The sequence below is a fragment of the Coptis chinensis genome, chromosome 3 (genome assembly GCF_015680905.1).
Source record: "Coptis chinensis isolate HL-2020 chromosome 3, ASM1568090v1, whole genome shotgun sequence".
NCBI classification, from domain to species: domain Eukaryota; kingdom Viridiplantae; phylum Streptophyta; class Magnoliopsida; order Ranunculales; family Ranunculaceae; genus Coptis; species Coptis chinensis.
In genome coordinates this window covers 87414544-87484715 of record NC_141458.1, presented here as the reverse complement: position 1 = coordinate 87484715, position 70172 = coordinate 87414544, and the positions used below count along the sequence as shown (strand labels likewise).

Below are 70172 nucleotides of genomic sequence, written 5' to 3'. Positions count from 1 at the left end.
TTAAATGAACATAGTTGATAAGTCTTGACAGGTTTAGTGTTGAAGAAGATTGGTTGCTGCTTGTGGTTTGTGTTAGCGTCGCATTTCAAGATAGGCTTTGTTTTCCTTTGAGGTGATATAGTTTTTCAGTTGAGACAAAGTTATTTGTATTTTCATTTGTTAATTTTTGTAATGAAGAGGACTTTTGTTTAAGTTAAAATTTTTATTGGTTTTTAATTATCCGCATATTTAAACTGTTTATGGGTTTTTGGAAGTGGAGAGTGCGTCACACCTCGGAGATCAAGGAGTCGGGAACAAATAATGTTTTTCTGAATTCTATCGAAATTCGGGGTGTGACAGTAGGTGGAGTTGAGGTTTTATCACTTCAGATTGTTAGGATGTACCTACCACATTGTTTCCCAACCAGTGGAACACAGCTCGTTGATCCTGTTTCAAAGAGCGTTAAAGAACAACGTGATGTCTATTTCCGACTTCGCCACGAGATACGGTGGCCCGTAGTAAATTTTTGACGAAATCAAATGTTAACTCTGGAAGATGGAACTCCAGGTTAATTATTGGAATTTGAAGTATGTCGGAGATAATTTCCTTAGTCAATTCAAATCTTTGTCCATAGGCATGGAAATAGAATTTTCCATTTTCAGGTCTACTAAATTGGTAGAACATCAAAATTAATTCTCTAGAATAAACAACTTCTGAATGATATAGAAGAGGTATCCATCTTCGACGTACAATTTTTATGTCAAAATAAGGAGAAAACCGGCCATCATAAAAAAAAATCAGGTAGTTTTTCTCGGGCACTATCTTTCTTGATTGATCCATTTGAAAGTGTAAGTGAGGGAAGGATAGTGAAGAATCCATGAAATGAAAATGATTGAAAAGAAGAGATTTATAGCCAATATATGAGTCTGTACGAATCAGAATGCCAAGTGTAGTTAGATGCAGAATTAATATGTGAAAACCCAAGTGAACCATGCGGTGTTGGTACACATAATTTTGTAACAGCAACTATGGGTATCCATATTATGTCTTTTCATGTCAGATTTCCAAAAACAATTAATGAGGTATTAAAATGATAGAAAATGCGGAGGAAAATTTCACAGAGCAGTTAGACCTACACGTAATTTCTGAATTGATGATCATACCTCAATAATGGAAGATGGATAGAATAATCGAGCTGCGTGCGTGACAATTGTTTAGGTGTACTGTATAGCGTGTGCGATCTTCTATGAACACAATGAGTTGAGATTGAATTATTTTTGTGAGTTATTGATTTTGCTTCTTTGTTATGGAATTGATAATTTTTTTTATGTTTATGATAAAGTAAAAATACGATTAATACACACAAATATTAAATAGGGGACTTCTCCATTTAATACGTAACCCGTACAAATATTTTGAGAATTATTTAACACACCATAGTAATATACAAAGCGACAAAGGGAAAAAGAGATGTACGTTACATAAATCTAGATATTCTGAAGGATGTTATGCATGATTAACAGTATCACCACTATAAATACTGTTATCAAGACGACTATGAATGCCCCATCACGTTGCTCCTTTTCCAATTTCTCGATCGGATCCATTACATTGAAGAAGATGAAAATATATGAAGATTAAGTTGTTGAGAGTGAGAGAATGGGATGAGTGAAGTTGGATGAGTGTTAGATTTTATAGGCGAAAATCTGACCGTTTGTGGATATCTGACCGTTGTGATTTCTGACTGTTGTGCCTATTGAATCAATGTGCTGGGGTTACTATTTGAATTAGTCCGTTGGGCCTAAAGAGTAGGTCCAATGCATAAAGGAACAAACTAATATATTAGGAGGAAGATAATATCATAACATAAATAATTTCTCATTTAATCCGTCTAGAGATACAAAATTATGAGAAATTAATTGATAAACCGGTTTACATTACTCAGAAAAATAAAATGCAATACATAAGGGAAAGAAATGACATAGTCATTTTCAAACTTAAAGAAAGAAACTGCTACTGTGAATCTTCAGGGTTAGCTGAAGATGAACCAGGGTTCCAACGACGACGAGCACTGCGAACTCCTGAGTGAGATAACTGGTCCTGAATGGTGGCTAAGGACTGAACCATTTGGTCCTAAAATTGTTGTTGATTAGCCAGCATCATGCGCTGGAAACGGCCCTAACGATTATGTAGCTCCTGCTGAAATTCACCCATGGAAGTACGTATCTCTTCCTGAAATTCACCCATAGAAGTACGCATCTCTTCTTGGCGAATAAACATGTTGCACATGCCAGTGTTCATTTGTCTCAAAGCTTCCATTGGAGTGCTGATTTGACGCATGGTATCCTCATTAAAACAATTAGGAGGTGAAGGAAGGAGGAGGAGGATGCACATTATCATGCTCAACATTATCTCTTGCTATAGGTTCCCAGTGATCCATGAAACAAGTCTCGAAAATTTCAAAATTTTTGAAGGACCTTGTTGTAATTAATGGAGTAGCAGACTGGAACCCTAAATTAATCAAAATATGAGTAACAAGTACAGCAAGAGGGCCTGACTTGTCGTAAGTACATGGCCAAGGAAATGGACCATACAGAATGTATCCTTCTTTTCCTGGAGGATCCACAGCAAATACAAGAACGTCTTGTTGACGTAGGATGTCTTCGATGTACCAATCACATTGTAGGCCAACCATTGAGTGACCGCTAGTTGGTTCTGTCTGAGGGAGTGTTGGTACATGCATCTCGAGCCATCGTTATATTCTCCCTCGAGTATCTAGTCGAACATCAATTCCATAGTGTTTAGATACTCAGACATCAGTAGGGTTGCACTATCGGAGTTGATCGGAATATTCGTGATAATGGACAACAACTCCAACGTGAATTCATGTTCCATCCCATCCGCCATAATCCAAACTCATTTCCCCGAAAACCACCATTGTTGTAAAACTTTAACACTAAATCTTCGAAGTAGTATTCCAGGATTAGATGCAACAAATATTCCACTCCCTACTTGCAATTTCGTCATCGAAAAATGGATTAAACATGCCGAAATCATAGAGATTTTTGAAATTTCTCTCGATTGTGATTCGTCGATTTCCGGCCATAGAGTGATCGAACTGATTTTCTGAGGGTTTATATGGTTTGAACGAAGCGAGAGGAAGAGGGTGTATGAAAAACTTTTGATCTAGTGGGTAATGGGCCGCGTGCGCGATTCAATTTCAGGTTTGTAGTGTCGCGTGCGCTGGGGTTCTAGAGGGGAGCAAGATCCAGAATTGAAGGAAGAAGAAAAGTGAGGGGCTGACGCATGGAGTGGCACGCGTGAAGGCTTTAGTGGCTGGACACGTGATTTGGATCGGGTTCGAATTTTTTGCCCAAGCCCATATGAAATCCGGAAATTCCCATTAAGTCCCGAAATGTTCGAAATTGAAATCTCAATTCATTTCAACTCCAAATGGAACGAATGAGATGCCAAAACGATCGGCATTAAAAATGCCATCCAATGGAATATGGAAAAGACACATTCAAACATTTTTTTTTTAATTTAATTTAATTTTTTTTATTTTGGTGAAATTGAGTTTGTAAAAACGAACCCCCCCTTTATTTATTATTTATTTTGATTTTTTATTTACAAAATGTATAAGGGGAGATGAACGTGTCAACAACACCGGAAGTCCAGGAGAAACACCACAAACAGTAAAATCAGGCAACTGTCATGTCGGCTATGGAGTGAACCGAATCCAACCAGACTGTGGCTTAACCTTTATGTTTTGGGGGTATAGGGTTCAGGACGGTACCATCCCTGATCAATGTGCAATGGTCTAATAATAATATTATCCTTAGTACATATGGTATAGCCTCAAACTGCCCCGAACTGCAATCAAATAGAAAACCGCTAGGGGTTGGCATGGTGAAATCCATTGCCCGTCTGAATAAGGGAACATCTGATGTTGCACATCATGACTCTCTTTGTGCACAATGCTTAGTGCAAAGGGAAAAATAAAAGACACGAGTATATACATGTTGAGTCTTTTAACGTTGAATCCTCAAGACGAATCCCAACCTATGAGAGCAACGGGGTGATGACGAAGTTTCTCCTGCTGGGCTGGTGTTAGACAAAAATATAACTTATACCGGCTCATATCGGATAGGAATTCAAGACCTAGACAGAAAGGTGTTTGACAATTCATACACCACCCCATTCTACGCGCATGTCGCTTACGAGCAAAAGTACTATGACCATTACCTATTCGAGATGGATGGGATTTACACCAAATGATGAGCTGGAGTTTGCGAGGAAAAGAATAGAAAAAGGAAGAGAAGGAAGGAGGGGAAATTTTTGGTACCCATTGTTTACTAGAAGGCACGTTTGCTCGATTATCAGAAGACATTTATACTTAGTTCTGAAATAGAGTTTTTGTGAACTAAGGTTCCGGCGCTTGCAACCACACACTCTAGGAGATTTGAAAGAAGAAAATAGAAGAGGGCCCGACTACTACCCCTAATGGCGTACTTCCCCAGTTTTAAACACATGGAAGGAAGTACACCAGCGAATCTATTAGTCTCTGTAGATTGGATCTCTAAGAAGAGTCTTTTCGACATCTGGAGAGCGCAACTCATGAAAATGTTTAAAGCATTGGCCATTTACTTGAAATTCGCTGTTATCGTTTAAAATTTTCAAAGAGATAGCCCCATAAGGGGTGACAGCAGAGACAATGAAAGGACCAGATCATCGAGTTTTTAATTTTTCTGGAAAAATGTGTAATCTCGAGTTGTACAACAAAACTTTTTAACCAATTTTGAAATCTTTTCTTAATATGTGCTTGTCATGCACTCTTTTCATGTTGGCTTTATAGGATTTTGAGAGATCATAGGCATCACTCCGAATCTCCTCAAGCTCATTTAACTGCAATTTTCGCTTCTCGCCTGCCGCATTGGTATTATAATTTAGGCTTTTGATGGCCCATAGAGCACGATGCTCAAGTTCAACTGGCAGATGACAAAGTTTTCCAAAAACGAGGCGGTCAAGGGACATGCCTATAGGTGTCTTAAAAGTCATTCTATATGCCCACAAGGCATCAGATAATTGAAGAGACCAGTCTTTCCTAGATGGGTTAACTGTTTTCTCTAAAATAGACTTAATTTCTCTATTTGAGACTTCTACTTGGCCACTGGTCTGAGGATGATACGGAGTCGCCACCTTGTGAGTGACTCCATATTTCTTTACTAACAATTCAAAATATTTATTACAAAAATATTTTTCCTCATCACTAATGATAGTTTTGGGAACACCAAATCGAGAGAAAATATGTTCCTTTACGAACAAAACGATAGTTTTGTGATCATTAGCACGACATACCATTGCCTCAATCCATTTTTACACGTTGTCAACAGCTAGCAATATGTAGAGAAAGCCATGAGAATTTGGAAAGGGACCCATGAAGTCGATGCCCCACACATCAAAAATTTCAACAATTAAAATTGGATTTAAGGGCATCATACTGCGTTAAGTAATGTGTCCTAGCTAATAGCAGCTGGTGCATGCTTTGCAATACTCATGTGCATCTTTAAATAGTATTGGCCAATAAAATTCATACTACAAAACCTTGGCCGCAGTCTTCTTACCACTGAAATGACTGCCACAAGATTGTTCATGGCAAAAGGATAACACGTCATTATGTTCCCAGTCGGGAATGCAACGACAGATCAGTTGGTCGGAACAATACTTGAAGAGGTAAGGATCATCCCATAAATAAAATTTCACAGTGGATAATAACTTTTTCCGGTCCGTACGAGTCCAAGATGAAGGGACCTCCTCAGTAACTAGGTAGTTTACTATATCAGCGTACCAAGGAGACGAAAAAATGGAATACAAGTGTTCATCCATAAATGAATCACAAATGGGTTCGGCATCATTATCGACATCATTGACGAGTCGTGATAAATGGTCTGCAACCACATTCTCGCAACCATTTTTATCTTTAATTTCTAGAGTAAACTCTTGCAAGAGGAGGATCGAGCGGATCAACCTCTGTTTTGCATATTTTTTCGCTAATAGATAACGAAGTGCCGCATGGTCAGTGTAGACTATTGTAGAAGAACCAACTAGGTAAGGAGGAAACTTATCCAGGGCATATACAACTGCGAGAAATTTTTTCTCAGTGATGGTATAGTTACGTTGAGCTTCATTAAGAGTTTTACTAGCATAGTAAATATACAATTGGGTTGTTCTCTCGGCGTTGCCCTAGGACGTACAGCTCCAATAGCATAGTCACTCGCATCACATATTAATTCAAAAGGTTTAGACCAATCAGGTGGTTGAATTATAGGAGCCGTAGTCAGGGCGGATTTTAAGGTCTCAAAAGCTTGTTTGCAATTGAAAGTGAAGTCAAATACAGCATCTTTAAGTAGGAGATTTGTTAAAGGTCGAGCAACCTTTGAGAAATCTTGAATAATAAATCTCCTATAGAACCCTACGTGTCCTAAAAACGCACATATGTCATGAACTGTTTTTGGTATAGGAAGGGAAGCAATTTTTTCAATCTTAGCTTTATCGACTTCGATTCCGTCCTTTGAAACAATATGACCTAGAACTATTCCTTTTGTAACCATAAAGTGGCATTTTTCCTAATTAAGAACGATATTTTTCTCTTCACAACGTACTAAAACCTTTCCAAGATTTGATAGACAGCTATCGAAAGCATTACCATATATTGAGAAATCGTCCATGAAGACTTCCATAAAACGTTCAACCATATCACTGAAAATGTGAAGCATACATCGTTGGAATGTACCAGGTGCATTGCAAAGGCCAAAAGGCATTCGTTTATATGCAAATGTACCAAAAGGACAGGTGAATGTTGTTTTTTCTTGATCAGCAGGATTTATGACTATGTGAAAATATTCGAAATAACCATCAAGAAAATAGTAATATGCATGACCTGCTAACCGTTCAAGCATCTGGTCGATGAAGGGAAGTGAGAAATGATCCTTACGAGTGACTGCATTAAGTTTGCGATAGTCAATGCATATTCGCCACTTCACTAGAATACGAGCAGAGATGCATTCTGTCACACCCCGAATTTCGATAAATCAGATAATAATAATTATATCCGACTCCTCGATATCCGAGATGTGACAACAACCTCACAACCCAATCTATATCATAACCCTAATGAATAATAACACATGCAGAAAACTAAATAATAAAATACTCCAAACAATCCACTCATCATTAAGAAAACTTGTGATCAAAAATTTAGTTACAAACTTCTTTACTTAAGAATTCGAAAAAAATAAATTAAACATATGTCCCCAACAAATTCCATTACATCTCTGAGGAAAAATGAAACGACATCTTATTAAAAATAAAAGCTAACATCGATCACGAGCAACACGCCACCTTCTCGAACCTCAGCTAACCCTGTCAAGGCTGATCGACTATGTTCATATAAGAACACACCCGATTAGCAAACATGCAAATCGGGTCAACATTATAAATAATGTTGGTATGAGTAGCCTTAGAAAAACCATTTAGATATACTTAAAATTTCATTCTTTATATGGCAGGTAGTTCCTCCACCGAGGCGCCTTAGCTTAAGGTAGTTAGTTCCTTCATAAAGGCACCTTAGCTTCTAACTATGAGTAAATAACTTATGGCATCCTAGTACTTACCTTTATGCCTGCTCGCGCAGAGTGGGTCCTCTCTGCAAGAATAATTAGTTTAACCCACTCTCCTGCAAAGCAATTTGTGATAATCATATCATAAATTGAAACTTAAGTTGCTAACCACACCGAAGGAAAAAAATAACATATCAGTAACATTTATCAAGTGTCCCTAATAATACGTCGTCTCTATGTTTTACCTAGTTTTCCTGGCTACCACAATCGCTACCCAACGCCGAACATGTACATCCACATGTCTCCCCTTACATAATGAACCACTCCGTGCGTAACCACCCTGAGCGGGATGCCGCACACCAGGTAAATCCTCACATGGAAGCAATTATGTAAGTAATGCCCCTATTCGGCATAAAATATCGCGGTCTCGTTCTATTTTGCGAACGGAATAATCAAGCCACTATTAAATTTTGTAGAAAGGCCATTCAGCTTTACTGAAACGCCAAGAGGGCCAATCACATTACTTACGCCCGAAGGCCATTCAGATTCACTAAAACGCCAGAAGGGCCAAAACACATGAGTTGTGGTAGCTAGGTTTTAGGATTTTCGTTACGTAATTTATTCAGGTGTATATATTTATGCATCTTAAAATTTCTCTATCTTCACGTGACAAAATTTACACAAGATCGACGTCAAATCTATATTAGACACTGACAAACAAGTTATACAATAGTCACCCACATCCTATCATCGGATTGGTCCATAAAATCAATCTATAACATTTTTTAGAAAAAGTCAACAGTCAATGGGTCAACAGTCAACCCAACAGTCGACGGTCCTAACCGGTGGTCATTCCACCCGGTCCTCACCCAAACCCATATTTAAAAAGAGTTCAAACCCTAGTCCTAAGCGCGGCTAAACCGACCGGTTTAACTTGCCCATAACTCGATTGGGCTCAACTTGAATTTATCCAACCTAAAAAGCGGACCTTAGACTTTATTTAGATCGATCTATGTGATCCACTTAAATTCTATGGACCCCCTTACTTAACATATTCAAACTGGTCCCAAAACAAAGGCTAAAAGAATTGGCCCAAAACAAAACTAAAAAGAGTTGGCCCAACCAAAATTGATGTGGTCCGCCCAACTCAAATAAAGTCCAAACAAAACATGAACGATGTCGATCCCTTCATCTTCTCAAATAGCCTCAACCCCAAATTCCGCCACCCAACCTTCACACACCACTCTAAACTAACCAACGAAATTGGTTAGAGTGAAAAACCCCAAAGCTTTAACTCACCAAGCAACCCCGATTTCCAATAAAAAATCGCCTTCATTTCTTAGATCCGACCGCCATTAGTGTTCTTGGAGCTTTTCCAACCCCCACAAACTCCCCACTACCACCCTACATCAAACCACCAACCCACAATACCACAAAAAAACAGTTCAAACACACAGAAAATAAATACACAAAAATCAAAGTCCTCTGTTTCACAAGAATGGCGATAATGGCATTTTTATTGAGGAGGAGGTTAGGGGCTCACGCCTCCCTTCACCACCACCTAATGGTGTTAACAGTACTATCAATCCACTAAGTTTTAAACATTCATAAGTAATGATAGTCTTTGAAGAGAAAACAAGCAGAAAATGGACGATGAACGTAACATAGTTTTGGGAAGTATGAGTTAACGCGTGGAGATATCGGGAAAACAAAAATAAACTACTCACCTCCGTTGTTATCGGCAACAGAAAATATCGAAGAAAAAATAAGAGAACCAATCCCAGCTAGCTCGCGAAATCCGCGTTCTTCTCCGTTCTCGGCTTGTGCTTGTGTGTGTGGTTTTTCAGAAAAACTATTCCTCCAGAGACAACATATATTCTCCTTAACTTCCAAATTACTAAATATTCTTATATCCTAACTATGGAAATATTATTTCTATTAAAAGGATTATATATATATTACTTAGGTTAATACCTTGTTTCCTTTTTTATTTAAAGCTTTCCAAAAATTAAAGATAAATTACCCACATTCAAAATTCAAATACTAGTTTCATTTATTAACATTATTCGAAATTACTATTTGGTATTTCACACGCTAGCACGTTGACCAGAAAAAATACAGTCAAATACAAAAATATTAAATATTGTTACACAGATAATGTAAATATAAAAATAGGGGTCTTACACATTCATCTTTATCATTTCGCACAATTGTAATGCCAGACTTCTTGGGGAACAATGTGTACGGGACTCATCCAAATACTATCCGAGGTGGGATAAATAATACCGCATCGAGTAACCTTAAAACATCTTCCCATACCACATCCTTATGGTGGGATTTAGATGACATTGCGGTTCACGCGACGTCTTGGCATTTTCTTCAAGATGTACGTATTTTAACTCCGAAGGAATAGGCTTTAAGTCAGGGGTGGGAGGAGTGGGTATTAAAGAGTCTTGAGGAAAGTCGTCTTCCATAAAGAAAACAGATTGATGTTCGTCCAAGTCGCTTGACAGGACAGTAATGGTCAACTAGTGGTATTGACTCAAATAACTCGTTTACATCCTGTGAATAATCATCAACATCAAATTCATAATCACCAAAGGAAAGAAATTGGTGTACTTCATCGTCAGGAAAAGAGTGGGTTAAATATTCTTGTACAAGGGTGCCAACCAGGTTAACCTCACCATTATTGTCATTTTCTGGAATTTGTTTCATTAACTTGAACACATTAACCTCGACCGAAAGATTTCCGAAGGATATAGTCATGGAACCATCCCTATAATTTATGAGAGCATTAGCAGTTGCTAGGAACGGACGCCCTAATATGATAGGAATGGAGTCACAGGCAACTTCTGTATCCAAAATGACAAAATCGACGGGATAGAAAAAATCTTGGACTTTTACAAGGATGTTTTCCACAATGCCTTTTGGATACTTAATGGAATGATCGGCTAAATGTAGAGTCATCGTGGTAGGTTTAAGCTCATGAAAACCTAGTTGTTTGAATAAGTAATAGAGAAGTAAGTTCACACTAGCTCCTAGGTCTAGTAGTGCAGTAGCCGTATATTTGTCACCTAATGTGCATGGAACTGTTGGTCTACCAGGGTCCTTGTATTTGACTATACCATTGTATTCAGTGATGGACGGAAACTGTTCGGTAATGAATACTTGTTGAGGAACATTTGTTCTCCTTTTTGTGGGCACATATCTTTCATAAATTTTGGATGTTTTGACAATTGTTTTAGGGCATCGAGAAATGGTAAGTTGATTGTCAAATTCTTAAAAGTTTCTCAAATTTCATCAAAAGTTTCGTCAAGTTTATTCTTTGCCAAACGGGCAAGGAAACGATGCCTTAGGGCAGAATTTGGCATACGGATCTGCTCGCTCGTTTCCCAATTTTTGAGTTGGTGACTTTGATGAACTCAGTGTTTCCACTGTAGGTTCATTATCGGGAGTAGATTCATTGGAACTGGTTACTTTTGTTTGATCATCAGGCATACAGATTTGATTGTCAACGGTTTTGCTAGAACGAAAATTAGTTATTGCATTCACCTCCCCTTGGTTTGGAGCATTTGTACTAGGTGCATTGGTGAGTTCATAGGCATTACGTGTTCGCTGGCTGAGGGTTCGAAACTGCTTGGCCAGGAAACACGCCATTTTCGACTCTTTTCTTGGGCTAATTTTTGAAGTGATTGTTTGATAGACGTTAGGATTTGGGATTGTTGGTTCATGTAAGCGAAGAAAGTCTCGTTTGTCCTATCAGTAGCGAGAGGCATAGTTTGTGCAACAGGGAGTAATTCATGATTATTGCTGAGAAGTTGTTGATTATAACCAGAATTTGAATTGGCTGGAACAAGGCTACAGTTATTTTAATAGTTAGCATTGGAATTACTTTGAAACTGATTTTGACTTTGTTAGTATTGCTGATTATTTCCTTGGCGGTATGGAATAAAGTTGTTGGGTGGTCGAACAGGTGGATTGGCAAAACCTGGAGGAGCCATCTATTGGTTATTCGGGTGCCAAGTGAAATTCGGATGTTGTCTCCAAGGTGCATTAGGAATGTTGAATGCACATGCCTCCTCCGATGGTTGAGTAAGGGGGCATATAACAAGAGATAATACGCATCAGAATGGTCTGGACTGAGACAAAGAACACATGGGGAGGTGTTAACGTTCATGATGACCTGTTGTGGGAGTTGATTGTTTACTTGAACTGCAAGAGCATCTACTTTTTTAGTGAGGGATTCTATCAGATTTTTTAATTCGGGATCAGGTTTTACCTAAAAAATAGATGTAGCTTTTGGAATAGTATCCTTAGATGACCTAGAAGAATCAGTGTTACCCCAATGTGTACCTCTTATTGCTTGTTTTTCGAGAAAAGTATATGCTTCATTAGCTCCTTTGTCCATGAAGTAACCGTTGTTCATTATATCAAGAGTTTCTTTTTGATGATCGGAAAGTCCATTAAAGAATGAACGAACAAGGACATCGGTGTCGAGCTGATGATGAGGACATTCTAAAAGAAGATCAGTAAATTGACTCCATGCTTCCGTAAAGGATTCATGAGGATTTTGACGAAAGAATTGGATTTTCTGAAGCATTTCAGTAGTTTTCTTCTAAGTGTAAAATTGTAGCATGAAAGCTTGGACAAGTTTATTCCATGTTTCTATATATTGTGGCTGTTGTCCTGCTAGCCAAAATGACGCTTTATCTACTAAAGTGAAAGGAAACAACCAAAGCAAGATTTGTTCGGTAGAGGCGGCTGGATGGTGAAATGTCGTGGCTACTTGCTGAATCCTATGGAGGTGATAGTACGGTTTTTCATGGTCTAGACCATAATAAACAGGTAACAAACCAAAAACGTTAGGCGGGATTCGAAAATCGCGGACAATATCCTCGAGTTTGATGTAGGAAGAAGGTCATTCCTGTAATGTTGTATAGAAGTCCGAAAGGGGCTTCTTAGCTGGTGGAGTTTCGTTAGCCATAACGAAAGAATGTAATGGTGGCAAGGGATCTTGATGATTTTTATTAATAGAAGAAGAACTAAGTTATGGTGAGAGCTTACGCAATTGCTTATCGTATTTTCTCCTATGATAAGTATATTCAAATTCTTTATTATTACCAGACTTTAATCTCATGCAAGCATAAAATTAGATCTTATGCACACAAGGAACTTATTATTACTTGAATTATATTATTTTCTGAAGCATTCAAAGTGAACAACGTAGGCCTAAGCTGCTGCTAACGTAGTAGTAAAGCTAGGAATACGTGTGCATAAACCAACAACCATGTCACAAGAAAGATAAGGAAGGATTTCCGTGCAAGTACGGTTCTAATCAAGTAACCTCAATCTTTCAAGCTTCCTAGACACCGTTGGAATATGTTTAAGATTTATGGATTTTATTATTATTATTATTATTTATTTAAAATTTATGCAAGGGATTAAGGCATAATTTTTATTTTTTTTATTTTTTATTAATTATTATTATTTTTTAATTAAAATTTATGCAAGGGAGGAAGTAAAATCATATAATCATGGAAATACGACTCATACGTATAGAATTGAAGTCTAATCATGCAAATATAACTTACTCATACATTACGAGATACATTAGCATGTGAAGATATTCTACTCATACATATAGAAATACTAATAGGCAAGGTTGTATCATTAATAAATATTTCGATACATACAGGCAAATACACATCAGTAATACATATATGTAGGCTAATAGGTAGATAGATATTACGTATATGTATATCTACATTAACAGGCAAATTGTAATTACTCATACGTATCTAGATACGGTAGCATGCGAAGATACTATACGTACGCGTATATATATTAATAGGCAAAGATGGAACATATACGTAAAACTAAACAGGCAATGTATTATATATAGAGTAATATACTATTCATGTTTTGCATAATAATTCGATTTCGTCAATACTCATTGAGATTGCGAATATCATATAGAGAGCAGCTTCACCCCGCAGGGTTTAGAAACAACTTACCCAACTCAGATTTTAACCTTCGTTGGAATGTTCTCCTCTTTCATGACAAAATCGAGTTATTAAACAAGACATGTTACTCAGACTTATGTAGATATGAAACATGCACAAAAGTCACTTATACATATAGATAGATATAACCATGTAAAACAGTACCACGGGCATGTATATATACATTAATATGCAATTCATAATCACTTAATCGCATATATATATTAACCGGCGTATTCACATGGTTCATACAAATTTCTAACCTAATACGTAAATAATAGTCCATTACCTACGACATCATATAGCTACAGGCATGTTAAACAGCCAAACGTATTATAAATTTTGGAACATGTAAGCGTCCCGCAAATCCGCCAAGAAATGAAACTGTTGTTTCAACCCACGGACGTTCTGAATCCAGCAGATAGTTGAAGTATCTTTAACAGGTGCAGAGAGTTAGGCCTAGTACTTTAACCAGATAGAACAAGAGGTGCTTCCATGGAAAAATGATAAAAAATAGAGACAAATCATCAGCACGTGCGGGGTAGTGCTGGCGGACGCATGTTAGGTATCGCACACGCGCAGTAATCGGGTACAATTGGCTCAAATTTTGCAGCAGTGTATAGATAAGGCTCCAGGTCCTAACTTTTGGGTCCTGTAAGTGCAACCAAAAATCCGATCAATGATCAGTACCAAAACACGGGAAAAATTCAAAACCAAAAAAAATGATGAAAACACAACAAATGAAAGGAATGAAGGGAATGAAGTTGGGGGGTTTCCCCTGGGAGCAATTCCAGTATGTAAACAAAGGTCCTTGGGTCTTTATAATGGTAGTGGCGTCATTTGATCTTCACACTTTGTGGGTTTTAGAGATTTGATTTCTCTACTCCGTTCGGTGTAAACTCAATTCCTTACTTACGATTCTTCGTGCGTTTAGTCCGAGTAGAAATTCGAACCAACCTAAAGTCTAGGACATCATACAACTTTCTTATGCTCTAAGTTGGGAAACTAGTGAGTAAGTTTCATTTTGATTTACTAGCTAAGTTTTGCTTTGTTTAAATCCTAACGGATGCTTAAAATGTAAAATACAAGAAAAATGGAAAAAAACTAAGATTTTTAACTTGTAATTTAAAGAGAATGAAAGGGTAGAGGATCATGATAATCATGCAAGGACTCGTTATACTCCCTTAAATTTAGATTACTACCACCTCTAAGCCATTTTGGGTTCATTATCAAACCTAAAACGGATAGAACGTCGATCCCTAGCGAGATGAACTCATCTCTAAGTCTATTTCCCTAGCATAAGGAGTTGAATTGTGACTCCATCTCTGAAATTCCATCTCAACTCCTGGACTCATACAACATATTCCTCTCAACTATGAAAATAAGAGGTTAAAGAAGACTCCGCTCGCGCGGCTAGCCTAAGCATAAAAAGGGAGGCGTACGCGAGTCCTTCTTAATTTCCAGGCCTCAAGTTTGGCCGAACACTACCATTTTGGGGTAGTGTGCTATATGTGTCCTTAAGTCCAGGTAGTGAATTCTAACATGAGCATCATTAACCCTCCACCTTGGAGGGTTTTAGCTCATGATCCTTGGATTGTTTGAAAGCTACAAGATATATAAGTTAAAGAGAGAAAGAAAGAAAAAAGGAATGCAAACAAACTGATTACCTAAAGAAAATAATGAACTTTTATTTTAAGAACTCATAATGTTCTCCATTAACACTATTACAAGCTTTCTAATAAAACTCAAAACTAAAAACTAAACAAGACAAAAAACAAGATAAGGAATCCAACAAGGGAGAAGTTAATGCCCAAAATCAGCCCCCCTAATACATAAGAGAGCTTTCTCTCCTCTCCCACGTGAAACACCCCCCTCATTTACTTTCCTCTTATCCAAAAAACTAAACCCCCTTTTGACACCTTGTATTTTTACATAATTATCACCTAAATCCAACTAACTTCATTAATTGCATACAAGGTCTCAACTTTGTGCCAATTATTTGCACCTTTGTCTTGACTTGTATGATGACTCATCAAATCTTGTGGGCCCGTATAGTGGGTCCATGTGCAGTATCTAGTGGCAGTCCGGTCTTTTGGCATTTTTATAACTTCCTGCATATGCGTAGAGTTCGTTGCACTGATCGTCTAAGAAACTCACTTGTCACATTCGGAGTCCTGGTTCAAGAGATATGAGCTTCGGAAGTTTGATGCTTCTGTGCACGTATTCCTATTTCTGACTTGATTATGTACTACTTGCATCTTTGGGCTTTAGTCCGGATTTGTTGAGCTTCACATGGGCTTAATCAGAAAGCTTATGTATACTCTTTATTCCGTGCTTAAATACTGGCTTTATCAACATTTTTACTTTGGTTGTTCCAACCTGCAAAAGCACGAGAATACGATTATTTCATGATTATTAAGCACAAAATTAACCGAAATATTACGTCTCTACGGGGTTTTATAGTATAATTTTGGGTGCTTATCAATCCTCTCTACCATTCCATTCTGCTAAGGCATGCCCCTGACTATCCAGTGTCTGGCAATTCCCTATTGTGCACAAAACTCTTGGAAAGGCCCATAGGTATACTCAGTACCATTGTCAGACCTTAATGTCTTTACCTTCCTATCTGTGAAATTCTCAACCCTTACTTTCCACTTCTTAAATATCTCAAACACTTCATCTTTTGTTTTCATCATATACACCCACACATAGCGAGTATAATCATCAATGAATGAGATATAATAGTGGTTACCTCCTTTTGAAGCTACTCTGGAGGGTCCACAAACATCCGTATACACATAATCAAGGATGCCTGTTGTTGTGTGCTTCCTTGAACTGAACTTGACTTTGCACTGCTTCCCATTGACACATTAATGCTCACAGAACCCCATACTTGGCTTCTTCAAGTCCTTCAAGAACCCTCGCTTGCACAACTCAGACAAACCCTTTTCACTCATATGCCCTAAACGCATATACCACATCTTAGTGCACTTAGAATCATCACTACATGCACCCATTGCTACATCGCCTATCACCGTACTACCCATCAAAGTATATAAGGTTCCATGTCTTTGACCCTTCATAATAACTAAAGAGCTACTAACAATCTTTAGGACTCCACCTTCCCCCACAAACTTATGGTCTTTGGAATCTAAGGTACCAAGAGAAATAAGATTTTTCTTTAGCTTAGGAACATGCCTCACATTGGTTAAAGTCCTTACTATACCATCATGCATCTTGACCCGTATAGTTCTAATTCCTACTGGCTTACAAGCAACGTCATTACCCATCAAAACGGAACCACCATCAATGCTCTCATAAGACGTAAACCACTTTCTATTCGAGCACATATGGTAGGAACATCCGGAATCAAGAATCCACCTTTCGGCCATATAGTCTTGTGTGGACACACAGAGACTCACATCGTCCCCTTCAGAGCCGGAAGCAAAACTTGCCTCAACTTTAGCCTTACCTTTCTTCTTACCATTGTTCATGTTATCTTTCTTCGGGTGAGGACAATTACTTGCGTAATGTCCTTTTTTATCACAATTGTAGCACTTCACATGTTTCAACGACTTCTTTGACTTGGACCTAGACCTCTCATTGCTTGTAGAGGCATGTTCATACGACCTTCCTCTTGCCACTAGCCCTTGTCCTGCATCAATGCTATTCTCAACTCGTGTCTTCTTCATCAACTCATAAGAAAGAAACACACTTTGAACTTCGTCAAGATCAACATCTTCTCTGTTCATAAAGGTAGTCATTAGATGTTCATAGCTTTCGGGCAAAGAGAATATTAAACATGTCGCTTGTTCCTCATCATCCATCTTCATGCCAACATTCAAATAATCCGCTAGGCGTCTACAGAACTCACTAACGTGCTCTTGCATTGTTGAACCATCCACCATCATGTACCGATAAAGACGCTTCTTAAGGTACATCTTGTTCCTCAAGCTCTTGGTCATATACATAGATTCTAGCTTGAGCCAAATACCGATAGCGGTATTTTCTCCCATCACATTATACATAGCCTCATTTGCAAGACACAACCGGATTGATGAACAAGCCTGTAGATCGAACTCTTCCCAATCATCCTCACTCATACTCGCCGCCTTAGATTTAATCCCTTTTAAAGCCTTGTGCAAACCTTGTTGGATGAGGATGTCCTTTACTTGGACTTGCCAAATCCCAAAGTTATTCTTCCCATTAAACTTTTCTACTTCAAACCTTGCATTTGACTTCTTGGGAGCCATTTTTCAAGTCACACACAAGTTAAGTATAGGGACTATTAGAAATTGTTGTGAATAAAACAATACGGAAACAACGTTATCCACTACAAATAGATTAACCCTACACAAGGATTGATCCTTCTTTCTAGACAAGACTTCAACACCCTCCAAGTACTATCCCAACACTTCTCAATGTCAATTAAACAAGCATATAAAGTAAAACAATTCATGTAAAAGAGAACACACCACAAGACAATGATATATCGTGGTTCGACAATTTACCTACGTCCACACTGCGAGTTCCAAGCTTTACTAGATGTCCAGAGTAATAGATTACAAAAGCTCTCAATTCACTCACAAAGAATGAACACTCAACTCACTAAGAATTTCTCTCTTACAATCTCTCTATTTCTTTTTTTTTTGTTAGGTTAAGTTTTTACAGAAAAAACTTATATTTATATTGTTTTTGAAAAAATGAGGAAGTTTTTGAAATCTAAATTGGGGGCGGGCATGCCCTTAGCCAGGCAAAAGTTGAGCGTAAAATGATGCACCTAACAACCTATTAAGAGCCAAATAAGGACCAAGTGTATATGGCACGCAAATATAAATTTAAAAATAAAATTTTAGCAACAATTTATTTTGTCCAAGCATACATGGAGCATCATCCTAAGCCGAAATAAAAAGCAATAGCGACCTAACAACTGTTAAGCCAGAATTTTAACATAGCCTCATTTGCAAGACCAAAGAGAGAGAAAAAACTCCTTTTTTTCTCTACATAAATAAATAAAACAAGATGTTATTTGGTGAAAATAACTTCGTGAGGTAGTTATTGCTAGAAATAACTATTTGTCACTAGGATAAAATGTAGGGTGATTGTATACTCAAAATATTACAATCTCTCTGTCTTTTTCTCTCGACCTCTTTCTCTTTTCTCTTCTTCTCTTTTTATACTCTCCCTTTCTCCAACTCCTCCTCTCATCAGGTTCGTTCATCTCTCCTCCATCCCTCCTCTTCTAGCTCTCCACCTATCCCACTCCATATATGGCAGTTCTCGGCAGTTCTCGACAGTTCTCAGCAGTTACGTTTCCGCGGACTTGATCTGCTGCAACAGGCTCTCCCTTTACAATACTGCGTGTGACCCCTTTTTGCCTCTGACTTCACATGTCATCAATAGGTCCTATACAGTGGTCATGGCTTAGGGGTTGGTTGTATTTGGTTCTTTCTTAAGAAACTTATGGAGAGATGATACTCTTCTTCCTTGTAATTCTTATTTCCCAGTAATCACTTGGATTCAACGGGTTATAGTTGACCATTGTATTTCAAGATATCTTGTGTAAAGATCAATTGGTTCAGTGGTAATAAATTTATTTGTGTGTTCTTTCGTTCTTAGATTCTGTTTGTGATTTATGTTTGCATTTGTTCATCCTACGCTGCATCATATTGGTAATCAGAGCCAGTGGTTCTTCTTCTTTTTCGGACTAAGTGAAAATGGCCAAGGAAACAAAAAGAAGCTATTTTAAAGGATGTGTATGAAAGGGAGGAGATGGTGGAGATGAGGCAACAATTGTCCCAAGAGATAACTCAACAAGTCAATGTTCGTTTTGATGAGATTGTCCGTCGTTTGGAAATATTGCAATTGGGACAGAATCGTTTTCCACAACCAAACCCACAAGTTGTGGAAGGAGATGATTGTGAAGAAGATGAATTTATCAACCTTTTGCGGACCGTGGTCCAAGAAGGAGAAGACCGGTGGTTCATCCTACTACTCATAAGGATAATAGGGAATCTCGTCATTGGGAGACTGGTTATTTGAAGGTAGAAATTCCAGAATTCCATGGTGGACTGCTTGCTGAAGAATTTCTGAACTGGTTGGGTACTGTTAAAGAAGTTCTTGATTTCAAGGAAGTACCAGAGAATAAGAAAGTTCCTTTAGTGGCAACTAAAATAAGGGGTAGAGCCGCTACATGGTGGCAGCAACTAAAGGTTGTACGTCTACGCCGTGGTAAAGAAAAGTTGGAATCGTGGGAGAAAATGAAGAAACGTATGCGTGTAGAGTTTCTGCCCTACAATCATAATCGTGTGTTGTATCAACAACTTCAAAATCTACGGCAAGGGACAAAATCAGTCGATGATTACACTAAGGAGTTCTACCATCTCATTGCTCGCAATGATTTGTCTGATTCTGAAGAACAACTTGTTTCACGATACATTGGTGGTCTGAAACAACAACTCCATGACACTCTAAACTTGTTTGATTGCTATTCAGTATCTGAAGCACACCCTCGAGCAGTACATTTGGAGAAGCAACTAGGTAATAAGGGAGGAGGAATTACATGGGGTAGTACTGCAGTGAACTCAATCATTTCAGCAAGTTACACCTACTCCTAGTAGCACATCTCACCCAAGTAATGGTGTTATAGGAAAGGCCCCAATTACATTCCATGGAAAATGCAATAATTGTGGAGAGTATGGACATAAATATAGTGAATGCAGAAAACCGAAATCAGGAAAGAATCTCTGTGTGGAAGGCAAAATCGAAGAGGATATCGAATGAGCCTAGTGATGAAGAGGTTCACGAAGAAGTTGTTTCTGGTGATAAATGACAGAATTTGGTGATTAGGAGGGAAAGTAGAAAATGGGGATTCTTGGCTCCGTCACAATATCTTTCATATTACTTGTACTGTTGGTGGAAAGATATGTCGTTCGGTGATAGATTCTGGAAGTTGTGAGAACGTAGTGGCTGAAGAAGTAGTCAAGAAACTCAACCTTGAAACAGAACCGCATCCAAATCCATATAATCTTTTATGGCTGAAGAAAGGAAGTGAGGTAAAAGTTGACAAATGATGTTTAATTCACTTTTCAATTGGTAGTACATACAAGGACAAGGTATGGTGTGATGTTGTTGTTAGGGAAAACGATATCAATCGATCCCCACTAAAATAGCTTGTACTTTGACAATCTACTACTCCAATAAAAAAATCTAATCTTTCACTACAACTAACAACCACAATCCTAATCTATGGATATAATTATCACAAATAAGCAATAGAAATATAAAGCAAGTAAAACATACCACAACACAAAGATGTACTGTGGTTCGGCCAATGTGCCTACTTCCACAAGAGCTAATCCTTTTGGGGAAGGAAGATTACAATCACTCCTCTCAAGTCTCTCCACCTTACTAGATCACTCCTATCTCCTAACAAGCTTTTCTCTTTGCAAGGGTTTTCTTTCAATTTTGATTGCTCTTAAAATTAGGTTTCTATTCAAGACTTGGTTTTCCAAAACCTAATTTTTGTTTTTATAGTGATTTGAAATTTCAACGCGTCTACTCCTATTTTTATAGTAATCTGAAATTTCAGTGCGTCTACAAAATTTCGCATTACTATGGAGAAAATCAGAACCCGACTTATTTAGGCATGAGCGCAGGCGCGCTCTCAGATAAGCAAATTTGAGTGCGCGCGTGCCTTCTTATTTTCCCAGCTCAAAAAGTCTAGTAACTTTGTTTTGTGAGAGGCTGAAAAAAAAACTATATTCTTTTTTTTCCTTTGGCGGTAGCGGCGCCAGGCAAGGCCAATCGAGAAACGCTTGCGCTCAGACTTCTTCACACGAACAGTACCAATTTCTCTCCTCTTCCTCATGTGAGGGATAATTTCAACAATCTCCCCCTCCTGAACAGTGAAGGTGGATACCTCCATGCATTCCCAAATCAACAAGAGGAGTGTGCTACCATTCCGGCGGTAGCACAATAAACATCAAACTTACTTTTCAGTAAGACTTTGGTCATCATATCCGACCTGTTCTTGTTGGTATGGATCTTCTCAATACACAAATGCTTGTCTTCGAGAACTTCTCTAATCCAATGATAATGTGCATGTATGTGCTTGGATCTAGAATGAAAACTTTGATTCTTACTTAAATGGATAGCGCTCTAACTGTCACATAGAACTACAAACTATTTCTGCTTTAGCCCTAGTTCATCGAAGAACCTCTTCATCCATAATATCTCTTTGCAACACTCTGTGGCTGCAATATACTCGACTTCTATAGTGGAGAGGGCAACACATTTTTACAACTTAGATTGTCAAGAAACTGCTCCCCTTGCAAAAGTAAACAGATAACCGGAGGTGAACTTTATAGAGTCAACATCACCTGCCATGTCTGCATCTGTGTAGCCTTCAAGCAAGGTTTTACTTCCACCAAAACACAAATACGCCTTGGAAGTGCCCTCGAGATATCTCAATATCCAGTTAACACCTTCCAAATGCTCCTGACTCGGATTTGATAGAAATCGGTTTACAACACCAACGATGAATACAATATCCGGTCTTGTACACACCATTGCATACATCAAGTTGCCCACTGCGGATGCATAAGGAATCTTTTCCATTTGACTTTGCTCATGCTTACCCTTTGGACATATATCTTTGGTCATGTGGAACTGGCTACTAAGCGAACAATTGACTGGCTTCGCTTGATCCATGTTGAATCTCTTCAACACCTTCTCAATGTAGCTTTCTTGAGAAAGTCATAACTTCCCACTCTTTCTGTCACGAGTGATCCGCATACCAAGTATCTGCTTTGCTTGACCCAAATCTTTCATCTCAAATGACTTACTCAAGTTTTTCTTCAGCTTGGATATCTTGTTGATGTTCTAACCAACTATTAATATATCATCCACATACAACAAGAACACTATGAAATCCCCATCTGGAAATTTCTGAACAAACACACAATGATCGGAATCGGACTTCATGTAGCCATGCTTCACCATAAAGGAATCAAACTTTATGTACCACTGTCTCGGTGCCTGCTTCAACTCATACAAACTATTTATCAGCTTGTATACTAGGTGCTTCTTGCCTTCGACCTCAAACCCCTCTGTCTGGTCCATGTAGACATTTTCTTCAAGGTCTCCATGAAGAAAAGCTGTCTTGACATCTAGTTGCTCAATCTCTAGGTTTATACTTGCGGTCAGACCTAATACCACCCTGATAGAAGTCATCTTAACTACAGGAGAGAAATTTTCATCAAAGTCAATACCTTTCCTGTGAACGAATCCCTTCATAACAAGGCGAGCTTTATGCCTTGGTTGTGGATTATTCTCCTCATACTTGACTTTGAGGATTCACTTATTCTTGAGAACTTTTCTTCATTTCGGTTTCTCAACTAAGTCATAAGTGTGATTCTTATGCAAAGAATCCATCTCATCATGCATGGCCTTCAACCACTTCTCTTTGTCTATACCTTCAAGAGCCTCTTGATAGTATATAGGTTCTCCACCATCAGATAGTAAAACATACGTATGTTGTGGTGGATACCTGGTTGAAACTTGTCTCTCTCTGTTGGACCTCCTTACCACATCTTCTTATGGCTTAGGAGGATGCACTTCATCTTGCTCAGGTAGTGGTTCATGCACTTCATCTGCATATTCTATATCAATAGGTTTTATCCCATCATGAGCTATAGGATCATCATCATTAGCTTCAATCCTATGGTTCTCTGCATTCTCAATGCCTTCTACACGTTCCACAGTAAGAACTTCTAGTTCTTAATCAACAAGATCATTAGTGAAAGCTTCTAGCTTCTCACCATCTTCAAAGTTTGCTATGGTTTGGTCTTCCAAGAACACAACATCTCGACTTCAAATTACCTTCTTGTTAATCGGATCATAAAGTTTGTAGCCAAACTTCTCATCCCTATAACCTAGAAAAATGCACTGCTTAGCTTTGTCATCAAGCTTGGATCTCTCATCTTTTGGAATATGAACAAATGCAATGCACCCAAATACCCTCAAGTATCCATAATCAACATCTCTGCCTGACCATACTCTCTCTAGATAATCAATATTCAGAGGCTTCAAAGGTAATAAGTTGATCACATGTACAGCTATGTGCATTGCTTCTACCCAGTAACTTCTAGGTAACTTAGAGTGAGACAACATGCATCTCATCCTCTCTACAATGGTCCAGTTCATCCTCTCGGCTATACTATTGTGTTGCGAAGTCTTGGAAACGGTCTGCTCATGACGAATCCCATAACTCTTGCAATACTCTTCAAACGGCCCAATGTACTCACCCCCATTATCTGAGAGAATACACTTCAAAGGTTTCCCTGTCTCTCTTTCCACCATGCTATGGAAAGTCTTGAACACGCCAAGTACTTCATCCTTGGTCTTTAGACTATATACTCATATCTTTCTTGACGCATCATCAATGAAAGTTAAGAAGTACAAAGCTCCTCCTTGGGACTTCACTTTCATAGGACCACATAAATCTCTGTGTACAAGCTCAAGGACATTGTCCTTTCTGTGATAGGGGAATCTTTGGAAAGACACCCTGTGTTACTTTCCAACCAAACAATGAGTGCATCTATTTAAATGCTTACCTTTGATGTTTGGCAAGACCTTTTGCTTCCTTTTTCTCCCATATAACACAATATCTTATGCCATAGTTCGGAGGAAGCTTCTTCTTGTGCCGCATTTAACTTTGTTTTACACAAACTAGCTTGTGTTTTGTAAAGCGAGTAAGTTTTCTTCCCTCTAGCTACTACAATGGAACCTCTGCTCAGTTTCCATACCCCATTACCAAACGAGTTTTGAAAGCCATCATCATCTAACTTCCCAACGGAAATTAGGCTTAGCCGAATGTCAGGGACATGTCTTACATCCTTGAGTGTCAAGGTGTAGCCGACATTGGTTTCTACATGAACATCATCAATGCCTACAATCTTCAAGACTTCATTGTTGCCCATCTTTACCTCACCAAAATCACCCGATTTGTAAGTAGTGAAGAAACTCTTCTGGGGTGTGACGTAAATCTACCACCCACTCTATACCTTTGCATGAAGTGCTAAAACATAACTTGTTACCATCTGACATAATTCCTACTTCACCTTCTGAAGCTATGACTGTGGCGTCTCTACCGATGATGCTTTCTTTAAACTCTAACTTGTCTTCATGTATAGTACTAGTATTTTCATCCCTATTCAATTCTATGTATTCATACTTGAAGTGGTCATGGATACCGCAATGATTACACGACAAGTCTTTCTTAGGAGGTATGCTCGCACTTCTAGATTTTTTTTTGTTATCACCTCTAGAATGAGATGGTTTTCTGCTTTTTGCCTATCTCTTGCTTTTCTATAACAAGGATCTCTGAGTGACAGGAGCTATTCTATGCATCATTTCTTGTCTTCTTATAGAGGTCTTCTAATGTCTTCCACAGGCTGAAAGCGGTGGTATCTTGGGATGTTGTCAATTCGTTGTCTAATGCACCCAATCGCTTTTTCATCAAGCGTCTTCCACTCAGCTGCGGCAATTACATCTGCTCCTCCATTCTCAATGGTTGTGCCAAGTCCTTGCAATAGAGCAACTCTTCTATCCTGGCTTTCCAAATAGTGTAGTTACCTCTATTTAGACTAGTCATGCGAATGTTTACAGAATGGTCCATCTTAACAAGCTATTTCAACTCAAACCTCCTCTCAGGAATTTTATCAAACACCTTCTGGGCAAGATTTAGATAACAACCTTGTTGGGCTTAATCCAACTTGGCTCTGATCCCATTTGTTAGGGAAAACGATACCAATCGATCCCCACTAAAATAGCATATACTTAGACAATCTACTACTCTAATAAAAAAAATCTAATCTTTCACTACAATCACAATCCTAATCTATGGATATAACTATCACAAACAAGTAATAAAAATATAAAGCAAGTAAAACATACTACAACACAAAGATGTACAGTGGTTCGGCCAATGATGCCTACTTCCACAAGAGCTAATCCTTTTATAAGTATGGTAAGGAAGATTACAATCACTCCTCTCAAGTCTCTCCACCTTACTAGATCACTCCTATCTCCTTACAAGTTTTTCTCTTTGCAAGGGTTTTATCTCAATTTTGATTGCTCTCAAAATTGGGTTTCTATTCAAGACTTCATTTTCAAAAACCTAACTTCTGTTTTTATAGTAATCTAAAATTTTAGCACGTCTGCGAAATTTCAGCGTTACTGTAGAGAAAATCAAAACCCGACATATTTAGGCATAAGCGCGGGAGCGCTCTCAGATAGGCAAATTTGAGTGCGTGCGCGCCTTCTTATTTTCCCAGCTCAAAAAGTCCAGTAACTTTGTTTCATGAGAGGTTGAAAAAAAAACTATCTTTTTTTCATGGCATGGTATGAGCCTAAAGCTCCTGGGCAAGGCCAATCTGGCGGCGTCTTGGCGCTATCTCGGGGCGTCTTCACCGCGAAACGACACCGGTTTCTCTCCTCTTCCTCATGTGAGGGAGAACTCCAACAGCTGTCAATATGGATGTGTCATCTTTTATTAGGAAGACTATGGCAATATGATAGAGGTGTTATTCATGATGGTAGAAAAAATACATACAGCTTTATGTGGAATGTCAAAGATGTTTTACTGAATATTTCTGATGTCTTTATTGATATAAACAGTAGGTATATATACAGAAATATAGAAGATCTCCTAGATGCACATATCTAGGAGAAGATAATACTCTTACTAAGATTACAAGATACTTGTTAATCCTAACTAAGGTAACAAATATTCCAACACTGATAAGAGCCCAAAACTGTAGTTTTAACCCTGTAACAGTCATACTTTTAGACCAATTATGTGAGTAATAATTAAGAGTTAACACTGATTACGTGTTTTTATGTATTTCAGGCTTCAAAGTCCATTATGTGCAGAAATGTGCCACTTTAGCGAGATAAAGGAGCAAAGGTCGGTTACTAAGGAGTTCCGTGATTAAAGGCCAAGATTCAAGAAGACAAAGCCTTTCTAAAGCCCGGTCAAAGCTGAAAAGTCAAAGTCCACGCAGGCAGAAACAGTGCACAAAGTCAACAGAACTTCCGAAGACCATATCTTTGGACTCAGACCTCGGAATTGGGCCTACCTTATGTCAAAACGACCGGCTCGGAAAGAGCTTTCCAATGGTCCAAGCCTTGACCCAATCAGAGGAGCAGAAGTGGACGAAAAGTCTGTTGAAGCGAACTGCAGCTGAAGAGGCCTTTTTGGACTGAAAGAATTGGGTTTTGGGCCTGATTCTCTGGCCCAAAATATGGCTCCAAGCCCATGCACGATTTTTGGATCTGAGAGTATAAAAACCAAAGCTTCACTCTTTGTTAATGGTAGCTAGTTAGACCTAAATTAATATATAGAATTCTAGATCTAGTTTTATTAATTAAATTAAGTTTTAGTTCCATTTTCAATTCTTGTTTTAGATTAAATCTTTGAATCATTGTTCTTGATTTATTTAGATAAATAAAATAGTTATTTTATCAATTTCGAATTGTGTATTTCAATCTATTAGATCTGTTTTAATTATTGTTGGTTACCATTTCTTAGTTGTTAATTAGATTTTAATCATTATTGTTTAAGTAAGTAAATTTCAATTTCTTACATTATGTTTAGTTTAGATTCAATGGGAAATGTTAGTTTGATGACTCAAGGCTAAAACCTCCATTAGAGGGGTTGATGAAGCCTTGATGAAAAACTTAGTGGTTAGTATAGAATTGGTTGTAGAATCTATTCCACTCTAGAAGGTCGTGTTTAAGCCATGAGAATGGGTAAGACGACCTCACATGCTAGTTAGTATTAGGTAGAAATGCCCACGAACACTAGGGATTAGAACTCGAAATTCTCGCCGTGAGAACGTGAGAATTGAGATACAACATTCTACGCTAGGTTGTTAAGTTGGATTCGAGGTGGATTCAATTCCCCTCTAATTTCTTTATCTAGATTCAAACAATCGTATTTCCATAGCATTCGTAGTTAAATTCAAGTAATCAAATTCAGTAAGTATCGTAGTAATCACCTTCGTAAACCTCTCATTGACTTAAGACCGACTAATTAGATTAGAAAACAATCCATGCTAGAGCACTAGGAGTGGAACGAACTTCTTACTCCACTATATCTCGATAGAATTGAGAGTAGGAAACTTTGATAAAATAGACACGTAAATAGTTTTAGTTTACTTACGTTTTGAGTTTCATTGTTCATTTCGTAGGTAAATTATTCATTTTATGTTTTATCAAACACCCTCCCTCAAGTTGGTGTGTGGATATTGCACATGCCTAACTTGACAAGAGAGTCGATAAACGCCTTGCTAGCCACTGCTTTAGTAAGGGCATTTGCTAGTTGGTCTTCAGACTTTACAAATGGAAAAGTAATAATTCCAGCTTCAAGTTTCTCTTTGATAAAATGTCTATCAATCTCCACATGCTTCGTCCGATCATGTTGAACAGGATTATAAGCTATCTCTATAGCTGACGTATTGTCACAATACATATTCATTTCCACTTTTGGTTTAAAACACCCAAGTCCGTCAACAAGTTTCTCAACCACAGCAACTCACATACCCCATATGCCATACCTCATATTCAACCCGATTGCTTGATCTTGGTACTCGGGGCTGTTTTACTCCTCCAAGTCACAAGGTTTTCACCTACAAAAGCGAAGTATCCTGTAGTAGACCTTCTGTTGTCGGCTGAATCTTCCCAATCTGCATCAGTGTAGCCTTCTACTTTTAGGTGAACATGTTTCGAGAACAATAAGCCTTTACCTGGAGCAGATTTCAAATATCTCAATATGCACTCTATAGCATCCATATGAGGTTTACGTGGGTCATACATGAATTGACTCATGACACTAACTGCATACACAATATCTGGCCTGGTATGCGATAAATAGATCAATTTCCCTACAAGCTTCTAATATCTCCCCTTATCGGTTGGAGTTGCATTCAAACACAGAAACAGCTTGTGGTTCTGCTCAATGGGAGTATCAACTGGCTTACATCCGAACATTCCCGTCTCAGATAATAAATCAAGAATGTATTTCCGCTGGGATAAGAAAATACCATTATTTGATCGAACAACCTTAATCCCAAGGAAATATTTAAGGTCTCCGAGCTGTTTCATTTCAAATTCAGAAGCCGAATACTGTTGTAAGCTAGAAATCTCCTCATGATCATCACATGTCACCACCATATCATCAACATAGATAGTCAAAGCAATGATTTTACCTCTTCTGTGTTTTAAAAACAAAGTGTGATCCGAGTTGCTTTGTTTGTAGCTGAACTTCTTCATAGACTTGGTGAACCTGCCAAACCAAGCTCTTGGGGACTGTTTTAACCCATACAATGCCTTCTTTAGTTTTGAGACCATTGTTGTATCGAGTGATACGGTATACACACGGGGGAGGATCCATATATACTTCTTCAGTAAGATCTCCATGCAAGAAAGCATTTTTTTACATCAAACTAAAGAAGAGGCCAATCTTTATTAGCTGCTAATGACAAAAGTACTCTCACAGTATTGAGTTTAGCAACCGGTGCAAAAGTTTCTTGATAATCAACACCATAAGATTGTGTATACTCTTTCACAACCAGCCGAGCTTTGTATCTCTCAATAGCCCCATCTGCTTTGAGCTTGACTGGAAATACCCATCTGCACCCCACTGTCTTCTTTCCCTTTAGTAAGATTACAAGTTCCCAAGTGGCATTCTTTTTCAATGCTGCCATTTCTTCTGCCATAGCTTTGGTCCATCTAGAATCTGCTAAAGCTAGCTTCCTGCATTTTATTAGGAATAGAGACAGATGATAACTGGAATACATAAGATGCATATGACTTGGACAACTTGTGAGATGACACATGGTTGCTTATGAGATATTTCACTTCAGGTTCATATTGAATTGGTGGTTGGCCACGGTTAGATCAAGGTGGAAGATGATATTGAACTAGTTCAGAATTAAGACTAGATAGATTAGCATCATGAATATTAGAATCACCAACTTAGGAGTATTGGAATCAACAATAATAGAGTCAGGTGATACCTCTAATGGGTCTTCTAGAGAAGATTGTTCTGGAGAAGATTGGATTAATGGATCCGTTGTAGGAGGTAATGTACTATCATGGACTTGATCTTCACATCCTTCACTTGAGCACTCAGTGGAGGTTCCATTGGCTTATTCTATTGAGTTTTTATCACTAGGTGATTGTGGTCTCGATAAATCAAAGACCATTATATCATCATGATTCTGTATTTCACTTCTATTCTCCCCCTGAAGTGAAGAATCAGTGATCTCCGTATAAAAAAGGTCGTGTTCATGGAAAATGACATCCATTGAGACAAATTTTTTTTTAAAAGATGGATGATAACACTTATAACCCTTCTGAGTTGAGCCATACCCGACAAAGACACACTTCAACGCACGTGGATCAAGCTTGGTGTGTTGTTGTGTATGTAAGTGAACATACACCACACACCCAAAGATATAGGGTGCTAAATGAACAATGGGCGGATGCATACAGTGATCAGAAAGCACATCTAAGGGTCTCCGAAATTTGACAATACTAGAAAGTGTACGATTCATCAAGTAAACAGCAGAGAGTCAAAGTTTCGCCCCATAAGTGAGATAGGACATGACCACCAATTAATAAAGACCGAGTGACCTCTAAAAGATGTTGTTTTTTCGTTCTCCAACCCCATTTTGTTGAGGGGAATAAAAGCAAGAGGTTTAATGTAGAATACCAGCCGAATGCATAAAGCCAGTCAATTCCTTTTTGAAATACTCACCCCAATTATCAGAGCGAACAACCTTTACAGAGATTCCAAACTGTGTGAGCACCATCTGATGGAAAAGGGGAAAAACTATATAGACGTCACTTTTATGTTTCAAAAAATATACCCAGGTCATCCGAGTGCAGTCATCGACAAAAGTAATAAACCATTTCATCCCGTTATGTGTAGGATGTGGGGCAAGACCCCAAACATCTGAATGAACTAAAGAAAAAGGAGCATCAGCTCTATTATCACTCGAAGAGAAAATAGTACGATGGCTTTTCGCCATTACACAGGTTTCACAAGCAAAATCAGAAAGACTACAACCATTAAATAAATATGGAAATAATCTCCTAAGATAACCAAATGAGGGATGTCCTAGTCGTCTATGCCAAAGCCAAATCTCGCCTTTATTTTTATTAACTTTATCGTCACTCATAACATGAGCTTGGACTCCTTGATTGGACCGTTGAAAACCATCCTCTAGATAGTACAATCCTCCACTTTGTTTACCACTGCCAATCCTCTCCTTGGTAAGGGTGTTCTGAAAAATACAGTGAGTAGGAAAGAACAAGGCAACACAATTATGAGATTTGGTTAATTGGTTAACAGAGAGAAGGTTACAGTTTCTTGATGGAACAAATAAAACATCATGGATAGATAAAGAAGGGGATAGAGGTAGAGTGCCAACACCAACAACTGGAGATGACACACCATTAGCATTAGTAATGACTGATTTGGAACAACTAGAGGAGAAATGGTTAAATTTATAGCGATCGCAAGTCATGATCAGTAGCACCCGTGTCAATTATCCAATCACTATTTATAGTAAAAGAAATAAGAGCAGAGTTAGATATACCTGACTGGGCAACAAATCCGGCAGCAGTGACTAAATAACTCTTCGAGTTAGAAGACACGACAGCGGAATCATTATTGGAATGCACAACAACATAATCATTATTGATAGGTAAGTCTATCATTATGATATAGAACATAAACAATGAACTAGATCAATAGACAAGAACGATAAAGAAGAAGAGGGTAATAAATACAATCTGATATAGTGTAACAGGTTGTATTATATGACCAGAAAAAAAAAAAAAATCTAAACACCAAACAAGCTCCGATTCCTATAGTAATGGGGTAATGAAAAGGAAATCGGAGTTAACTCTGATACCATGTCAAATATGTTTTACTGAATATTTCTGATGTTTTTATTGATATAAACAGTAGGTATATATACAAGAATACAGAAGATCTTCTAGATCCACATATCTAGGAGAAGATAATACTCTTACTAAGATTACAAGATACTTGCTAATCCTAACTAAGGTAACAAATATTCCAACATGGAATGATATCACAATTGTGCTTGCTCCTACCAGAGAGGTTACACTTAAGTCCTCTATCGGAGATAATTCTAATCTCTTGACTTACAATAAGTTTCTTCATGAAATGGAAACTAATGGCTTGGTCTATATGTTATTGAACAAAGAACATATTGAGATGAACACACCCGATATAGTGAGACCATTTGTGGAAGAGTTTATAGATGTATTTCCTAGTGGTCTATCTGATGGGTTGCCTCCTTTGAGAGACATACAACACCAGATTGACTTCATTTCGGGTTCTAGTCTTCCAAATAAAGCACATTACAGAATGAGTCCAAGAGAACATAAAGAACTTAGATGACAAGTTGAAGAATTGTTATCCAAGGGGTCTATACGGGAAAGCCTTAGTCCTTGCGCTTTGCCTGCGTTATTGACTCCGAAGAAAGATGGTACTTGGAGAATGTGTGTTGATAGCAAGGCTATATAACAAGATCACAGTGAAATATCGTTTTCCAATTCCAAGGTTTGATGATTTACTTGATCAGTTGTGTGGCGCTGTTGTTTTTACTAAATTGGATCTGATAAGTGGGTACTATCAAATCAGAATTCGTATAGGTGATGAGTGGAAGACTGCGTTTAAAACTCGTGAGGGTTTTTTTGAATGGTTGGTGATTCTTTTTGGGTTGTCTAATGCACCTAGTACTTTCATGCGTGTGATGAACCAAGCACTATGGCCATTTATCGGTAAATTTGTTGTTGTTTACTTTGACGACATACTGATTTATAGTGCTAATCCTTCTTTGCACATGGAACATCTCCGAGAAGTTTTGCTACATACTGATTTATGACGACATACTGATCATACTGATTTATGCTACCGTTAAGAAGTGCTCATTCATGACGGACAGTGTTTTATTCCTTGGCTATGTTGTTTCCAAGGGAATTTTTGTTGATCAGTCAAAGGTTGAAGCAGTGAAGAGTTGGCCCCATTCCAGATCAGCCGACAATATGGAACGCAAGACCATGGAAACTCCGTATGTCGTGAATGTATGTCGTGAATAGAAAGAGACTGGGGCCAACTCTTCACTGCTTCAACTTTTGACTGATCAACAAAAATTCCATATTGTCGACTGATCCATTTTTTGCAGAGAAACTGGATGACGTCCTCTTGCATAAACGATGCCACTATTTGGTTGTTGATGGGTTTCTCTTCAAAGGAAACCAACTATGCATTCCTAAATGCAGCTTGCGCTTGAAAATCATAAAGGAACTTCATGAAGAAGGGCATGTGGGAAGAGAGAAAACCATTCAACTTGTTGGTCAGTCCTATTTTTGGCCATCTTTGAGGAAAGATGTGAGCAGATTTGTGGAACGCTGTCATATATGTCAAATCTGGAAAGGAAAGGCAACAAATGCTGGATTGCATATGCCTCTTCCAATTCCCTCTCAGCCTTGGACTGACATTAGCATGGATTTTGTGTTGGGATTGCCTATGACACAACGCAGTAATGACTCAATTTTTGTTGTGGTGGATAGGTTTTCTAAGAAGGCCCATTTTATACCCTGCAAGAAGACATCAGATGCCCTTAATGTCGCTCTACTCTTCTTTCGAGATGTGTATCGCTTACATGGGTTACCTACTTCTATAGTTTCAGACAGAGATGCAAGGTTCCTCGGTCATTTTTGGTGAAGTTTGTGGCGCCTTGTTAACACTAAGCTTTACTTTAGTAGTGCTTATCACCCTCAAACGGATGGGCAAACTGAAGTTGTCAATCGTTCACTAGGAGATCTTCTTCCAAGCTTTAGCTTAGTTAGTTCACATATTAAACCATGGGATCAGAAGTTCTGTCAAGCTGAATTTGCATTCAACCGGACAGTAAATCGTAGCAGTGGGTTAGCTCCTTTTTATGTTGTGTATGGGTATCTTCCAAGAGCTGTATAAACAAGCGGCAGATCAGAAGAGGCGCTTTGTGGAATTTGAGGTTGGTGACCTTGTATATGCCATTCTTACCAAAGACAGGTTTCCGAGTCGAGAATACAACAAGCTTGCATCGAAAAAGATTGGCCTACTTGAGGTGTTGGAGAATATTAATTCCAATGCATATAAGCTGAAGTTACCAAGCCATATGCGTACTTCTGATGTATTCAACGTCAAACACTTGGTCGTTACCACGGAGACAACCAGTGCGACTTGAATTCGAGGGCGAGGCGAATTCTTTTGAGCATGGAGGGAATGATGCAATATGAATATAGCAGTGGCTTATGGAAAGTTAAGTATAGGGACTATTAGAAATAAATAAAACAGGAAATTATTTGGTGGAAATAACTTCCTGAGGTAGTTATTGCTGGAAATAACTACTTGTCAGTAGGATAAAATGTAGGATTATCATGGCTTAGGGGTTGTTGTATTTGGTTATTTCTTAAGAAACTTATGGAGAGATGATACTCTTCTTCCCTTGTAATTCTTATTTCCCGGTAATCATTTGGATTCAACGGGTTACAGTTGACCATTGTATTTCAAGATATCTTGTATAAAAGATCAATTGGTTCAGTGGTAATAAAGTTATTTGTGTGTTCTTTCGTTCTTAGATTCTGTTTGTGATTTATGTTTGCATTTGTTCATCCTACGCTGTATCACTAGGCCATACCTGGATTCAATCTGACCCTTATTCTGGATCCATTTTTCAGTCAGCCATATGAAGAAGGAACAGTAGACTTAATTTCACCTGAATTTGATGAGCTATAGATTGCAGGAAAAATACTTCATGGACAGTGGACACAAGAGACTGAATCAAAACAACGAAATGCTGACAGAGACAAATACTGGAAAACAAATGTACGTATTTTTCTATTTACTCCGAATAAATGAACTATGTGTCGAAGTTGAACTCTGTATTGAACTACAAATAAACAGTACAGTCCAGTGGCCTAATAAGAACTTAAATAACATAATAATTTGACTTCAACTGTACAATTAGAAGGACTAAAGAGTATATTTATCGAACAAGGCTATTCTGGAAAACGTCAAAGAATCTGTAATCTATAGAATTTCGTATGATGGTTATTATGTATCAAACAAAACCAAATGGAATGAGTATTCCCTTTTTAGCTTTGTCCCCAAGCCTGTGTATTGACAAAAGAGTTGTTAAAGGTTAATTGCAGAACCATCTGAGTAATGCAATTTTCATCATTAGGGCTAAATCCATATAACAGTATAATACTGTGCATTTGGTTAATATAATGACTCTTCACCCCATAGATAGACAGAACGTGTATTAGATTATTTTGAATTGCTCTTGTCTTGTTTAGCTCTGAAATAAGTAATTTACCTGAATCCGTCCATCCGAAGTTCCAATAACCAGAACTTCTTCATCTTCGTCAACAGACATGCATATCACTTTGCCATTGGTTCCGGTATGTAGTGTTTCTACTCTGGTATGCTTCTCTTTACACCAAATTTCGACAGTCCCCATCTTACACCCCAAATAAACTAACTCCGAGCTTACAGCCATTGTACGCACTTCCAAAGTTGATGTCAGTGATCCAACCAGACTAAAATCCGAAGCACTCCATAACTTTGTGATAAAAGTAATAGGATTAGTTACTAAATTTTGAATGGAAAAATTTACAGGTATTAAACACTTGTACAACCATAAGCACACGATTTATCAACTGTCACATTTAGCATGAAAGATATCAACAAATGAGGCACAGGTAATGAGCGAAATTTGTTTTTAAACCATTTCAAATTAGCTTAAAGGATAGTAACCTACTAACATGCATATATCATAGCACTTAATCAAATCCTACCTAAAATGGCCATTAGCCGTAAGCAGAATATTTAATGATTAGTTGTTTAAAGACTTCAATACTGAAAATCAAGACATGAAAATTAAGAATGAGGTTTACAGTTTAGGCGTAGACCAGGTAGTACACTAGTACCGGATATTCACCAAGTAGAAGCCCATATTTAACTTTGTACTCTATATATTTAAACCTTCTAGGATGCCTTTATGGTCGTAACCTCATACTGAGATCTTCGTATAATGGATTCTCACTCCCAATATTTGTTTTTAACATTTTGATTTTCAAAAAACACTGAAAAAAAAAAAAAAAAAAAATAGAAAGTTGAGTGTCATAAATTTAATTGAGAGCAGGGAGTCAAGGGCTGGAAGTCAAACTATCACTTATCATAACAGGTAATTGGATGTTACCTTCACCGCTGCTCCATCCAAGGAACTGCTTGCTGAGTAGATCATGCCATCACAAACTTGCAGTGCGTAGATAGGACTTGTTTTCCCAATTAATTTTCTAGAGCCAGTTTGAACTGTACTCATTGTTCCAGTAGCCAGATCAATTTCCTGGATTCAGAAATAAAATAGATCATTTTCAAGCAATTGAATCATTACGGCAGGAGAACACTACATCACCTCTCATTTATATATATTATATAAAAAAATACAAAAAATACAAAAAAAATAAAAATAAAAATAGTACCTGGATGCTACCATCATTACATCCACAATATAGTTTCCCTTGTACAAGCTCCATGCACTTAACATTTTTGTTCGAATTTAATAACTTGGATTCTCCACTCCATGCATGAACCTAATGAAATATAAAAGAAAAGATAGTTCAGTCACACATTGAAAGACTTTTTAGTTCACATTGATGTGAGCAGAAAGCCCGAGGACAAGCTTCATTATTCTCAAAAAACATGATGTACATACATAATTGTAACTAAAATGTAAAACAGAAAGTCCTTTGATCCCTCAGTGATAAGATCAATGGTCACTTGAGATTGTGAAATAAATAAAGCCGATCTAACAACATATTCAATTTATTTCTCTCTATCTTACTCTTTCCTTTGACTTCTATTTTCTATTGTACTTATATACGAAAGCAAGAGGCCATGATATGACTAATTTTTTGATGATCAATGTTGTTGGTTCTACAACCATCTGGTATTTTTGGAAAGAAAAAGTATGATTATACGTTAATACCCTTATTGCCAGAAATATAGATTTTAGTCTACAATTAATTTAAGATGTTGACATAGGATTATACCTTGACACCAGGTCCGTGAGGAATGAAGCACGAGATGGAATTAGCAACAACCATGCTGTGAACCTGGTCTTTCATATCGTGAACTTGTATGCAATGGATTAATTCTTGCCCAACAGCCCATACCTGTTAATTATAGTTTAGAGATAAATAACCTGAAAATGAAAATGAACCAATTCAGGTTATAAACAAATAAAGATAACATACCCTTGTGGTTTTGTCAAGTGAACCACTGTATAGTCTCTCTCCAGACTGTATAATTTGCAAGCTACTTACTCCCTTTGAATGTTCTTGAGTTTCTTGGATGAGATGAAAACGACCTTCTTTATGACTCCAGACCTTAAGAATACCAATAAAGTATAATTGTGACAACTCGAACTCTTTTGCGTTCACTTTGTTGGAAGGAGGTTCTAAATGATAACAACAACTAATCCAGAATGGAAAGCTTATTACCTTAAGGGATCCATCTGAATGGCCAGAGAATATCTTATCCTTGTAACAAATGATTGACAGCACTTCTCCATTGCCGCTGCAATCCACTTGAAACAAATCTTTATGATTCCACATGTCCTTCTGCGAAAGGGTTCGATAAATGTTTGAGATCCTTTTCTTTTGTATTTTCTTGAAGAGATACTAGAATACAATTAACTTACAGAACCAGGGTCCTGCGCTTCTGAGAAAATTTTGAGCATCTCCAATGCTAAGCTGGAGTACTTCTTTAGCTCTCTGAGACCTTTCAATATATCCTTCATGTGCAGAGTTAAATCCCGGAGACCCTCTGCAGTTTACAAATATGAACATTGTAACCACTGTCAAGTGTGGACAGAATTGTTCTATATGTACTTGATAATCCTAAAATGAAGTTTCACCGAGAAACTACACTTTCTGATACATGAAACAGCTAAACAATGATCTCCAAAGGAATCTTAAAATAAATAAACAACTAAGTTAATATTCAGCATTATTTATATAAATTGTATTCCATAGATGGACATATGTACAGTATGTACTTACAGACATGAACCTTGGAAATCAAACTTTTGAAAAAAATACTATGTCACATACCAGGGTCATGGATAAAGCTGCTAAGCGCAAGCATTGCTAGAGCTTTATCTTCAGGATCTTTTGCAGACTTGAATATTGAGACAAACTGCTTGAGCAAGCAGACCCGAGCTGCACCTCGAACTCCTGTGTCTGGCAGAATGGTGAGCATGTGTGCGAGCCATGTGGCCGACACAAAACATGCTGAGGATAACTCTGCATATCTGCTCCTCAGGCCTTCCGCTAAAGCTTCAAACAAAAGACCAAACTCATGGCTGACTAAAACAAACGCCATTCTTCTTTCCCATTCATCAGCAACATTTTCTTCTTCCTATGTAGGCCAACTAAAACACCATTAGTACAAATTAAACAGCACAAAGCCAGTATCAAATGTTAATCTGGTAAGAACAGAAAAGAAAAAAACAAACACAAACATTTGATAAGTTGCAATTCAGTCAACAAAATGTTAAATAGTCTGGATATGTGTATCAACATTACTTACCATATTCTCCTCAGGTTTTCCATCAGTTAGGCCAAGCTTCTCTTTTCGCATAATATTCTTATAATCCTTGTCAAGTCCTGCACGTTTAAGGAGAAAAACTCGAGCAAGGGGCTTTCCAGATGCCGAAAATCTCCCCTGGAAGGACACAATTGTCCCAGCAGCAGTTATCTGGGCACCAGGAAAGTTAGAATTTCGGAGGCATGATATTAGAGCATCAATGGCCTCTTCACGGTACATGCTCATCTTTCTAGGTTCCGTCTGCAAAGCATGAGATCATTGAGTCATTATCACTATCTCCATACTCTTATAAAGTTCAATTTTGTCGCAAATGTCAGTTAGTGACAAATATTCTATCATGAAGCAGTAATCAGGAATTTTCAATTTCAAGGTCTGGGACTGTGGGTTATTGCAACTTTTGTAAGTACGTACATCAACTGCGTAAAGTATTACCAGTAGATCAAGCTGAAGGAGAAGACCAGCAACAACAGGAACTTGCTCCTGGAGAGCCATTTGTAGATAAACAAGGAGAGTATGCATTGTACTGAAAGAGCCTTCATCTTTAATGATATGGGAAGTTGCTCATTGAATGTTCTCCTGGAGATAATTGATGCATACAGCTTTCGATAATCTAGTATATAATCAATGATAAGGAATTTGCATTGGCATATTTTAGAGAAGTGTACCTGTTTAGCTTGACTAAATCAGAGAGAAACTGAACTATCATAAATCGTTCTCCGTCACTAGCTCCAACAAAGCTCTCCAAAATAGGAGCTAACTCAGCTTTATCAGCAATTACGTTTCTGCACTTTCCATTCTCCTTCATGCATCTCAATAGAATCCCTACTGCAGCAAATCTTTCCTCTGACCAATCAGCTTCCAAACTCCGAACCACAACTTCAATTGCTTTTGAAGAAACCACAGATTGAACAATGGAAGATACATTGGTATCTTCACCACCAAGAATCTGTCCCAAGAGAAGAATTGAAGCCGTTTTGGACCTGAGACACATCTCAAACGTATCCTCCTCTTTCTTTTGAATAACAGTCAAAAGAGAATCAATCATGTCCATCTCAATGAGGCTCATTGTGGAAGGCCTCAACAGATAAATTAATACGACGGCCTCCGTAAGTCCATTCTTGAAGAGAGCAACAATACACTCCACATCCGAATCAACCCTGGTAAGAGTCTGGATCACATTTTTGTCCTTGTATCCCAATTCAGAGAGGAGAAAAACTGTACTACTTAATACCCGAGGATCAACGGAATTGAACAAAATTTCAACAAACCCATTTACAACAGCAGGTTTTGAGAGCATGCTTTGAATCTCAGACTCCATGTTGCCTTCCTGCCAGAACCGTTCAATACTGAGTATGGCTGTTTCGGACTCAACCAGGATTTCTGACATACATAGGTTGGTAATTGCAAGACGTAGCTCACCAAAAGTACCATCAATTGAAGCTTGGCTAATTACACTGGTCGGAGAAGTTGATGGTTTTATTAAATTGGATGACGAGTCATTCTTTAGGAGTGGCTTCTCAGTTAATATTTGGGTCGACGCAGGTATCTGTTCTCGCCAAGTGGCAATAAGCCGTTTAAGCACATAGTTTGTTTTTGGTAATTGAGTATTCTGCAGCTTCTGGCGTGTGATTGGGCATGTTGAGTTTCCTCTTTCAAGCCATTCTTGGATTGCTTTTCGTTCATAAGTCTGTCCAGTTTCAAGGGTCACTGGATCCACAAAGAGGTTACTAGTTATGGGGCAGACAAAGTCCTTGGGAGGAGTATGCTTCCCAGCACTAGCCAGGTTTTCAGAATCGTCCATAAGAGAATCCTTAGAACTGAGAAAATAACGAAGAATCTGATATAAGGAAGATCAGAGAACAAGACAATGGGGGTGAATATTTTTGTAAACTCTTACCAGCTGGATTGTGTAGAGATGAGCTGTTTCTGCTTCTGCAATTGTGTCTCTTTAGGCTTAAACAATGCCACTTTCCCGTTATTTTCCTACAAAACATAACAATAATTAAACAAAGAGAAACAGAAGATTTCAAAATGTTGCATAGGTATATCAGTCCAAAGAGACCAAAATGTTTTTCTTGTTTTTATCTTCTCTTGCAAGTATCAACCAATGAACATACCTTCACCACATGTTCAAATTCTGAAGAAGTGTCAGTTGAGATGTTATCTGAAGCTTGGGACTCGTAATCTGACTTAGATTGTGGTGATTGTTTCAATCCCGTAGCTGTAGTAGATCTTTGGTTGCTAAAAGCACGTGCGGAAACTCTTTGAGGATATATGCGGGGAGACTTTGACTTAGTGCTACTGCTGCTACTATAGAATTCATTTGACCCTTCTTCTGCTTCAGCCCATATTGGCTGCCCAAGTTCACAAAACTCCCAGAAATAAGAATTTTAATATTTGAAAAAGCTATCCATCTTTTGCACAAGAGAATAACAAATCCGCAGAGAAAAAAACATAAAAAAATGACATAACCTTACTCCAATTTAAAGGAAATGACGGGCCTATGCATCAACAAAAACAATTTGATTGTTTATTGCAAAAAAGAAAAGAAAACAAAAACAATTTGATTAGCAGGCCCGTCTTGGAAGTTGAATATATTTGAGCCCTAACAAGAGGAAGAATCTAAACCATTGACTTCCATAACCATTAACAACAAACATCTAAACTAACTTGTAAAGTGTAAACTACGCCCAATACAGATAGTCAAACAATTAAACAGGCAGAAAAGATGCATTATGCCAAACACACAAAAAGTTAGTGTCCATAGCCATCTAATCTAGGTGTTTCACTATGCTTGTATACATATCACAAATCTTCAAAAAAACAAAACAAAATTACAGGAAATTGAAATAAATGTTGGAAATGCAAAGGTCAAAACTGTATGAATTTCATCCAGAAGTCAATAATTCCTTTTGACATGTTCATGCGACTTAGATATGAAGGAATTGACCACATCCTCAACTGGCAATTCTAGTGGTCAATTACCAGTTACCATATCAATTTCACTTTGTTCCGTAAGAGTATTTTATATAATTTGAACAAGTCTTATAATTCTCCACAGAATAAAATTTAAAAAAAAAAATAATCTAATAAATACTTTAGAAAATCAGTAGAGTCAGAAAGAAAATGTAACATTACATTATTATATTGCCCGTTGCTCATTTCGATTTCTTTGACCTTGAACTTATGTTTTACGTCAAATTCAACTTGTACATGAGATAATCTTGTTAAGATTAATGGCGGTGGAAAGATTGACCGAGCTCCATCCTCATCTTCCAGTACTTCCTTCAAATACCCAGCAAAAACTTTACAGTTGTCATCTAATACTTGTTCATAGTCCCTCTCTAATTCCTTCAACTTCTCCCCTTGATCTTTACTAACACCCGATAACAACTTTGTGTGCGATATATCCCTAGACTTATTTTTTCTACTTGTTCCATTACTTATTGACGCTAGAATTTTTAACCTGCGCTCCTTAAAGGATTGTAGAACTGGAAGTAGAGGGAGGAGAAAGAGGTCTTCAAAAATGATTGGAGCCACTTCAGACCTTGCTAACAAAGGATCAAAGTAGAACACTTCAAGTAGAGATATAGCAGCATTAATTGTTTTTTGGCCAAGGCCATATATTAAAGATAGAAGGAACGAGGAGGAGGCGCTTTCAGGGTAGGAGAGTAGAAGCTTTTCTGAAAGACGAAGAGAAGAGGATCGGGTGGAAGCCGATGTAGTGGAGATAGCATTTTCGATTGTCTCAGTAGCCACATTAAGTGGTTTGAAGATAATTTGGTCAGGGTGGATTTTTTGTTTAAGTGTAGAGAATAGACTGCTCCGAAGGTCTGAGTTTGAGAGCACTTCATCGATGAACGTAGAGGTGTGGTCAAGAATTTGAGCTGCGGTGGTGGAGCTCATGGCTTGAACAAGTGTGAAATGTGAAGTTGTGATAGTGAGAGGATTTTTGTTTTCAGTTTTGGAGGGGAAGCTAATAGTGAGAACTGAGAAGAGAATACACGTTTTCTGAGAATATTAAATGTCTAATATACCCTTATCTCAATTGAAAGTTTCGTCTATAACATTATTATATTTTGGAGGGGTAGCTTAGTCGTTTAGAAGCCAACTTTGAAAATTCGCCCGTTTATACCAGTTGGGATACAGTGGGACCGGGTGCCGTCTGGCCGGCTACAACTAATTGTGCCTTCTCTTCTTCTTCACACAAGTCCAAAAACCGTTGCTTTTGAAAAACACATTTTCCTTCTGTCCCTGAGCCATTGACCGAATAGCTATGTGCCAAGTGTCCCTTATAACCAAGAAGACGAAGTTGACAATAGTAAAGTTTGACAAAAGCTACCGAACAATCTAACGTACAGTGAACACAATGGACTGGAATTTATGAATTAGAGCCCATACATTGTATGGATTGATTGGTGATGATAAATTTGATAAGCTTTTGACGGTCAAACTCAGGATAAAAAATAGGGTTAACTAGTATTACCCCCACTAGATGAGCCAATTAGGATTCATTTAGATGATGAGAAATTGGGATCTTCTAAATAAAACACACAAAAAAAAGTCAAAGTGGGTTGACCAAAATTTTTTTGTATGTATTTAGGGGGGAGACCCTAATTTCCCATCTAGTGGGGGGGGAAATCCTAATTGGCTCATCTAGTGGGGAGAGTAATACTAGTTCACCCTAAAAAATATTAGCAATTATATAGAGCTATGAGATATATATAAAAATTATATTAATCACTCATTCAAATTTTTTGCACCACTCTCAATAAAAATAAGGGGTGAACTAGTATTACCTCCATTTAGATGAGCGATTAGGATCCCCACTAGATGGGAAACTAAAAAAATCACACAAAAAAAATTTGGTCAACCCACTTTGACTCTTTTTTTTTGTGTATTTAGGGGGGAGACTCTAATTTCTCATCTAGTGGGGGGGAAAATCCTAATTGGCTCATCTAGTAGGGGGGGTAATACTAGTTAACCCTAAAAATAAAACATCAAACTTTGATAAAGCCTATTTTTTTTTTTTTTTTTTTAAGTTTGAATTCATTAAAACTGTAACAGAAGTACAAAAGGGGATGGTGTATAGAGTGGGCAACATCTTTGCCCTCTATTTCATTCTTTACAAGTCATGTCTATATCATAACCTATTACAAATTCATACAAATCGGAAAAAAGTTTGGAATGGAGCTTCCTATGATTGGCCTACCAACGATGATACACTCCTCATTCTCCGTCAAAGATACTCCCTGTTTGGCCCGGCAAGTCCGGCCGTGAAGTTTCCTTCCCTCCAAATGGTTGTAATCCTCCATTCGTGCATGTTATCCATCTAGGTTGTAGCATCCGGGGAACATCCCGATTGCAAAAAGCTCATGGCTGCTCCCTCGAGTCGGTTTAAAAGACCAAAAACATCCAGGGGCGTGGAATGAATCTCTAGCGGAGACACCTATCCCGATTCTACCGAAATTTTGCAGAGTTTCCTTTGTTTGATCGGCGTTAATTAAACCCAAAAACCTGTCATAACTGTCATAAACCCCGGACATCTTATAATTCCCTTCCAACAACCATACACATCCAACAACCATATATACTACACTTAACTCTAACTACTACGGGGATATGACGATATAAACGTTGCCAAATACAATTATTACATCAAAATGACCTAGCTCTCTATATATACAACAAAAGAAACTAGTCTCTTTCTATACAACCAAAGGAAAAGAGCTAGGCTCATTATATACTGACAAAAGAATAACCTAGGTCATCTCTAATCAAATATAACCTTGACTCTGCGCCTCTCGTCAAGCATAAGGGAATCCTCCCAAATCACCATGTTTCATCACTAGGGTTAGGGAAACCCTCCTCCTCCATTCGTCGAAATGTTAAAGGATGAGCAAACAAAATGCCCATAAAACACATAGATAAATAGACTACTTATAGAAAACTTTTAAAACATGCGGGGTTCTATAATAGTATTCAAATATTGTGATTATGTATATATACATCACTAACTAGCGAGAAATCATCTCGACATGCTTCATTGATATTCAAAATAGAGTTTTCACAATCATCATACAACTATGTGTGGCTGCATCCTATTAGAAACGACGGGTAATTTCTCCCAAAAAGGGCAATCTCGGTTCGGTACTTAGTGTGAACCATGGTTGTTTTCGATTTTTTGAAATGGTTGTTGTTCAGATTACACAAAATCCCCAAACAAGTGACCACGACCCATATGGAACGTCACCTAATACGGTGGTCAACCGATTCGGACATACCAGACCGCTTTCGGGGGATACACACATCCGGAGTGGACTAAACTCTCACTCCGGCGTCTAAACCTCATCGAGGTAACATGTAACCCCACTCAAGCTAATCACCATAAAGCATGGTTATTTAGAAAAGGAATTCGGACTACATCCGGTGATGCATCCCTTTAAAGGTGGCCCACCACCTCGAAAGGTGTACACCCGCAGTTGGAATCCTAGGCGAACTACGCCTCAGGAATCGACAACGGTTCCTTCTTTATAGGAATTCACGGTTCCTTTTCTAAATCTCCTCGTGATAAACATAGTAATATCTATATATATACTGTATTATTCGATTGTTTTCAAATACTCTAGTTACATACTTAGTTTTTCTTTTAAAACTGTTGATTATGTAGGTGTGAGTTCCTAGATTTCGAAATCGAGTAGAACAACCCCGGTCATAGTAAATAACAACCGATGATTCCCAAAGCGGCGAATCATGTAAATAACACAACCATCCGGGGAACAATCGGAACCTCCCACCTAGTTACAAACAACCGGGTAAATCTTACCCTTGATGCAAAATCCATCTCTGTCTCCTTTCGGGGACAAGAGGCCTTGAACCTTTCCCAAAACCAGGTTTTTCATCTTTAACAAAGAAACAACCCTCGCTACGATTTTCAGAAAACCCATTTCACTTAAAGCTAGCTATATATATAGTTTATAGCGAGGAAATCTGATTCAAAACATGAATATCATATATACATGCATGGTTGATACTCAACTAACTATTTCCTATTTAAACAATTCAAATCATGCATGAAAATCGGGCTATATATATATATTGGTATGTAGGTTCCTACCTTAGCAAGCTCGTTCTCCTCAAGCCCACTTATGAGAATCAAGCTCGCTTAAGCTGAATCCCCTAGGTATTTCTCCTACACATCATATATATATATTCGACCATTAGAAATTATCGAGCGAGCGAGAATTCTTATATAGCGTAAGTCGAGAAGAATCTCGACACTCTGAATTTGGTTTCGGGTATTTATTTTTATCTAACTCTGGATTAACGAGACTCTGGGCCATTTAAAGCCTTTGTTACTCACGGCGATCTCTGGCTATTTCAGCCATGGCAGGCCCTCATATCTACGCCAATCCTATCCCATCCCAATTCCAATTCCAAATTTTAACTACAACCCATTCTACACCTTCGATTCATATTAACTCTAACAATAATATCGGGGTGTTCTTTATCCCTCACTCATTACTCATTCAAGTCTTAAACAGTTATAAATCAACATGAATTGCTCGAAATTGGCTTGAATAATCAAATTCTTACCAAGTCGACCACAAAATCACTCCTAGCTTGTTGGCCCATTGATCTCTCCTTCTCCAAACCGAATCTTTGCCGAAGTGTACAACCAACCCATTCAAATATCTTTCATCGATACCACTAAAGCGAGTTTAAACTAATCGTTTGAAACCAAATTACTCACCTTTTCGTAAAAACCACGGCCTTGCAATTCAAATAATTTTTCGACTGGAATCCACTCCATTTCGTCAACTGCTATTATTGCCGACCTTCAACACCCCTAATACAATCCAAGGCATCACAACCTCAAGAAATCGAAATTGAAACAAATTAACTCAATTCAAAGGCAATTATTGCACAATCAAATTCAATAATTTTTTGAATTCCCACGCTTGGTTGAGTGTTGTTAAGGTTTTGGGCGTTTAAGTTTTTGAGTGGAATCGATTGGAGACGCATTCACTCACCCGGCAGCGGCGATTTGGCTTCGAGATGCTCAATTTTCAAGAGATTTCGAATTCTCTCATTTGGGTTTAGTGTCTATAGGTTTGGGTGTGAAGAATTTATGGTTGGATCGATGTGAATGGAGAGGATTTTGGTTTCTCTCTCCTAGGGTTTTGAAAGGGCGAAAATTTGGAGAAGAAGAAGTGCGTTTTTCTGTTTCGCGATTTCAGTTGGTGCGTTTTTCGATTTTTTTCAGTTTTCGCGATTTCGTTATATTTGGGCCGATATATTTGGGCCCAAGCCCAATATATCCTAATTAGCCTTAACGTCCTACTTAGACTCCTAACCACTAACGAAATTGACGTCGCGTCGTAATTATTTTTCCTAAATTTAATCTCCTATATTCTATCTCTCACAACATGCAATAATAACCAACTCCTGGCAGTAAAGCGGTAACTTCGTGCAAGACGCATGCCTTGAGACAAACCCATTAACCGGCATTTTGTCAAATTTTAAGCCTATGGTAAACTTACCTAAGCGTGACTTATGAGTCGGAGTTAAGTTTCCTTAAGTTACGACGTTTGAAAAATAAACCCGACAACCAATTTACATAAGCGACCCTAGAGTTGATATGAAATTTACAAAAATACCCTTAATAATAATTCGGGGACTTTACGGTTTCGATCCACGGGTTCTTCCATCCTTGTTTAAAGGTCGTCTCGACACCCACAATGATAGCCATGCACTCTGCTTCTATAAAGATGTTCATGTTTAGTGTAAGCGAGGAATTGACCCATGTTCCCCTCGAAAGCGATACCAATCCCGGATGGCCCGGGATTCCCTATTGATGCCCCATCGGTGTTAAGTTTCACAATGTAATGCGGTTCGGTGGAATCCACGCATTACATTGTTTAACTTGCGGTGCTTTTTCATCATCTGAATACCCACATTCCGATTATTGAAGGATCGCAACGGGGGAGGGGTGTTTACGGTGGCCCTTTGGCGGCTTACGTGATTCGGTACCAATCGAACAAGCGACTTGCGGTTTCAAGCTTTGGCTTCTTCCCATCAAAGCGCACCTTGTTTCGTTCTTTCCATATACTTACGGAGATGCAACCACACAAGACTTCCCGCGGATCATGCGTGAAAGGACTCCATTCGATTAATCTTTAGTGTATCGGAAAACTATTAATAGCGGTGGTTACGAAAAAACCTGTTTGACCCAATCCCATAGCTCTTTGCATGAAACCGGCATTGCAAAAAGAGATGTTATTGTAGTTTCCCGGCACTTCCACACAAGCGGCAAAGAAGACGAGAGAGATGCCTGTTTTCTGAATTCTTTCATCAGTTGCAATTCCCCTTTTAATAATTTTCCATGCCAGCGCTGAGGTTCGAGGGTGTATACAACCATTCCAGACGCTCTTACTCCATGTAATAGTCGGCCTCCTCTTTCTTATTTCATCATATGCTAATTTCGTCGAGAAGTTTCCTCGCAGATCAGGGCACCAAATTACATAATCCTCAAAGGTAGGATTGCATTTCAGAACATCAGTTGAACTTTTGTGAATTCTATTCATTATCTCCTGTAAAACCTATCAATTTCTTTTGGTTGTTAGGTTTAATAATTGAAATTTGATTGAAGTTTTATGAGAATGCTCAATGTGGTGAAGATGATATTGAAACTACTTGAATAGCAAGACACTTTCAATCATAATAAAAGAATTATAATAAACACTATTTAAAATGCAAAATTATACTTGTTGAGACATTATATTCCCCCTACAAATAATACAACTATGTTTCGAGGTTAGTTCAATGCATTTGCATCAAGTTTCCGATTTTCTGTTAATTATTCATTGAGGTTAGTTCAATGTAGTTATTGCATCTAGTTTCCGATTTTCCATTAATTATTCTTTGAGGTTAGTTCAATGCAGTTGCATCAAGTTTCCGATTTCCTGTTAATTATTCTTTGAGGTTAATTCAGTGCAGTTGCATCAAGTTTATGATTTCTCGTTAGTTATTCATTAATGTTAATTTAGTGTAGTTGCATCCAGTTTTCGATGTTCCGTTAATGCGTTTTTTAGATTAGTTCATTGCATTTCCATCCAGGTTCCAATTTCTCATTAATTACCCTTTCAGATTAGTTCAATACATCTGCATCCAGTTTCTGATTTCTAGTTAATTATTTTTAGAGGTTAGTTCGATGTTCAATGCATTTGCATTTAGGTTCAAATTTTTGGTTATTTATGCTTTGAAGTTAGTTCGACTAGTTACATCCGATTCTGATTTCTAGTTAACTATTATTTGAGGTTGTTTCAATGCATTTGTATCAAGTTTCTGATTTTCCGTTAAATATTCCTCAAGATATTGCATCTAATTTTTTATTTACCATTAGTTAATCTCTGATTTTAGTTAGTTTAATGCAGTTGCATCCAGTTTCTGATTTTTCGTTAATTATTCTTTGAGGTTAGCTCAATGTAGTTGCATCCAATTTTCGATTTCTAGTTAATTGTTATTTGAGGTTAGTTCAATGCATTTGCATCAAGTTTCCGATTTCCCGTTAATTATTTTTTGAAGTTAGTTCAATGTGATTGCATCAAATTTATGATTTCCTGTTAATTATTCGTTGAGATTAGTTAAGTGTAGTTGCATCCATTTTTCGATGTTTCGTTAATTAGTCTTTGAGATTAGTTCATTGCATTTGCATACAGTTTATGATTTCCATTAATAACTCTTTGAGGTTAGTTCAATATATATGCATATAGTTTTTGATTAATTATGCTTTGAGGTTAGTTCGATGCAATTACATATGGTTTATGATTTTTCGTTAACTATTCTTTGAGGTTATTCCAATGCATTTGCATATAGTTTCTGTTTCCCGCCAATTATTCTATGAGGTTAGTTCAACGCAGTTGCATTCGATTTTTGATTTTCTGTTAATTATTTTTTGAGATTAGTTCAATGCATTTGCAACCAGTTTTCGATTTCCTGTTAATTATTATTTGAAGGTTGTTTGATGTATTTGCATACCATTTCCAATTTCCCGTTAAATATTTTTTAAGGATTTGCATTCAATTTCTAATTTCTCTTTAGTTATTCTCTGAAGTAAGTTTAATGCAGTTTCTGATTTTCAGTTAATTACTTTTTGAGTTTGGTTTATTATATTTGCATAAAGTTTCTGATTTCCTGTTAATTACTTTTTGAGCTCAGTTCAATGTATTTGAATCCAGTTTCCGATTTCCTTTTAATTATCCAATATGGTGTGTAATATCAACTTCAAATAGGACATAAAAATAAATTATGTTTGTGGGATCATAAAAAATTATCCAGTTCTCGATTTCCTGTTAATTATTCTTTAAATTATACATGACTCACTATGTGGGATCTTCAAAGATTATCTACGAACGTGTGATGTTATATTAATTATTCTGAAAAATATTTGCAACTATATGTACAGAACTATTATATATGAATATTATATTGATCACTCATCCAAATTTTTTATAATGTGAAAACCCCACTATCCATTATAAAAAAAAATTACCCTTGATCGATAAAACCCTTCAACTTCATTTTGTTGTTTAATAATAAAAGTTTGATTAAAGTTTTGCGAGATTGCCTAATAAGGCGAAGTTCATATTGAAGCTACTTGAATAGCAAGGCGTTTCCAATCATACGAAAAGAGATAAGATAAACACTATTTTAAATACAAAACTATACTTATCGAGACATTCCCACAATATATAATACAACTATGTTTTGAGGTTAGTTTAATGCATTTGCATCCAGTTTCTGATTTTCATTTCCGTTATTTATTTTTTTTATGTTAGTTCAATACAATTGCATCTAGTTTCCGATTTCCTGTTATTTATTTTTTGAGGTTAGTTCAATGCGGTTAGTTCAATGCATTTGCATCCGCCCAATTTCCTATTAATTGTTCTTCGAGGCCAGTTTAATGCATTTGCATCCAATTTTCGATTTTCCGTTAATTATTCTTTGAGATTATTTTAATGCATTTGCATCCATTTTTTGATTTCTCGTTTATTATTCGATAATATTGCATTTGCATCTAGTTTCCGATTCCCGTTAATTATTGTTTGATGTTAGTTCAATGAATTTGCATACATTTTTCAATTTTTCTTTAACTATTTCTTGAGGTTAGTTCAATGCATTTGGATCTAGTTTATTTTTTAGATTAGTTCAATGCAGGTACATCTAATTTCTGATTTTCCATTAATTATTATTTAAAGTTAGTTCTACGCATTTGCATCTTGTTCCTAATTTATAGTTAATTTTTTTTTTATGTTAGTTCAATGCAGTTACCTCCACTTTCCGATTTCCCATTAATTTAATCATTAAGGGTTAGTTCAATGCATTTCCAACCAGTTTTCGATTTCCGGACAATTATTTTTTTATGTTAATTCGATGTATTTGCATCCAAGTTTTGATTTCTCGTTAATTATTCTTTGAGGTTAGTTTAATGCAGTTGTATCCATAATCCGATTTCATATTAATTATTAGTTTAATGTTTGCATTTATATCAAGTTTCCGATTTTCAATTAAATATTATTTGAGGTTAGTTTAATGCATTTGCAACCAGTTTTCGGTTTCCCATTAATTGTTCTTTGAGCTTAGTTTTATTTAGAATTATATATATATATTAAAATATTTGTCATTATTGGCTTGCCGTTATTTTTTTTTATACATGCGAGCTTGCATTAGAATGAATGCAAAATTTTTTATTATATGTTTTGTGATGTTATTTTTTGTATAATTTAATTTTCCATTGTAATTTGTTTTTTTGTTTTTTGTTATATATATATATATATATATATATATATATATATATATATATATATATATATATATATATATATATATATATATATAGTGTTGAAAAAAAAATTACAAATTTAGAAATTTAATTGGAATATGTCGTAATTTTTGTGGTTTTGAAATCTTTAACGATAACTAAATGTCTAAATCCCAAAGTGGATGATGTATTAAATCTATCCAACTTTATTTGTTTAGGCCAATATAGAGTGTGTTTGTTTATGGCAAATGGGTATGACAAATAAAATTTTACTAGATGCACCATTTGCCAGTGTTTTGTTGCATTTAAGGGTAGTGGCAAACACTATTTACTATTTGCCGGCAAATGAAATTTTCCCACTAGAAGTGGGAAAATAGAATCCAAAACTCCTCCCCTAAACTCTTTTACTTATTTTTTTTTTTTTTCACTGATTCTCTCCTCTCTCTCTTTTGACTTTTATTTTTCCTCTCATCTCTCTCTTTTTATCTTGTCTCTTCATCTCTATCTCTCCTTCATTAATTTTTAAATGTAAAGCAAAAACTCTACAGTGGGAAAATCTTCAACAAATCTAATAACTAGAGGTTTGCCACTAAACAAACACACCCATAGTGTAAAGTGTACACACCTGGTACTTATTTTATGATTAATTGACTTTTATTTTTTTTTTTTATCCCAGGTTACATGTTAATAAATTTAAATGTTCATTATTTTTTCTTCATTATATCATTGTCTTTTTCTAGAAAGAAACTTTGTTATGTTAAACTTCACCTAAGATTAGTGTGAAAACTATTCTTTGTGACGTAAGAATTTTAGGAAAATCATTTTCGGTAGAAACTATTGTTTTTAGCAATTTAGTTTTTTGTCTCATATTTTTTTCGTAATTACCTATAGGGTTCAGAAAAAGTTGGAAAATCTGTGAAACTCTAGATAAAATTGTTTTCTTTTTTATATCATATTTTTTTAGTAATTAATAATAGAGTTTAGAAAAAACTGGAAGTGCTCCAATTGTCTGATTTTTTCATATTAGTCTCCTACTTTTTCGTAATTAGTCAAAGAATTTTACAAATATTGGAAACTCTGTGAATGCTAAAAAAATAGAGCCAAGAGAGTAAAACTATAATATTAGTCAAAGAATTTTACAAATATTGGAGACTATGTGAATGCTCAAAAAATAGAGGCAAGAGAGTACAGCTATAATATATATCTAAGGATAACCATATGGTAGGCCCAGTTCCAGTGAAGTCATGCCCACCGGCCAAATAATATTTCTTCAGGCCTACCATTAATAGGTTCTGTTGCAGTCATGCCTGATGTGTACAGTCAGAGAGAAGGAACCTAAATGAAAGAGAGAATTAGTCATCTAACATCAGCTTATCATTTTGTGGATGAATTTACAACTAGTATAACCAAGAATAGATAACAAACAAACAACTATGCAAAATGTTGATGGGAACTGAAACATAGATTACAACCACTCGACTATATTGTAGCCAGAGATTCTATACTGCTCTCTTCCACTTGTCTTGTGCAACAATGTGTATCAAAGCTATTATAAAGTAAAACTATGTAGAAGGCTGGCCTGGTTCAGGTACTAAAGGTTGGAACAAGCATCTCCATCACACCATCCCTGTAGAGTTGGTGTCTTAACCCCGACGTTTTTCATGTCGAAAATATTTGCTGGCCAGGAAACGAAGCATAATTAGTATCACAAAAAAATCTAGCAACTAAATTAAATTAGGTGAATCAATCTAAAGTATGGAGAAATTCTTCAGAATGAAATAAAACCTAGAGACAGAATTAGTACAATAGAAAATTCATAGCACAAATTCGGTAAACAAGTATCTAATTGGTTACAGATAACAGTGCATATCTAGATTCTAGGAATGACTAGGATTTGCCAAGTAGAGATCAATTTACTAAAGACAGATGAGTTCAGATCTTTAAGGCAACAAATGGTTAATTGCCCTGTAAATTTACAGTAAAGACCTACAAGATCATTTTACTACAGACAGTTCATGTCGAAAATATTTGCTGGGCTAGGAAATGAAGCAAAATGTTTAGTATCACAAAACAATTTTGGGTACTAAATATTTAAAAGAGGCGAGTAAAATTCAAATGTAAGTGAAGAACCTATTAAGAACGAAATACATTATAGACACAGAATTAGTACAAAAGAAAATTCATGGCACAATACTCCGATAATGTATGTAATAAGTTACAAATTACATTGTCACCAGACTAGGAGTGACTAGAATTTGTCAACTAGAGATCTTTTTTGTGTAGACAGTTGAGTTCAGATCTTTGAGGCAATAAAAAAAACATAACAAGCTATCAATAAAATCCACAGTAAGGAATACAACATAGGTAGGTGACGGAAGGGGAGTAAAATAAGAAGTTGGGCCTAGGAAATTATGCTTTTACTGTTTCTGTGTTTCACATGAAAGAAAACATAAAAAGACAAATAGAATCAACAAATAGGAGTTAAAAAATATAAATACTTCAAACTTGAGGAAAAGGGATTCATCCACAAGTTCTTGTCAAACTCTGATGTTTTACAACTTTTTCATAGACTGATTCGTTGATTATCTTTTATTTGTATAGGGCTTTCACGCCTTCATTCTTTGGACATGCTCTAATAGATTTTCTGAATTCATTACTAATTATAAATAGTTGTCATCTTCATTTCTTATCTTGGTGCTTCATTGTGGTTTGTCTTGTCTATTTTCTTGCAATTTTTTTTTTCCAGGTCACTTGTCAATAAGGTTTTCCTCTATCCGTGACACCATTTACCAGTTATTTTCTTCTTCTTTTTTCAGAATAACTTTTTGTGGTAAGAAGGTTTTGTTAGTAATTGTTTTTGGGGCCCATATTTACTTATTTTCTTCCACATACACATATTTGGGGTTGAGTTACAAAAGAAAATGACACTGACAAAACAAAATTAAGTAAAGGGAAGAAACAAGAATTTACTAATAAGAGAAAAATAAATAAATAATCAGAGGAAACAAAAAACAACAAAGAAAAAGAGCCTACAACAGATAAAAAAAACTACATAACTACATTTTAAGATGCACTTTTTTTTTTTGTTAAAGATAATTCATTGAAATTCCAAAATAAATCATACAAAGATATTTTTCTTTTGTTCTTTTTCCATTTTGACAATTACAATTCTATTCCCTTAAGACCTTTAGAACCCCCCCTTTCCCAGTGAAGGCAGGATTTGAACCCAACAGCTTGTGTCCGAACCCCCAAGGCATGACAGTAGGCTACTGGATACCTCCCAAGACCTTGGCTCTTCTCTTGATCTTGACTGACTAGGCCAATTACGACAAGGCCTACTTCTGGAGAGACTGTGATATTCACCATAGGTCACCTAGCTATCCTTTACCTATGGGTTTTACTGAAAGATCAAAAGACGACATGAACATCAAAGGCATGAAACTATGCATCTCAATGAGACGGGAAAGTCAAATGGCATCTCCAGTGATACCGACATAGTATAAATGACACAGTTCCAATGCAGATTTAACTCTCATATGGAAATATCCAACATGGATGTGAGAGCATTTATAGTAATCTAGTAATCCAGGTGCCATAGGTTATCTACATAATGCGACGTCATTTAGGTATAACTGTATAAGACATTCAAAATAGATTTGGATGTGTTTCCCTACCTCCCCCCCCCCCCTCTGTCTTCATGAACACATGAACATTGATGGTTTTCAGAAATGGAGATTATCTTCAAGCCCCGCTATGGCCATATGTTACAGGAAACTTTAGTCCTGTAACTACAGCAAAATCCCTAGCATCTCCCATATATATATAAACAGACTACTGTAAAATCACAAAATATTAATCACCACATTTTCTTGTCAACTTTGGGGCACGTACCTATATAAGAGGTCGCATACATATAGGAAATCTCTCATTATAGAAGTCTAGCCAAAAAAGCATAAATGGATAGAACAAGTAACAACTGAGAAAATTCACAATTGAATGCTACAGGTGCAACTTAATTCCAAAAACACAAGATACAAACTAACAGAACGCGAGGAATGCCTTAAGAGTAGAACTTACAAATCACTAAAGACCACATTGTTACTTGTGCATTCGTGCAACTGAAGAAGGACCTGGTAGCAAGTGCTGACAGGCCTTAGGCTCTCCAAAAGTATGAAGTACAGTGAGGATGAAATGCGGCAAAGAGGAAGGACAAAAGAAAATTTGACATGCAAGCTTTAAATATGACACATTCTGTACCCGCTAGGCCAATACAGATATCAGAATATCTTGTTAAAGATGAAACCACACATCCTTACCTCAGTCTTATATGTAATTAATATTACAATCATAAAATTTGTTAGTTTCCTTCAACCCTAATTGGTTTTTTCATCAAAAAGAAAATCTGTTTAATTTATTGTTGATTAAATAAAAATGATAAAAATATAATTAAAAACAACGTGAAGGAACTAAAAAATCAACAAAATCAAACTTACACTCTATTATGTTTTCATTTGGACGACATGGACTTTAAGCTGTAGTAGGAGCTCAGTAAAAAGAATTTCATGTCTAGCATAAATTTTACCAAATGGGAAGATTTGAGAATCAAGAACCTTGTTTTCGAGAATGGGCCCGCAACCTGGATATATCTATTGCGAAAGATAACATTCAGAATTGTTATACTCTTTTAAGTTATAACCACAGAAAACTATAACTTATGTTCTAGATATATTTCAGGATAAAAGATTTCTGTGACATTAGGGAGAACATACCCTCATGTACTTCAGGTGTAGCAGCAGCAGTAGCATCAACAATGACAGTAACAGATTGGTAATCTAATGCAACCGCATCATAGACAGTCTGCCTAATACAGTTTGGGGTTTGCACTCCTAGGAAAAAAAATGAAAGAAAAGAAAGTTAATCAATTTACACATTTCAAATCCAATAAAACCCTCAATGCATTCTGCATCACTACAAAACAACCTTACATAGAGTAGGTATCCAAAATCTTGGATTGTCACTTACCAACTACCACAATGCTATTGATTCCAACCCCTTGGAGATATGAATGAAGGTGCGTGGAGGAAAAAGCACTGAACCGCGTCTTTACCAACTTATAATCTCCTTCTTTGATAACAAGACCATCCACTAAATCTGCACCTTCTCTGCCCTTAGTAGTAGGTCCAGTTTTTTCACATCCATACAAATGTCTACGAAAGAGTTCCACGTCTCTTCCCAACGCATCATGTTCACGAACAACCTACATTTTTATTCTTTTGCCATGATCCATAACGTGGAGTAACTAGTAAATTCAAGCATCATAAAATTACATACCCAAATAACAGGAATGCCACGTTGTCTGGCGACATCAACTGCTTTTATAACTGATGGGACTATTGCTTCACCTCCGTCCACACGGAGCAGACCATTTGGAACTATGAAATCTTTCTGTGACAAAAAATAATTAACAAATTTTAGTTAGTAGTGACCAATAATTGATTTGAAAGAACAGTAAAGAAAAGAACCTGCATGTCTATCACGAGTAGAGCTGTTGTTTTCCATTTCTCTTCAGTTGTTACTTCCATGTTTCGGGATTGAAGAAGGACGGATAACTGTTTTCTAAGCGAGATATCAGCCATATTTTGATTTTTGGGCATAACACGAATAGGCCGACTTTTCAATTTTGATTTTTGGGCATATTTTGATTTTTTATTTTGGGCATAACATTGGTGGGGATTTTGTTTCCTCAAGAAAAAACACTATTTTCTCAAGCCCACTGTAGAGGTGGGGATTTTGTGTCTACGATCTGATGTTGAGTTTGATAGGGAATGACTGCACTCTTTCTTTGGACAAGAGTTGCCTACGTATCAAGTTCCTTGGGTCAACTTGAATCAAGCCTTACGTAGTTCATCTCTCTCTACTTATAGATGTTTTAGCTATCTTTTCTTATTTGTTCCAGGCCGTTGTCAAGTGTAGATCCATATTTTATGCTATCTTGATGATTCGTCATTACTCCTGATGTTACAAAGTAAATGTCTCATTGATTGGTACGTTGACTGAGCTCTAGGATCGCGGTAGATCATTTGCTTCCATATATGATCAGATCGATGTTTGGGACGACTCGAGTGGGTCGTTGTTACGTCGATCACGATGGCTTGGTACGAAATTTGTGAAGATCTGACTGGTATGTGGATACATGTGCTGTAGTGATATGAATGTAGAACGGAGGATACTTACACAACCCCCTTTATTTTATTTATTCTTTGGACAGCTGTGGCGTGAAAAGAAAAGATAAAATAAAGCTTTCAAACACGTGTCATACAGCTGGTTAGTTTGAATGGGTTTGGAAAATGTGCGGGAACTGTTGGATTTGATCCATGGGTCCAAATCGCGGCGGTTTGTGGGCGAGGTTATGATTGCTTTTTGGGGAAAGGCAAAACGGTTTGTCAATTTTTGAGATTTGTGCAGCTGAAGGGTTTTTGCGTGTGAAGGCTTTTCATTGTTCATTCTATCAACACAAAGTAGAGACAAAGCAAAGAGAAAGAAAAACAAAACCTTTTGAACCTTTCGTCTTCAGGTGCGTCTTTTTGAACTAAAAAATCTGATTTTTTTGTTTTCATTTTTGCTATTGTCATGTCGATTACTAGTGATAGCTTGAGTGGGGAAGTTGACTTGGATCAGTGGAGAGAGAGAACTGTGAGTGACGGAGATGATGGTGTTAGGGCTCGTAGTGGAGGTGACGCGCCATCGTCTTCCTCATTGGAGACGATGGTTGAGGAGGCGGTACCTAGGTCGGTAGATTGTACTGTTGCTTTGAGGGAGGAGTTTGGCTAGGTGGACTCCTACCTGATTGTATATGACCTGGGTGGAGAGAGGAATGTGTTTGGCTTGGATTATGTTCCTCGGGATGGGGGTGTTGTGGTTTGTTATGGTGTTCAACTGAAGGCTGGGATGAGGTTGCCGTTCTCACGGCTTACTGTGGAAGTTTTGAACTTTTGTGGAAAGACCCCTTGTCAGTTCGTAGGGAATAGTTGGAGGGTTTTCCATGTGTTGGATTTGTTGAATAAGAGGGGTTATAACATCTGTTTATCAGATGTGCTAGAACATTTATCTGTGAATAGGTCGTCTGCAATGAACTTTAGTTTACAGGTGGTGAAGGGGAAATCTGCTGTGATTGTGGGGGGTGAGTAAGGAGTATTGGGGGCATAGGCCTTTACTAGTTGTGGGTAATTATAGTCTTTCTGACTGGGAGTTGGATAATCGTACTATAAAGTGAGATAGTAGGTCATTATTTTATAGGTCGTAGTGTATGTAGGGTAGTTGATATTTTGAACGTTCTGATCAGTTCATTTTGTTTTTGCAGAGGTTGCTATTCGTGGGCATACAAGGAGCGGCGTTATCAAAGATTTTGCTTGTTTGAGTTGGGAGGAGAAACGAGCTATCTTGGGAGAGATTGTGCATTACTTTAAGAAGTGCGGAGGAGAGAAAATCAACCAGAAGAAGGTTGAGCAAAAGAAGAGGGACCGAAAGCTAATGTTTGATATCTCTAATTCTAGCTCAGATACTGAGATGGAGAGAAAGAGCCAAAGGAGAGAACCTATTTTTGGAGTGAGAACTGCTGGAAGGGGCTCTGATAGCCTTCCTGTACCCCAATGAGCTGAGGTGGATGGGGGTGATAGGGCTGGATGTAGAGGTGGGAGTGTTGGTTGAGGTGGTGATGCTCCCGCTCCCTTTTGTAGGCATCAGCTAAATAGGCGTTCTGAGGTGGTTGAGTGTAACACCTGTATTTAAAATACGTATTTTTTTATTTATTAATTAATTTAATTATTTATTTAAAAAAATTTGGATTGGATTTTGGGATCGCTGGCCCTGATTTACGGCCCGAAGTCGTGTTGGGCTTGGGTTTGGGACAAGTATATAATCACATTGTTCTAGAGAATAGGGTTCTTGGAGAATAAAAATAATAAAAATGGAGGCGGCTGGTTTGCTCGAGCGTTGGAGCGCGACGTCTCGGACTATAATGAATTCGTGGAGCTTGGGATTAAGGTGAGTAGATTAGTTTTCTATTTCACGAAATATGTTAATTATTCTGGTATTAATATTCGTCCTGTCATTGGTAAAACTGTCGTTATTAAAACTGATTAAAATCTATTGAAACTCCGAAAATTTGAGATTGAACTGTCGAAGGTTGTTTTGGGCCTGTTAATGGGCCTTGAGCCCCATGAAACCAAACAAAACAATAAACAAAATAAACAATGGTTCCTGTATATAAACAATGGTCCTGTACATGATTTGTAACTGTTTATCTCTTATTTTTTTTGGTTATACACTTGTGGTGTTGATTGTATTACTGATTGGAGGTTAGTGGGGGATTGAATGCCGGATTTGGGTGGGGCTATGGAAGCTCTGTTCAAGCTTTGAACAGGCGCTAATGGCGTCGCCTATCATGATGATTATTTGAACTTTTGTTGTTTGATTTGGTTTGGAATTTGTGGATTGATGTTGGGGGGCTTTACAGGTTGATGTTGTATTATTGTTGTTTGGGTGAGGTGGTTAACACTTGAAGGTGTGTTAATGGGGCGCGAGGTTGATACTGTGATATTAAGGGTTTGGTTTAATTTGTAATTTTCATTGTTTAAACTGCTACTGTTGGTGTCGCGGGTTGTTGGTTAAATGAATGGTGGTAGTGGGGTGATGGTGGCTGATCGGTGGAAGCTTTGGGCAGGGCAGTAATGGAGGTCGATGGATTTCAGATCTAGATTTAGGAAGAGTTTTGATTTTATGATTTTCGGTTTTTGCTTTTGTTAAAGTTGGTTGGTTTTTGATTTGGAGTAAAACCGATTTGATGAAGTGAGGAATGGTGGCCGGAATTCAAGTCGGTGGTGGCTGGTGGAGGAGAGAAGCTTGAAGAAGATGACACTGTTTGGTCAATTGGGCCTTGGGCCGAAAAGTTTGTTCTGTTGGGCCGGGCCGAAATGTTTAATTTCAGTTTTTGGGCCGAAATCTAATTTCAGCTTTTGGGCCTTAGCTTGTTAGTTGGGCCAGTTTATTTTGTTTTGTTTGGGCCCGGTTTTGTTTTAGTTTTTGGGCCGGTTTCAGTTCAATTTTTGGACCGAACCACTTAACTGTTTTGGGCCAGTTTCTAATATTGTTTGGGGCCAGTCCATAGAACTTAAAATAGATCTAATTGGGTCTTTCAACATTTAGACTTTCGGGTTTTAAGGTTTGGGCTTGACCAGTTGGGTCCGAACCATTACCTTGGTCATGAGCCCATGAGCCATGCACCTTGACCTTAGCCATGAACCATGGCTATGACCATGAACCTGTTGAACATAGAAACGATAGGTTGACTTTGACAATGACAGTTTGACTTCGACCATGATGTGTTGACTTTGACCATGACGTGTTGACTTTGACTTTGACCGTTGACTTTGACCTTTGACCGTTGACTTTTTCCAGTTTTTCACATATTTAAGAATATGGACAAATGTAGTAATAAAATGTTGTCGAACATTATATAACGTTGTTTGTCATTATCTAATTAAGATTTGACGTGAGTAGTGTGTAAAACATATATATATTGGGCTTTGATTGTGGATTTGAATTTTGTTTAATTGTGCTACATTTTATGTTGTAAATTGTATGGACAAATCAAATGCTAAAATGCTGTGGAAGCTTGTATGAATTTGGTTGTCATTATCTAATTAAGATTTGACGTTGATATTATGACATTATATAATATGTTGGGATATATATATTAAAGGCAATAGTTTTGGAGAAATAAATGTATAGACACTCTATTATTTTATCTATGAGGTAGTATAGTAGGTATGGATATTTTCCTACGGGATTATGTCTTAGTGTAATAATATATTGGCACATGAAAGAATGAAAGTGGTTATGAGATATAATTGAGATATTTCTAAATATTGTGGCTTAGTGCAATAAGGTATTTGACCTGCACGTGATATAGTGGAATTTATTATGAGTCATAGATGGATGACACTTGAATAAATTACGTAACGAAAATCCTAGAACCTAGCTACCACAACTCATGTGATTTGGTCCTTCTGGCGTTTCAATGAATCTGAATGGCCTTCGGGCGTAAGTAATATGATTGGCCCTTCTGGCATTTCAGTGAATCTGAATGGCCTTTGGGCGTAAGTAATGTGATTGACCCTTCTTGCGTTTCAGTGAATCTGAATGGCCCTTCTGGCGTAGCCGAATAGTGGCTTGATTATTCCGTTCACAAAATAGAACGAGACAGCGATATTTTATATGCCGAATAGTGGCGATTACTTGCATAATGGCTTTTCGTGTGAGGGTTACGGTGTGTGGCATCCATTTCGGGGTAGTTACTACATACGGAGTGGTTCATTAGGTAAGGGGAGGCATGTGGATGTACATGTTCGGCGTTGGGAAGCGATTGTGGTAGCCAGGGAAACTAGGTAAGACATAGATACGATGTGATTTTAGGGACACACAAAGAAAGCCTTAATTAATATAATTATGGTAATGTGTTGGTTAATAATATATCTTGAAATATATGATTGGATAGAGTTTTTGCGAAGGGTGGGTCAAACTAATTACTGGGCGAGAGCGACCCACTCTGTAATTGAGCATGAAATGCGGTACGGATATAATATGCTTGGTTGGTTATTTGTTTAGTTAGAACCTAAGACGCCTCGATGGAGGAACTACATGCCTTATTTATTATGAGTATAGTTTGTTGTGTGGTTAGTAGGAAGTTAAAAGCCCGATTGGAGGAAACCGCCTTAGTTATTGAACTTAAGGATGTTTATTAGTAGTCGTGGAAAGTTAAAGGCCTCGGTGGAGGAACTAAGCGCCTTATGGATTATGTATGTATATGTATAAATATATGTTGTATTTTAGAGCTACTCACACCACATTTTTATATCTTGACCCGATTTGCATGTTTGCTTATCAGGTGTGTTCATTAAATGAACACAGTTGATAAGTCTTGACAAGTTTAGTGTTGAAGAAGATTGGTTGCTGCTTGTGGTTTGTGTTAGCGTCGCATTTCAAGATAGGCTTTGTTTTCCTTTGAGGTGATATAGATTTTTAGTTGAGATAAGGTTATTTGCATTTTCATTTTGTAAATTTTTGTAATGAAGATGACTTTTGTTTAAGTTTAAAATTTTTATTTGTTTTTAATTATCCGCATGTTTAAAACTGTTTATGGGTTTTTGGGAGTTGAGAGTGCGTCACACCTCGAAGATCGAAGAGTCGGGAACAAATATTGTTTTTCCGAATTCTGTCGAAATTCGGGGTGTGACATTGAGCCTGAGGGGACGAAGATGACTCGAATTGATCGAGTCTGAGGAACGACCTGTTTCGGTGAAAGGTCGTACCTCATCAGGTCGGGCTCCTTTGAAGAGGATGAACCTGAAGGAACTGGTGGTGGATGTTGGGGTGGCTGATGGCTGGGATAAGAAGAAGGCTAGTGAGACTGAACCTGCTGCCCAGAAGTGCAAGGGGTCGGGGAGTGCAAAAATGCGCAGGCCATTGCTGAGCGAGCTCAGAATGAATATAATGACCAGGTCGACTTGGTAGAGAGTGGTGATGTCTACGTTCTGGTGGATAATTATATGGAGCTAGAACGTAAGTACAAAACTCTCAAGAGATCTATTGAAAGTGGGGTTGGAACAGTAACTGTTGAAAGTACTGTTGCAGATGCTAGTAGACAATCTGCTCAACCAATCGACCTGGGTGCTACTCCTGCTGCTCAGCCCACTAAAGATGTGGCCGCAGAAGTGCTGAATGCAAGTGGTGATCCGACTAGTAGCTCTGTTGGTGAAGAGGGCTGCCAACTGGACCCATGAATGTGGAGAATCATCCTTGTGTCAATTGATCTTGTTCTTCTTGTAAGTTGTTTTGATGATGGACAAAGTGTTTGAAATTTTTCTCTTATGTTGTTGATACTAATACTTCTATTTTTTTATGGGGATGCTAAGGTCATTTTCCCAGGATAACCTGGGGGCCTCTAGTGTTTAACCGAGATTGTATTTAGTAAAAATATTTAAATTACTTACTTGCTTTTGAATGAGATTGTCTTTGAATTTTGCATGAATGTGATTGCTTTCATTGCTTTTTGATTTGTTATTTGACGACCTATGCTGCATAGTAGTAGACTCGACAACCTATTAAATTTTGTTAGATCGTCTGATGCTTGTAGGTCGTAAGTATTTGTGTACGACCTGATAGATGCGCATAGTTGGCACTTAGGTTTCCTTGCGTCCTTAGGTGTGTGTATTGATTGAATGGTTCCTTTTGGGGGAGCTTCTTATTGATTTTGACTAATAATTAGCCTTTGATTGGTAATTATAGTTGAGTCAAACTTAAACCTTTCAAAGGCCTTAAGTGGACTTGTGGTCCTTTTGGGGGTACCTTGGATTGTATTTGACTGATAATTAGCCTTTGTGTGGCAATTACAGTTGAATCGTTCTTAACCCTGGCGTTGGTGTTAAGTTAATTTGTGGTCTTTTTGGGGGACTGTGGATTGAATTTGACTGATAATTAACCAATGCATGGTAATTATAGTTGAGTCGTGCTCGACCTTGGCATTGGTGCTAGGTCAGCTATTTTGATACTCCGTATCGGGTAGTGAGTGCAAGGTGCATGGTACTCATGTAATGCAAGGATAACATATATACCCAAAATGTTGATGAAATTTTATTTAATTGGTTTATACATCTGGATACAGATTATTGAAAAAAATGCTTGAGTAGAGCTATATTCCAAGGTCGGGGAAGCACATCACCGAGTTGTGTTTTGATCTAGTAAACTCAATTTCCAACGACTTTGTGAACTATGTATAGGCCTTCCCAAGTTGGGTCAAGCTTGGCTGGTGCTAAGGACTTTTTGAGGACTAGGTTGCCAGCTTGGAAAGATCTTGGGATGATCTTCTTGTTGTAAGATCGTTGGATTTTTTGGTGGTATCGAGCTAGGGATATTGCAGCTGTTTTCCTTCGCTCCTCTAGGAGGTCGACTTCTTTGGCTAAGATGTAGTCATTTTCTCCTGATTCGATGATGTCAAAATGCGTGGTTATGGTTGTAAGTTTTGATGGTATGACTATCTGTTCTGAAGCAAAGTGTGAAAGGAGACTCGTTGGTACTGGCTCGGCATGTTGTTCTATATGCCTATAGGATGTTCTCGAGTTGTTCTGGCCATTGACTTTTCTTGCTTTCCAACTTCTTTTGGAGATTTTCTTTGATGGATTTGTTTGTGGCCTTTACTTTGTGCATATCTAGGTGTAGAAAATGCTTGAGTGATGCACCATTTTTGTAGGAAAGCCTTGACTTGTATGCCAGCAAATTGGGTTCCATTGTCCATGACGAGGTGTGGGATAGACCAAATCTTGTGATGATATTGTCCCATATGAAGTTGATGACGTGGACTTCCTTGACTTGAACGAGTGGTATTGCCTCAACCCATTTGGTGAAGTAATTTGTGGGTGCAAGGACGTATTTGAGTCATGTTTTCTTTTCTGGGATAAATGGTCCCATGATGTCTAGCCCCCACATATGGAAAGGCCAGGGGCTAGCTATGTTGATCAACTCCCGTGCTGGACTTAGATGGTTCTGGCCAAATGTTTGACATTAGTGGCATTTGAGAACATACTTCTTTGCCTCGATGTGCATGCCTGGCCAATAATACCCTTGGGCGATTGCTTTATGGGCTAGAGATCTTGCTCCTGCATAGTTGTCACATTCGCCTTTGTGAATCTCGTCGAAGATGAGTTGGCATTCACGTGGAGTTATGCACCTTAGGTGGGGTCCTCCTGCAGATTTACGGAACAATAATCCATTGATCACGGTATATCTGGGGGCTCGAAATTGTATGGCATAAGCATGCCTTGCCTCTGCTGGGAGCTCGCCATGTAAGATAAATTTCAGGAATGAGCCTATCCAAGATTAAGTGATCTCTTCTTCGGATGAGGGTTGAAAGTCCGTGAGACTGTTAACGCTTTCTTGTTGGTAGGTGGGCCTATCTAGGATATTGATGTAGACTGTGTTGGGACATAGATCTTGGGTTTTCAAGGCTAAGAAAGCCAGGCTGTCTACATGTATGTTATCCTCTCGGGGAATGTGTTCCAAGGAGAATGTTGTGAATGAGCTAATGATATCATTGATGACCTGGGCGTACTTGGCTAAGTTCGCTTCGTTTGTCACATACTCTTTGGTGATCTGTTTGACGATTAGTTGTGAGTCACTATAAGCTTTGAGCTTTCAGACTTATATTTGTTGTGCCATGCAGAGGCCTGTGATTAATACTTCATATTCTGCTTCGTTATTGGATGTTGCAAAATCGATCTTGATTGATTTTTGTAGCTGGGTCCTTTTGGTGAAGTTAACACAACCCCCAGTCCACTACTGCTGTTGTTGCACGCTCCGTCTACATATAGGTGCCATGTGTCCGTGGTGGTTGGTTAATGGAGTGAAGTAATGGGCTCGGGTTCCCAGTTGATGACATCTTCGACGGGGAAGTCAGCAAGGAAGTCTGCAATGACCTGACCTTTGCAAGACATTTTGGGAACTAATTCGATGTGATGTTTCTGAGTTCTTCAACCCATTTGGCCATGCGCGCACTGTTTTGTTGTTAGAACTCAAAACCTGCTTGATAGATACATCTATTATGACCTTGATGTTGTGAGCCTAGAAGTAAGGTCGAAACTTGCGAGCAAAGTATAACAATGATAACATTGTTTTCTTAATTGTGGAGTAATATTTTTCTGAATCTGTCATGCCTTCTTTGGTGAGACTGGCTTTTTGATTCCCTTGCTTTCGCAAAAAAAGACCGAGCTGATGGCAAAGTCGGTAGTTGCAAGGTAAAGCCCCAGTGTTTCTCCTTTATTTGGTTTGGACAAGATGGGTGGAGTTGATAGGTAAGCCTTCAGGTCGTTGAATGTTTTGTGGCATTCGTCTGTCCATGTGAATGTTGTGCCTTTCTTGAGTATTTACAGGAACAGTCTGTACTTGTCAGATGCACGTGAGATGAATCTGTTTAGGGCTGAAACCATGCCAGATAGCTTGTGAATTTGTTGCTTGGAAATTGGTTCTGACATCTCAAGGAGAGCTCGTATTTGTTCTTGGTTTGCTACAATGCGTCTTTGTGAAACGAGGTATCCTAATAATTTCCCTGATGCTACCCCAAATACACATTTTGGTGGGTTGAGCTTCATCTTGTTTTGGCTCAATCTTTCAAAGGCTTCTTGCAAGTGAGAAATGTGATCATCAACCTTTTCTCTTTGACTACCATATCGTCTATGTTGACTTCCATAGTGTCGCCCAGCAAGTCTTTGAATATCTTTGTGACAAGTCTTTGGTAGGTCACACCGGCGTTCTTTAAACCGAATGGTAGGACGTTGTAGCAAAACGTTCCTTGTTCGGTTATGAAGGACGTTTTTTCCTAGTCTTCCTCTACAAGTGGTATCTGATTGTACCCACTATATGCATCCATAAATGATAGAAGCTCATGTCCGCAAGTTTGATCTACGAGTATGTCAATCCTTGGTAAGTGGAAGTTGTCCTTTGGGCAATGCTTGTTGACGTTGGTGGTAAAGTCTATGCAAAGTCGTACTTGGCCATATTTCTTTGGAACGGCTACAATGTTAGCTAACCAGGTCGGGTACTCGACCTCTCTAATGAATCCAACATTTTAAAGCTTTTCTATCTCTTTATTGATGGCTTTTTGAAATTTGAGTGCTAGTTTCCTAGGTCGTTGTTTGATAGGCTTTATAGCTGGATCTACATTTAATTTGTGGCAAGCGACTTGAGGGTCGATTCCTGACATAATTTGATATACGACCAGCAAAAACATCTTTATTGAAAGATAGAAATTTGACAAGTTGCTCTTTGAGCTTGGGGTCTAAATCAGCCCCTACATAAACAAATTTTGGGTCATCATTTGTGCCAAAATTGGCTTTTTCTCCCAGTTCGATTTGTGCTTGTTTCTCCTTGAGCTTGTCTGTTGCTGATGTTGGAAGGTTGAAAGCTTGAGGATCTTGCGGCTTTGGGATTTCTTTTGTTTGGACGACCTGAGTTTTGGCCGTGGTTGTTGGGCTGACTTGATTGCATCGATGAGCTTCTATTTGGTTGCTTCTGAGCTCCATGATTTCTCGGGGTCCGGTGAACCGCCGGACTTGGTGTAAGGTTGATGGAACTGTTTGGATCTTGTGAATCCACCTACGTCCTAAGATGGCAGTGTAGGACAACTTGACATCAACCACACTGAAGCGTGTTGAGGTCTTGACCATGTCCTCTTTTTCTCTAAAGGAGACTGGTAGGATGATGTCTCCAATGGCATATGTGCGGTCTCCATTGAACCCGTAGAGTGGTGCATTTGACTCTATCATCATCGAGTCTGGAAGGTGCATATCCTTGTATGTTTGGTAGAAGAGGATGTCGTAAGAGCTGCCTAAATCGATTAAGACCCGTTTGACTGTCTATCCATTGATTTTAACGTGTACTACCAGGGCATCATTGTGGGGTAAGCACACATTGTCAAGATCTCCCTCGGTAAATGATATGGAGGTCGTAGATTGAGAGCTGGAAGGTGTGATTACTTCAGCTTTGTAGGAGAGGTGGTAGATTTCTTGCAGTGCTCCAACCCGCCTGCGCTTTTCCTAACCTGAGGTTTCGTTATTAGAGGTGTCTGTAATCATATGGATTACCTTTTCCTCGTTGTGATCGGAGGAGTGTTGTCTCATGTTGTGCCTCGACCGACCTGGAGATTTAGATCGGCGGGCTGTTCTACTTCTGCTCCTTCTGCGAGCAGGCTGTTCATGGCTCTGGCTCCAGGTTCTATTGTGGTTGGCATTCAGCTTATGCCTGAGGTCGCTTTCTGGTAGGAACTCTTTCAGCTTTCCCTCTTCGACTAAGTCTTGGAGGTAGTGGTTGAAACTCCAACTTTCATCGGTGTCATGGTGGTGGAGTTTGTAGAAGTGGCAGTATGGACGTCCTGGTATTGCTATCACCTTGTTGATGTTTGGCTTGAAGTAATGTGTTGTATATATCTTCTTCAGGATATGGCTTGGCGTCCTAGAGAAGTTGGAGAATTCTCTTTTGGTGTATGAGGGCTTGTGGGAGTTGTTGCCCTTGTTGTTGTTGCCTGAGTACTGATTGCTTTCTTTAGGTCCCCGCTTGTCGCTTACTGCGATGAATTTTTTGCCTTTGCGCTGGGCCATCCATTCTTCGTACTTCATGTACTTGTCTAGTCTGTGGTACAGGTCGTCTAGGCATTCTGGCTTGTTTCGCATGAGGGACCCTGCTACGTCGGAGTCGTCTAGGAGGGCGTTGGTGAATGCGGAAGTTGCAAAGCTGTCCTTGAGGCATGGCTCCATTGATAGGAGTTCCTTCTTGAAACGTCTTAGGAAAGCGCAGATAGTTTCACCGTGTGCTTGCTTCAGCTGGAATAACGAGTCTAGGTCGGCTTGTTTCTTCCTGTTGTGGACGAACTCTGCTGCGAATGTTTCAGCTAGCTTGTCAAAGTTGTTGATTGAATCAGGAGTGAGCGTGTAGAACCAGTCTAATGCTCCATCCTTCAAGCTGGCTAGAAAGAGTTTTCACTTTAGGTAGTCATAGTCTGGAGCGCTGTAAAGCGTAAGGATCTGGCTGAAGCGAGCTATGTGCTAGCCAGGACATGAGCTACTGTCGTATAACGGGAACTTTGGTTGGATAAAATTTGTGGGAGGCTGCTTGTCCCTGACTTCGGTGGTGAATGGTGATGCCTTGTATGACCGTAGCATCTTTTATACGATTTGGATTGCGCTGGCCTTTTCGCTTGACTTCTCTAACCTCTGGGCGAAGTCTTCTAGTTGTTGATTGGTGGTTGTGGTAAGGGTTGTGACTGCGTTGTTCTCAATTGCGTCTAGAGCCACGTTATTAGTGTTGGAGGTGGTTTGCTCGTGCATAGCTTGGTTCTCTTGTTGGAGCGTGGTGAATGACTCGTGGAGGAACTTGACTTGATCTACTAGAGCTTGTAGCTGTGCTTCCATGGTGGTTTTCTGACCAGCTTTGTGGGCTTGCAAAAATAGTGTGTGTGTTTTTTCTCAAGGAAACAAATTGGCAGACGGCCCCAATGTAGAGGTGGGGATTTTGTGTCTACGACCTGATGTTGAGTTTGATAGGGAATGACTGCACTCTTTCTTTGGATAAGAGTTGCCTACGTATCAAGTTCCTTGGGTCAACTTGAATCAAGCCTTACGTAGTTCATCTCTCTCTCTACTTATAGATGTTTAAGCTGACTTTCCTTATTTGCTCCAGGCCTTTGTCAAGTATAGATCCATATTTTGTGTTATCTTGATGATTTGCCATTACTCATGATGTTACAAAGTAAATGTCTCATTAATTGGTGCGTTGACTGAGCTCCAGGATCGCGGTAGATCATTTGCTTCCATATATGGCTGTATCTGATGTTTGGGATGACCTGAGTCTGGGTCGTTATTATGTCCTGATGGCTTGGTACGAGCTGGATGGTGATGTACGAGCTGTGAAGATAAGACCTGGTGTGTGGACACGTGTGCCATTCCCTATCAAACTCAACATCAAGTCGTAGACCGGCATGATTTTTGCAAGTTTGGCCATTAGTAGGTTGAAATTTGAATACGGGTAGGGGTATAAGTAGGGGATGATGAGGGGAAGGTGTTGTAAAAAACTTATAAAGGTCTGTTTCGATGAAGGCGCATGATGTGCTTGGATTTATGTTTGGATAGGCGCAAGTCGCGCTGATCTCGATTTAGGTCAGATCGATTTTGGTTGGGGAAGATGAAGAAATTGGGCCGGGGCGTGAGGTTAAATGGGATGGTCGTTGGGGTGTAAATATCGTGGGTTTGGGTGGAAAATGAATTTTTGGCCCAAGCCCAAATATTTTCTAAAATACCCAACATGTCCTGCTGCTTCGTAAACTTAAAACTAAGATACCCGATTCGTTAGCGGTCCAATTTTTGCAAATGAGCTATGAAAAT

At 37.9% G+C, this 70172-nt stretch overlaps 2 protein-coding genes across 7 annotated transcripts; both read right to left on the bottom strand.

Annotated features, from left to right (window-relative positions):
- Positions 1 to 34565: 34565 nt before the first annotated feature.
- On the bottom strand, positions 34566 to 42565 carry LOC147511396 (putative E3 ubiquitin-protein ligase LIN). The gene is given in 16 exon segments (XM_086603113.1): positions 34566 to 34864; positions 35071 to 35316; positions 35956 to 36102; positions 36239 to 36349; positions 36809 to 36931; positions 37013 to 37144; positions 37259 to 37378; positions 37459 to 37583; positions 37871 to 38177; positions 38349 to 38606; positions 38799 to 38920; positions 38923 to 38942; positions 39032 to 40183; positions 40264 to 40349; positions 40484 to 40720; positions 41505 to 42565. Coding segments are annotated over 16 exon segments (3972 nt in total). The 5' UTR covers positions 42273 to 42565; the 3' UTR covers positions 34566 to 34846.
- Positions 42566 to 52541: 9976 nt separating this feature from the next.
- On the bottom strand, positions 52542 to 57020 carry LOC147511395 (Isochorismatase family protein). 6 transcript variants are annotated; one of them, XM_086603107.1, is made up of 7 exons: positions 56712 to 56916; positions 56521 to 56634; positions 56212 to 56446; positions 55959 to 56075; positions 55800 to 55835; positions 55267 to 55319; positions 52542 to 52866 (listed from the first exon to the last, which is right to left on the bottom strand). In XM_086603107.1, exons 1-6 carry the CDS (start codon positions 56841 to 56843, stop codon positions 55288 to 55290), a joined length of 666 nt encoding a protein of 221 aa, XP_086459233.1. In that variant the 5' UTR covers positions 56844 to 56916; the 3' UTR covers positions 52542 to 52866; positions 55267 to 55287. The 6 variants fall into 6 exon arrangements, with proteins under 6 accessions (XP_086459233.1, XP_086459235.1, XP_086459238.1 ...); XM_086603108.1 differs by lacking the exon at positions 52542 to 52866 and adding an exon at positions 53209 to 53220; XM_086603109.1 differs by lacking the exon at positions 55800 to 55835 and having other exon boundaries at positions 56712 to 56914.
- Between the last annotated feature and the right edge of the window lie 13152 nt (positions 57021 to 70172).

Bases quoted from the DNA above. Each gene is read 5' to 3' on its own strand.
- LOC147511395 (XM_086603112.1), bottom strand. From the start codon at position 56,843: ATGCCCAAAAATCAAAATATGGCTGATATCTCGCTTAGAAAACAGTTA. The intron at 56,635-56,711 runs GTTCTTTTCTTT...TTTTTGTCACAG, and splicing joins TACTCGTGATAGACATGCAG to AAAGATTTCATAGTTCCAAA. The intron at 52,867-55,958 runs GTATGTTCTCCC...TTTCCTGGCCAG, and splicing joins TACACCTGAAGTACATGAGG to CAAATATTTTCGACATGAAA.